The following is a 70,579-nucleotide window of genomic DNA, read 5'->3' on the forward strand; positions in this document are numbered from 1 at the left end:
CCTCTGAATCACCATTTGCCATTTAGGCTACAGTCAGGGGAATGGATTGAGTTTACAAAGGGGGAAACATGCTTGTGTGCTTTGGTTTGCTAATGCAAAGGGAAGTTTTTTGTTTGTTTTGTTTTCCCATTTCTATTTAGTGGTTAAAATACATACAAGTGGTGTTACTGTACCCTGTCTGTCTGCTATTTGTCTCTAGCAAAATGATTGACTGCCTGTACTTTGGCAAGGTCAAACGTGCTCTTTGATTTAGGTCATGCTGGTCGGGGCTTGGAAATCACCGCGTTATTCACAGATTCAAAAGCATTGCCCGCTCTCTCAGTACAGCTAAACCACATGAATGACTGACAGAGAGGAAGCCCCCAAAACTATACAAAAAAAGAGTCAAAGACATACTGAAACCTTCAAAAGAGAGATAATACAAAAGACGCACTGCAAGGCTGCTAAACATTAGCTGATGAAGGACCAGGTACAGCATTCTAACTATGAGAATTTTATTTGGTGGTATAACTTGAGGAAGACAACAGATGTTTTTACAAAGGGTTGCTTTTACACGCTGGGTTGAGATTTACACAGGGCACATTTCGCAACAAATTCACTGTTCCACAACCCACGCTGTCTCCCTAGATCCTGGACTAACAGACACTACATTGATAAATTGAGCTGGGCACGCCCCCAGTTCTGTTGAGAGCCCTGACGCAGGGAAATGAAACTACGTGACTCGACAGCCTGACCACACGGCGGGGCTCTTGCTGTCAAAAGTAACTAGTGAAGGCCCAAACTATTTCTCAATATTATCTTAGAATGCCAGATGTATGACATATTTTTAGGCGCGTCAGTCATCCCTACAGCCACGTATTCTTTACGTCGATTCTTACGGTATTCATTACTGGTTACGACATTGTTACTAGTAAATGGTACCATTGCAACTCTTGTATCTTTTTGAAATTTTAAAGAGGAACAGGAAGTTTAGTCACTATCTCAAACTTACCCTTTACCGCATACTTCCTCTTATCTACATCAACCGTCCAATGAGCAATAAGACTTTTTAGGCTATTTCTCAGTTGCCTAAAGAGAGGTATTTCTGCTTTATTTGTATAGTTATGTAATATCACTTTAGCGATAGGTAGGCTAACAAAATATAAATGTTGAGTGATGAATATGATTCAGCGCTCTATGAAGATGTGGAAAGCCTAGCTTTTAAACAGCTCAATAAATTGCTTAGGCTACTACAGTTGCTTGAAATGAATGTAACGTTATTAAAATGGTTTCATATTGACCTTGTTGTTTGACTGGTAGAATTGACAGCATAGGACAACACAGTTTCGCGGTATGCGTCTTCAAGTACGCAGCCTAATCACACAGTTTATATCTACTCCAACGTCATGACTGGGCTACTCACCGTTTATTCTGAGAGCGTTGCATGAGTTGCGGGTCAAACTTTCCGCAGTTGTTGGTCTTGTAAAGTTCTCTTCGAGTTGGCAAATTTAAGATATATTTCAATGGCACGTACTTTGGTCTTCCGAGTCTCATCTCTCTTGTCCTCATCTTTTTTTCTTGAAATCGTTGTTTCTTTAACTTGCTCTGGACATGAGTCATTCATAGCGTTGAGGGTTGAGGACCGCGACTTTCTCTTTGCGCAGTAAGGTCACACCCACTTCATGTTAAACACTGAGTGAGAACCTGTTACAACGGCCCGTATCTGAAATGATTGTGAATGAAGAACTCTGCGCTCAAACTGTTCATGATGTGACAACTGGCCCTTCCCATCCCAAACCACTGTATGCATACTTCTGCCTGCAATAATGGAAATCTTGGAAATATGTAGAACCTTTTCAATATTTTTCTTCTTCCTATGGCAACAGTGTTCTACTGCTGCCAAGACCTCCAGAATGGAAACGTCTTAATTGTACCTCCTTTTCCCAGCAAACTACAAAAGCTGATTTCCCTTGAGAACTTCAAGGCAGACTTGTTTTGAATAAGGGCGTGGTAACATTTCTCAGTCAGGGTGTGTGTGAGTGACATAAAATATTTTGTATGGTGACTGACAACTCTTTCAGGGGCAAACTTGTCCCCACATGCACAGGCAGCACCAGTTACTGGCTTTCCAGAGCACCCCAACACCTATCAATTAATAACGCAAGTCGTGGTTTGACATTTAGTCAGGAAACCTGCCAGTGGGTCAGAGATTTTTTTTATTCCACACACATATTTGAGCGTTAGTCTTTATTAAACCTTCCACAGTTCCATTCCAGTGTATTCCACCCTTACATTAAACTATAACCAATGGATGGGGGGAAATGTGTGGCTTGGTGACATCTTCAGAAAGTTACTGAATGTCTGGAAAACTAAAATGTCTACTTGTTCTCACAAGCTGTTTATGCCCACCCACTGCTGTTGCTCAATCTAATTTTTCAGATTCCACAGGGCTTGAGTGTTTCCTGGGCCGTGCCTCAGATTCCTCCCTTGATCTGATGAAGCAAGAACAAAAAAAAAACCCAGAGCGTCTCAGAGCTCGGTCTATCTTTGCCCTGGACAAAGTTGAATCAAGAAGACTGATAGCTATCTCAATTGTAAACTTCAAATGTGAGGAGGCGGTGAGGTACAATAAAGGCCCATATGTTTCCTCACAAAGAACAAGGGCCAGAAGAAGGCTTGCAAAGTTGTTGAGTCTCCTGTGTGTGTGTTTGATTAGTCCTGGCTGAGTTAGCCTAGTTTTACTGAGGCATGTGAGAGGAGTCACTGGGAAATGTGCCACAGGACACTAAGCCTGTGGGGCAACTACATGCCGCAGAGTCCGCTTTCATCTTCACACGGAGGAAACTGAGACACACACACACCACGTGTCAGTGTGTAAATGAACCCACCACACACACCCAATAAGTAAGAACATGACAATCTCAGAGCAATAAAACTAGTGAACTCCTTGCCACATCCGGCGAGGCCAGGTTGCCATCTCAAGAGATATGGCAGTGTGGGCTTCCTGATTGAGCCACGGGGATTTGGCCTCCCTGCCAAAAGACAGACACCCCCACACACAGGCCTCAGAGGTGTCACAAGAGCCCTACCACAGAGGAAACCCTAAGGGCAGATAGTGTCACAGCTATCCCTTGCAGAAGGGAGCGAGGAGAGAGAAGCCCAAGAGAATTCAAGTGCTGCATTACAGGAATGAGTGACCAAAAAAAAGTCAAGGTGACCATGAATGCGAGAACAAACCACCAGGAGAGGATGGAGTCTGTAGTCTTATGGAGTGGAACAAAGCTAAAAGAAAAATAACTATTTCAGAAAGGGAGGGAAGAGCTTGGTATTTAGCACAGCGTGGGATGAGGCTTATTTGCTGAGGGATGTTTTTCATTTGAACAGGAATGCGCCTGTGAAGCTTATATGCTGAACAACTGTGCGCCAGGCAACAAGTACAAAACACCGGCGTCAGGTGACTCACAGAACCTGTACAGAAAAGGCTGAGGTCTTCAGTATTTAAAAAACAGATGGTTTCTTTTTTATTTCTTAGCATCTCAGCGATTATAATTTTCTTGTGTTTTCCGTACAAACATAAGTATAAATATTATACATGCTGCAAGGTTGCAGCGTTGATTTTTTTTTCTTTCTTTCTTTCTTTCCCACATGGCATGACCTGTTAATACACGTCCTTCAGTGTGGGCGTGAGGGAGGTGGCGTTTGTCTAGAATGGAAGGTTTGGGCAGGAAGGGGTCAGCGCACCGGCTGAGGGATCCCGGCACCGACGGAGCCCAGCAGTAGAGCCCTCAGACTGAGCACGGCCCGAACAGACACACCCAGCTGACCACACTTCACCAGCAGCTCCGGGAACGATGCGCTCTCTGCAAAGACACACACACACACAAAGACAAGAGCACAGCTCACAGAGTTGAAACGATCACAAGTCGAACATTATCAATAACAACAATGTTCACTCTTGAACACACCAGTGGCCTACTGGTTAGTGCTTCAGACTTGTAACCGGAGGGTTGCTGGTTCGCACCCCGACCAGTAGGAACGGCTGAAGTGCCCTTGAGCAAGGCACTAACACTTCACTGTTCCCCGAGCGCCCCTGTAGCAGGCAGCTCACAGCGTCGGGATTAGTGTGTGCTTCACCTCACTGTGTTCACTGTGTGCTGAGTATGTTTCACTAATTCACAGATTGGGATTAATGCAGAGACCAAATTTCCCTACAAAAGAGTATATATAGTTGACTGATATTTAGCAGACGCTTTTATACAAAGCGACACGTACTCGCAGCGGCGGAAATCAAACCGGGGTAGATCGATTCTCAGTCGGTGGCGCTGCTCCGATGCAATAATATGCTTGGCTGTTACTGAACTCAAATATCAAAAACCTTTAACCATGATGGTGGACTGTAACTTTAACATTGGTTGTCAACGCTATGCAGTTAAAAACTGTGTGTTTACCTTCGAGGTGGGCGGAGGCCATTTTCTTGAGGCTGGGGAGGGAGTGGTAGATCAGGAAGCAGGCCAGCATGTTGGTGTCTGTGTGTTCGTCAAGAGGCTGGCCACTCATGTATGCCCGAAGCACGTGGCTGTTACCTGCCCAGGGAAAGCCACCATCACATTAGCTCAGCATCACTTAACAGTAACAAGCCATTAAAAGGGGCTGTGTGTATGTATTTGTATTTTTGGTTTAAAACGTACATAATACATTAGAAATGGCTAGAGAATGTGACTATATAACAGTTTTGATGTAAACGTTAAAAACGGCTCTGTGTTGCTGACATAACCACTAAAGCTAGCATTCAAAACAGCTATCGTCTGACCACAATCTATTGCAATACCATTTTGTACATCAAGAGGCACTGTATTCAGTGTACAGTATGTGTGACGGAGTGCCGTCACTACAGTTGAGTATGCACTCTGACTGCCATACGGCAAAGAGCCAGGCCCCTTGGTATTACTGTAGATTCAAAGTTGAATCTAATAAAGTTGAATCTAATTGCAGGGGGCCTGGCTCTTTGCCGTTGCGGTCAAGCTGCACGTTTAGTGCTCAGCAGACCCGGGTTCAAGACCGCGTGGGGTCCCTGCACTCTCCCTTCGCTACAGTATGCAGGTCAATGAAATGGAATAGTGCCGCCGCAGACGTAAACTTGGGTTTCAGACAACTCTACTCCTAGACATAACCCTTTAAGTGGGGGACCACATTAGCCAGCGGCAAGTGGCAGGTTTCCTATTGTTTTCTATGGTTCGGCAGCGGAACGGTGGCAACGCTGGCATAACGCTAGTGTTGAATAAGCTGAGCGTTGAACTTGGTTCAACTTTCAAAGCACAACGTGAGCGTATTCAATTGACAAACCGTTTGTGTTGCTTAGGAACGAGATAAAACTTATTATGGTCTGAGTGTTGCGTTACGTTTGCCGCTGCCGCTTGCCGCTGGCTGATGTGATCCTCTCCCAAAGCTATGTGCAATTAGTGATATTCATTCATTTGCTGAAATACTCTATGGTAAAATCCTCTTACTGTACCACAGCTATACATACAGTGCTGTTACACCAGTGTGAAGGGATAGCTGTATGTAAAATGAACGTTCTACAGAACATCTGGGTTCATCAAATTCCACATGTCATTTTATAACCTTAAAATTGTTGCGGAATAGAACCTTTTGTTAGAATGTTCAAAAAAAAATCCACATGCCCATCCCAGACGGACAGAGGAGGAAAAGATGTCTAACAAACCAGGACAAGAACACTGCCTTCTTCCAGTGCTCTCCATCAACAACCCACACTCTCCTTACAAGAACCCCTTCCTGATCTGCCAGAGTGCGACCCATAAACTTCTCCGCACACTCTCTCATATCTCAGCACCACGACTGAGCAGATTTGCATGTTTGCCTGTAAAGCATGGCGTCACACATCGGAATTCCGTGGTGCCACACAGTAAATTACACTCTCGCAAAAGGCATTCAAGTCACTGATGGTGCCAACTGCCAACTACCATGACTCGTGTCTGTGCAGCACAATGGCCTGCCTGTGGAGGAGACAGAGGAGTAGTCTGAACTTGGCAACCCTGGAGCGGAGCCAGCTATGTAGGCTATTTGTATACTACATTTACATTAAATTACATTTAGTCATTTAGCTGACGCCTTTATCCAAAGCGACTCAAAAAATGAGGAACAACATTCAAGCTACAATGCGGAGGAGACCTTAGGTAGCAGTTAACACAACTCATTGTATAGTGTCCTGTCATTATATATTTTCTGTATACAGTAAGAGATACTACCAGCTGGAGCCAAATTCCTTGTGTGTACAAACATACTTGGCCCATAAAAACACATTCCTTTCCCTGAGTCAACAATTTATGGCAATTCCTAAGGCGCTAAGGGAAGATATGAGGTCTTTCTGGTTTAGACTACACTATTCTTGGTGTCACAAATAAGCGTGACCTGCACACTGCACAGACAATGCCCAACAAGCCCCAACATTCTACAGGTGGCTGTAGTAGTTGGTTAAAGTCTTTAGACTGACTATAGGACATGTCAAACTCGACAACCCCATCCAACAAACACAGACTGACGGTGCCCACTGCCCCAGTGGTTGGTGTTTGTTGGAGTTAGTTGGCGTCTGTCTGGGCAGTGTGCAAACATCTTTAAGTCGAGCAGAATGTTTCTCAGTGGGAGTGTCCCTCACCAGCCAACCAGCGATCGAGGTCGGAGTCCGCAGCGCTCTTCATGACGGGCAGGAACTCGGAGCTTAGCAGCAGGCCGCGGCCCCGCCCTCGGCCCTTCCTGTGGGACAGCGACGGTGCAGTCAGGCGATGCTGCATCACGCGGCTCTCGCAGAGTTCCAGAACCAGCTTCATCTGGCCCAGAGAGAACGTCTCGCTCACCTCCTTCCGCTCCATCGCACACACCGCCTGCATACACACACACACACACACACACACACACACGTGTACGGTCATAAAAACATACATTCCAACATACCAGTGTCATGGCTGGAAACATGTGCTCGGTCATGGGGAAAACATGCAATAACACCAGAACATATATGCACCAATATGCAGAAGCTCACATGCACAGGTAAACTGGTATCAGATAGAACTTGGATTAACGATGACATTTACGCGGAAAATGTTCCTAATATTTGACTATTTTACAACAGTAAGGTAACATGTCAAATTATGGTTCATTACCATACCTGACACCTAAATGTGGATAACACCACTACACCGATTCTCACTTCACAAATCAAACCACTAGACAGCTGTCACTCAGCAGGCAGTGTTTGAGACGAGAAATGGATAGATACTTCATTAATCCCAAAGGAAAAGCGGGAGAACTGATTTGGGACAACTTTGAAGATGTGCACCCTCACCTGATCAATGGCCATGTATGTGGACAGCATCTCGGGGTTCTCCTGAGTCACACACTCGTAGAGGATGGCGGAGAATAAGGCCTGCTTCTGTGGACATGAGAGGGGGAAAGACACAAGCAATGAGCAAACATACCTAATAGGAACTACTGAGGGACATCTGGCTGAATACTGAGGGAAATCTGGCTATGCAGTCTTGGAAATTATTAGTTCTTGTTTGTGTGTGTGTGTGTGTGTGTGTCAGTGTGTGTGTCGGTGTGTGTGTGTGTGGGTGGAAAGAAGGACCTAATGGAAAAACAGCCCTCATGGTGTCTTACCTCCCCCAGTTCGCATTACACAGCGCATATTTGAACAACCATAAACAGTCCATCCCACCCCAATGTGACCTAGTTCCATATAAAAGACTGGGGTATCACTATCTGCCCTGCAAGGCAGTGACTCCTCCTGAAGCTTATCTAGAAGAGCAAGGCACCAAAACCACCAATGTCATGGGTAAGGTCTCCAGGGAACACACACACACACACACACACACACACACACACACACACACACACACACACACACACACACACACACACACACACACACACACACACACACACACACACACACACACACACACACACACACACACACACACACACACACACACACACACACACACACACACACACACACACACACACACACACACACACACAGGAAAATGTTTGTGTTATACTGTAAAGGTGAGATGTTTTTTTGAGAAATGTTAGTGGGCAATCACATGACTGGTTCTTAACCCTTAGAACCCTAAGCTGTTTTTAGGGCATTTTCACTACCTTTATTCATAAGGATTTATTCTGGTCATTGTAAGTGCCACACACATATATTATATATTGTTTTTTTCAGGAGAGTTTAGGCTATTCAGATCTGCCATCATTTCATGTATTAATACTAGCATTGATTTTATTTTGATTTTTAAAGAATTAAAATATAAAAAGTGTATTATAAAAATTCTTATATTTCGACATGTATCTCAACACAGCAAGCTCACAGCTCTACATGCATTTCATGTGTGTGTAGGGCAGACTGTCCTGAATCGGGCAATATAATTGCCATGTTGGAGGGATACTCTGGGGCTGAGCAATTTACAGAAATATTTGCTGTGTGATTTACGGAAATAAATGCCATTTTTTATTTAGTGATGAAAAATGACCTTTCTGCGCTCCATATCTGTGACACGAACTGATCTGACCTGACTTGACCCGAGGTTGCGTGTTAGCCTGCGTGCCTGTGTGTATGCAGTCATAATAATTCTCAACTCTTTACTGCATTGCCATGAACAAAGTAAAGGCAAAAAAGGTGTTTATTTGTTGAACAAATTGGGATGCAATGTGAGCCTTGAATTGGATGCCATGCAGGAATTTGCTAGGATCTCAAAACCGGAATATGAACATGCTTTGCCATAGAGAAACACATGATAGCATTGGATTATAAACATGCTTTGCCACAAGAACAGACAAAAACGTGGGGTAAGTCCAGCTATATGAAGTTATTATTTTGCTGTCACTTCGTCTGTTTTATAACCCAGAAGGATGTACTTGGTATCAAATGATAGCTCTGAGTCTCCTCTTTCATCTGACATGCGTGGCATATCTATGCGATCACGGGTCCGCGAGTAATTCAAACGAGAGTAATGAGTGTGCAGCGTTGGTTTGTGTACATGACGTTATTATTTTGCAGTCACTTCGTCTGATTTTATAAGCCAGAAGGATCGATAAACATGGTACCAATGGATAGCCCTGTGCCCCCTCTTTCATCTGATATGCTTGCCATATCGATGCGATCACGGGTTCGCGAGTAATTCAAACTAGAGTAATGTGTGTGCAGGTGAATGCAGAGAAGTATAGACTGTAAATATGATGCAATTTGATTTAATTTCATGATTTTTTTAAATTTTCATACTTGATCGTACAGACAAGTGTGTAGTCTCGTTGGAAAGCCCCACTTCTGCTCTGTCGTGCAATAAAGGTTTCATCTCGCTGCGATTAACCGTTCTGGAGCAATGTAACAGAGAAGAAAGGGTGTGTTTTTTGACGCACTTGGCATCAATCGGGTTCTAAGGGTTAATGTTGACTGGATGATGGCAACTGATGATTAAAGATCTCCAAATAAAAATCTGTTGTCCCATATCAATGAGAAAGTGTCTGAATAAAATCATTTATCTCAACACTCAAAAATGTGCCCTGGGTATCATCGTCTTGGGTGGCTTTGGATAAAAGCATCTATTGAGTGAATGAATGTGAATACAAAAGAATGCACTTCCAGCAGCAAAGCAACACTGCGGCTGAGAGACTCCTACTCACATGTTTGGCAGCACTGCCAGAGGAGGCTTGGCAGAAGTACTCGGCAAAGGAGAGCAAGGCCGCGTCGGAGGTGAAGGCCGAGATGGCCTGAGGCTGTGTAGGAAGACAGAGGAAGCGTCAGGTGTCAGGGCCGCGCTGCGCAACTTTTTCCGACTCATTCCAACCACCCCCTACATCCCCCTACACTGTTCTGCTGTGGCCATTTGGTTTCACTCCATGGAGACATGTTTTCCCCTCTCTCTCTCTCTCTCATTTTGAATGCCAAACAGTGGTTTGATGTTGATTAAAAAGCTAATGTAAATCATGGATCTGAGAACAACTCAATCAGGGGCCATTGCAAACAGCCCTGTATACACTGGGCTGATTTGTTTGTAAAAAAAAAGGAAAAGTGGTACAACTACAAGGGGGAAGATTTTTGTTTACCAGCTTCTTCCTCTCCCACATCCCCTCTCAATTAAAAGCTGCAATAAGCAGTACTGGTTGAAAGCAATCTTAAAAAAGGCATCGCAAAAACCCCACATCATTATTATCCTAATTATCATGAAGATAATAATTATGATGATGGTGATGAATATGATTATTATTATGTTTATTATTATGATTGTAACTTTGTGTTGTTGTGTGTATTGGTGCTGAAGGGCCACACAAACACACACCTTAAAGGAGCTTACATCGGGGTTGGGTGCCAGAAGACTGTTCAGACCCAGCGGGTCGTCTTTATAGGGCAGCTGGCCCGCCCGTAGCTTCACATACAGAACCCCGTCCCTGGAGAGAATGGACCTGCACAAGGCAGAGATGCTGTGAGTCTAAGCCGGTCATATGACAATGCAAAAGAAATATGACAGTCAAAGAAAAACCAGACAGGATGAAACATCAAAGATACAAACAGGTAGGCGAGACAAATAAGTCATAAGAGAACCATCACAAGCATAAAAAACACCACAGACACACACACACACACACGACAATCAAACAAAAACATCTCAAACATGAAAATGACACACACAGACGCACACACACACACACACACACACATAGATATGCAAGACAACCAGGTCAAACAAAACCATGACAAACATGAAAACAACACACACAGACACAATGGAACAATAAAATGGAATGGAGGAACAAGTGGAACAAAATATTGTGATGAATTCATGAATATAAACAACACAGATAACAACCCAGTCCAGATTAATCAGACCTCCCAACAACAAAATGACTGACAGGAACAACCATTCTAGTATATAAACATGTAATTAGCGCAGTGTTCCTCAAAGTGTGGTCCGGGGACCACTGGTGTTCCGCAAACTATCCTAACTATCCACTAAGTGGTCTGCGAGCAGACGTGGCAAAATATAATATAGATGAGTTGTTTGCAATATTGAACCAACTTGTATGTAAATCCAAACAGTTCTTCAACTTTTTTTTTATTGGTTAAGTGGTCCTTGGTCTGAAAAAGTTGTGAGAAACACTGAATTAGCGTGAGCCAAACAAACCAAACCTAGTAACAAGTAACAGACAGGGATATCAAACAGTCAGAGAAAATTGTCGTAAAATGACACACACACACACACACACACACACACACACACACACACACACACACACACACACACACACACACACACACACACACACACACACACAGACGCCTCAACTGCACCCTTTCACACACTGACGTTACGCAGCTGCGCCTGAGGGGAACCTTGTTGTGGTTTCTGATATCTGATCAGGGGGGGTCTGCTCTGCTTGCAGCCTTAAAACGAACAGACATCACAGATGACACACGTTATTGATCAAGCCTTACTGGAGATGCTGAATGCCTTTGCTCATGTCGATGGTAAGTTCCCAGTAGCGAGGGCCCTTGACTCTGACCTGCACACAAAGCACATCAAACCATTCAGACAAACATACACACATTAGGGCTGAAACGATTCATCGAGTTACTCGAATAACTCGATTACAAAAATTACTCGAGGCAAAAACCCTGCCTCGAAGCCTCGTTAAATTCCTATGACGCGCACTATACGCGCAGGGATCTGATTGTTCCACACGGACCGTTGTTCAGGAAGCACACCACTAGCGCGTGAATCGTGATACATTCTGAATTTAGCTGGCGCAATGGCGGAGTCAAGATGTCCATAAATGGCAGAGAATGTCTAAAGTTTTTAAGTAAAGTTTTGGGATCATTACATAATCAAAAAGGAAAAGAACAAGCATCTGAGCCGAAAACATCCACTCCATGCTGTTTCACCAAGCATCAATAAAGTAGGCTATCTATCAATCTATCTAGCCCGGTGGTCCCCAAACTACGGCCCGCGGGGCGGATACGGCCCGCCACCTCATTTTGGGTGGCCCCCCAAAACATGTCCGTGGTATATAGCATCTGGCCCGCATGGCAGTACGACATCGTCAAACTATAACCTCCATAATTTCCCCCATTCATTCTCTATGGCGAGTCTTAACAGTACACATGTAATACTCTTTTTGTCCACTGGTGGTTGTTTTGGCGCTGTTTCGCGTTTGCCATCGAAAACGGAATGAAATGTAGGCCTACCTACCTGCAAACAATGTAAGAGGCCTATGCTGACTGCATCAGTGCTCAAAGTATTCTACAAGTTTATCAATTAATTGTTAATAACTAACTAACTTCAAGTCATTCAAGTCATATTTCTGGGACTTTCTGGGATAATTATTTCTATTTTTTATTCACTCATTCAAATGTTCATACAAATTCACAAAGTTCTCATCAGGTGAGTGAAAGTGGTAATTTCAGATGTTTTTGCCAGCACTTTATAAAACTCTCATAGTTTGAGAACTTCAAATTATTTGTAGGATATTGCTTGTTCACAACTTGAGCTGTGTATGCAAAGACACAGAGTTCAGAGTTCACACATTTTGAATAAAATACACTTTTGGGACTCCCTGCTAATACTTTTGGGAATGCTATTTTTTTTATTAGTATTATTTCATTTGAGCTACATTTTACACTGATATGGCATGATTGCAATATAAACACAGCTAACAATGGTATTAAATTGCAGCCTATGATTAAATGGAATGGAATATTCAACTAAGGTAGACTGCTGTTGTTCACAGCACTAAGCTATTTATGGTTACTAATATACTCCGAGTCTCTGGCCCTCTCTTAGAGCCAGGCATAGTGAGCTGGCCCTCGGAAGAAAAAGTTTGGGGACCACTGATCTAGCCTATCTATCATCTATCTACGTAGCCGCCTACATTGATGTTGGCTGATTTTAATCACATACTGTATTTGTAGCGATGTCGTGATATAATGTTTAGCTTTGATGTTTTTAAGTAGTAAACTTATTCACGTTCAATTGCAAGACAGTATGCCTAAAAAAGAACCCCTTCTTATACACACATGCATGCACCCTCATCTTCCCTCACGCACCGCACGCGTGCACTGCACACACACACACACACACACACAGGTTGCTAGGTTACCATAGCAAATAGGCTCACCCCAGAAATTATTTTTTAGTAGCCTAATGGTAAAATTATTTGTTAGTAGCCTAATGGTAAGTTCTGCAGGTGTAGAAATCTACATAAAACAAGAGATTTACTTTGATGTCAGGTCTAGATTACAGCATGAAACTTGTTGTGCATATTAATACATTAAATAGCTTTCCCTCTTCTCCCTCCCAGCACTTCACAACATAGTATGGACAGCTTTGTTCGCCCAGCTAAGTCATGCACAAGAGGCTGCAATTTTACAGAGAGCATTTTGAACATTGTTTAATTGTTGGCACTGGCACTTATAAACACTAAATGGGTAAATTGCAATAAATGGGCTTAGTTTTGGAGCCAAATGTTGGAGTTAGAATAAATACCTTTGTGCCAATTGCTTGATCATTTTACAGCCATGTCATTTTCGTTATGCATTATTTGTTTTGGTTGTTTAAAAATGCAAAAAGAAATGTATCCGATTAATCGATTAATCGATCGATAAAGTGCTAGATTAATCGATTACAAAAATAATCGATAGCTGCAGCCCTAACACACATATGTAAATAGTGTTTTTAAAGATGTAAACAAATGTTCATGTTTTATGCTGTTTTGGTTGTAATGAACATGAACTTGTACATTTTTGTACATTTTCCTCAATTTACTTGAAGCCTTAATTTGTTTAATGTGTCTTTTGTGTATTTATCATTGCCAGTTAAGAGTTGTTGTAAGCCTCCCCTCCCCCCATTTCATTTTCATGCATTTACATACTTGTTACTTATTGCCTGACTACACTGACTATATGGTGGTAGAGTAGAGCTCTCTGGTGTGCTCCCTTAAAAAGAACCTACCTCTTTAAGAAGGTGTAGCTCTGGCAACAAGGTTGGCGCCATCAACTCAACAGTCACCTCATCGTACCATTTAGTGTCCTGAAAGAGATGAGCAAAGACATTTTGCAAATGCTGTAAAGACAGTTACATGTGCAGACCGACGCAACAGCGAGCTTTATGTCACACTGTGACAAGTGTGTGTGTGTGTGTGCGTGCGTACACAGGGGAGGTCGAGCGTCGTTAATAACTATGAACAGTGTTTCTCCCTCCCTCTGTTTGCATCATTCGGTTAATTGAAAAAAGCAGCGTCTGCCAACGCTGGCAGGGTATTGGACAGGACTCCATTGGCGACGACCTTCAGCTGCCCTTCAAGGGGCCGACCGGCCCTCTGGCCGCACTGAAGCACTTCAGCAGACAGTGACGCTCGGCATCCCCCCGGGTCACGCTGGGAGGACCAGCAGTAGGACCATGCCTGCCAGCCTCATGTGGGCATAACATGGCAGATTTGTTCCTGTGTTTTCACCTGCGTCATTATGCATTGAACACACTGCAGGTGGTTTGGCCCACTGCGCCAAGTGGAAAACAAAAGAGATTATATCTGCCAATCATAACACACACAATATTATCTTGTCTGTGTATATAGACAAAACGTAAATCTTTAGCCTATAGGGCTTATTCGCAAACACTGCCGCGGCCATATTGTTGATATGACATTCCGTGACAATCGCCTGTAGCGCGTAGATTTGAGCTGAGCAGAGCACAGTAGCCTAACGGCTTCATCTCGTCAATATAAGTAAATAAACGTATGGACCCATATCTAATAGCATTAAGTAAAGATCCGTCATTATGGTCAACTGTAAATTACCCCGATATTTATTTATAGCCTAACTGTCTTGTTCATACATCGGCACACGTCGCAGCTGAAGGGGACAAGCGTTCAAGTCGCCTGAGTCAAGGTCGGCGAACTTATATTTGTTCCACTAACGACATCGTCTAACATTGCCATGATCGCAGAGAATAAAGTTGCATCTCATTGGACTGCAATTGTATCTTGCGTTTGCCTGTTGCTCACAACCTGCAGCCAAGGACTTTGCTAAAGTAGTTTAAAGTGGGTTAGTCAGTGATCGTTTTTGTCTGATAACTTCTACAGGAGATGCAACTACATGTCTGGAGGCAGAAAGGGCTAACATATTTCTCTGTAACATTTCCAAAATCCAAGTGAACAAAACACTATACAAATCAGAAGTATCTACTGATATCTTTCTCCGCTGAGTTTGTTCCTACTATTTGCCACTTGCCCTGCCACTAAGACAAGCTGAAAAGGGCGCATCATGAATAAATATATTAGCCTATAGGCTACTGTAAACGTTGGCTAACATTGCCTACCTAGCAATGCTATCTATGCAAATGCAATTATGTCCAAAGGTAATCTACGGTAGGCGACTACATCAGGCTATACTGCTGATGTCTCCGCATTGCATAGGGGCAGCTGTCTGCGCTGTCTAAAACGTATTTAACTTAAGCCCACAGAGGACAATAATATAGTATTAATAATACAAATATAATAATGGCGAATGGCGATGTGAGGAGTTGGCTGTAAGTTTAGCCTAGGCTATTTATCCTATGTATCCACAAGTCTCTCCTGCGCTGACTACTTCTCAGTCTCATTCTCTTCTCGTTTTCTGACCATGTCAACATTGAGCAACGAAAATAAGGGAGATTTTCCGGGTTACTCACCCAAAATACAGGGAAATTTCAACATTCGTCTTTCTGTTGCTATCCCTCTGCTGAGAGCAAGAATTCGTAGGCCTACTACAAAACTGCTGCACTAATTAAACGAGGTGTGAAGCTAAGCTACTAGTTCTAATGAGATTGGCGTCAAATCGTGCTCTCTCCCACACTGTTCTGATCACTCAAGCAAAACGATGCTTTAAAAACATATTTTCGCTGGAAAGGCAGGGGGTACAGGACAACAGTAAAGAGACGGCCAAGTCCGATGGGGCTAATGTTATGAAAGTAATAAAATATGGGATATTTTACGGGAAAATATTAAAACAGGAAGACAGCTGGAAAAAAGTTGACAGGTAGGCAGTGGGTGACTCTAGGGCTATTTGCTGTTGTTAGAACGGCCTGCCCTGTAGCCTAGGCCTATTGCACAACATAGGCCTACCATCACGTTACATTTTGTACAAATAAATAAATAGCCTACAGCGATCATACCGGCGCTGTCGCGCTTGTCAATTGACAGCTGCATTAAATAGACCCACCTATGCATTTTCTATATCAACAAAATGGCCGCTGCGAACGTTATTACCTGGTTATTACGTAGATCGAATAAGCCTATAGCACATAGCAAGCTGGACCCTAATGTCACTGATAAGTAGGCAGAGTACAAAGCCAGCAAAAAGTGTCATGCTTTCCTCTAGTTATTCTATCAGTTCCAACTATGGAAACAAACACATACGCACACGCACACACACACGCACACACAGACAATGTAGAACATTCATGTAAATTCATTACAAACTGAAAAACATCTGCATTCCCCAACTAATAAATGTATGTCAGTTGGCCTTGCAGCAACCATTCTGGGTATGCGGGCATGCGGGAGGATAGTGGCTCTACCTTGTAGGTGACGTCCAATAAGACGTGGCAGGGCTTAAGAGTGTCCACGTCCATTGGCACAAGGAGACGCGGCTCCGCAGCCAGGACCCCGAGGTGCCGTAGGGCCTGGAGGTGGTATCTATCAGAAACACACACACACACAAGTCACAAGACAATAAAGTTCTACATGTCCATCAATGCAAAAACACACACACACACACACACACATAGACACAGGGCTTGAGTGGGATAATTGGGACTACAGGTTTTCCAGAATATCAACCCAGTTCATGACTCCATGAAGGAAATGTTCTTAAACATTTCAGGGAAAAGCTGGTAGTATGAATTATGAATTACCTTGAATTTCCCCTTGGGGATCAATAAAGTATATCCATCTATCCATCTATCTATGAAAGAGCGTTCATTTCTGGGCATAGATCCACATACAGGTTAAAGTGTAATAATTATGTAGTAAACTGTAGTACTTTTATTACTAAAGCAACATTTCTGGCCCTCACACAAAGAGAGATCTCCCGTTAAGTGTGTATCTGAAGTGGCGTGGGGTCGGGTAATGTTGGGCTGCTTACCGGTTGTCGGTGCTGTGAACGGGGAAGTGGGGGTAGAGTGCACAGAGCAGCGCAGCGATGGCCGAGTTGGACGTGCTCAGGGTGTACCTGTGAACGCAACAGCAGGGCAAAGTTAGAAACACACCATATGGGCGCGTGCACGCACACGCACACACACACAGAAAGTGAAATAAAATGACAGGATGAAAGAGGCAACAGAAAGTGACACCTCCAGTAGAGACTGGGAAATAGCGACACCTGTAAGAAGCAGAAACGAGATCAAAACGTGAACCAGATACTCCGTTATGAGTAGTTTGGAGTGTAGACAGTCAAGGGGTTTGAAAACAAACATGCATAACGAACCAGAGCACACACAATAGATGCATCATAGGGCCTACGTGAACAAAAAAAAAAGCAAAAATGTTAGTGCATTTGGCACAATAGCTGTATTTCTGAGGGGAAATTACCGGCCTATTGTTTAATGACGACATCAGCGCTGGTCTTAAATCGGTCACTTAAATATAATGGAGTTGAAGTGGCTACTCCAGAGGGTTCAACCTGTGGTGCTGGTTTTGAAGAGCAGCACTTGTCGGGGAGGTTGTCAGGGGTCAAAGTCTCCTCTCAGCGAGCCTTTTGGATATGCCAGCTCAAGAGCTCCCATCTCTGCCTACCAGCTACCACTCAAAACCAGTCACTGTGACGACAGTCACGAGGAACACACTGCCAGAGGTGTGACAATAACATCGCAGCGAGGGGGGGGGGGGTGTTTTGAATACAGAAATGCTCATAAACCACCAAGACGCCAAGTTTGGGGGTTGGTCACGCTCCAGATACAGAAATATGACACCGATTTCCAGGAAGACGGGCACATGTGAAATGGAAAAAGAGGGGGAGTAAAATGAGAGGAGGGAGAGAAAAAAGGGAACGAGACAGCAGACGAGAGACGAGTGCAGCCACGCTTCTAAGCTCAGACAGACACGAGGGCACGGGCAGCATACAACCTGCATAAGGCAGCAAGGCAGTCATAGAGCCGCTCTTGAGTGACATGCTTATATGTATGTGCAGCTGTGGACATGAGAGAAGAAATTACGCGGCGGCTTGTCAGAGGGGTTGAGCTCAGGACAGCTGAAGCCCAGAGCGCCTCAGTTTGCCAAGAGAAGAGCCAGCCTTGTGGGCTCTGCCTGGTAAAATACAACCCTCTGGCACAATCGTGAGAGGTGTGTGTGTGTGTGTGTCTGTGTGTGCCTGGTATCTGTGGTTTCTCAATACTCAGTATTGAGTGTCCTAATGCAGCAGTATGGGAGAGGTATGTGGAAATTTGTGTTAGGGGAGATGCTGCACATACACATGCATTTTGCAAGATTCAGTTCAGTCACATGACCTGAGCTGACGGTTGAAGAAGCATGTCAAATATGTGTGAGAGGGCACAAACCAAATAACATAGTGGAGGCATAAAAGTGGAGGCAATAAACAGTTACACAACCCTCTGGGAGTGTGAATGATCAGAATGTATACTCATCTGTCAGATATAAGTGTGCGTGCGTGCACGTGTGCACATACTGTATGAGTGAATGTATATGTGATGATGTGTGTTACAGCACATGCATCATAACTAAAATACCTAGATTCAGCAACACCACTGGAACCGTGTAAAGTGTTATGTGTGTATTTATGCATCAGTATGTCTCCATGTGCATATGTGTGTAAGCATGCATGTGTGTATATACTTGTGTATGCATATGTGTGTACATGTGTATGTGTGTAAGCATGTATGTGGGTTTAGATTTGTGAATGCGTGTATATATTTGTGTACATGCTTGTGCATACATATCCATGGATAGCCACATCCCTGCAGCATCCTGTGCATGCATGTATGCATGGGGCTTATGTGTAAGCGTGTATGTATTTATGTATATATTTCTTTATGCTTCTGCATACATGTGTGTGGACGGTCACTTGGGGTCAACCACCCATGCGTCCTGTGCATGGGGTCTCCCTAGCGTCATATGTGTATCTACAGTGGGCATCGCTTTCAAATGGCCACTTCAGTCGCGCATTACGAGGCGTGAAGCTGCGTGAAGCTTTAGTACCACTTTCAGCCACTGTGAGTCGCTCTGCCACTGTACATCGCTCTGTCAGTAGCCTGACTGCCGCCCCTTCTGAAAAAGCAGGAGGCTACCAAACATAATTGTTACCGAGAGGAATCCCAGCCTACGAATTCAATAACAAAATAAATCATGCATAATTAAACATTACCTTGATTAAGGCTACTTGGGTATGGCTTAAGGCTTGACTACACGGTGGTAGCGAAAATTGAAATCTGCTATGTTATTGTCAGTGTTGGGGGCAATGCAACTACGCAAATCAAAACAGTGTCTTAATTTGCCCTACTTCTTGACTGCAATGTAGTCAATTGACTGCTTGACATGTCATTTTTATTTTTCTGTACAATAAACAAATACATCTGCTTTATGCCGCAGAATTACATTCATATTTGGCTGACTGCAGACGCGCCACTTCCCTCCCGATATTCCAAGATTAAGATAGTAGCCTATACAAAAAGCATACTATCATAAAATTCGTTAAAACGAATAGCTATTTGCAATTTGACAAAACACTGGTCCTCATTTTGCGAATGCGAGGACGATATGAGCCTGTTGCATTTAGTTAGATGTCCGAGTCACGCATGTTTGAAAACCACTGGCTCGTAATCACAATAATTTAACACACGACAGTTGGATAGCCTACTTCATCATGTCCCCATGCCTACATTTTTGTGAGTAGCATAGAGATCGTTAAAAACAATAAAGTAGCCTATGTCTCTCCGTTTGGGACATCGAAAACTTATAGCCTGTTTTTAATAGGGTAGACTACCGTCGGAGATGCTGACTGGCAAAGGCCTCGGGATAACACGTTATCTCCACTATCATCAGTCATGCCCCTTGATCAAAGTGGGGAATTAAATAAAAGTTTGAGAACCACTGGGTTAACAAGTTACCTGCAGTCCAGAGCAATATTCTGATGATCGGCGATGATATCGGCAAATGTTTGTTTTCCAAAGTAAGAATTTCACTTGACCATGCACCTTCGACAATGAATATCTCATTACACTTGTTACTGTTAAACGTAGGCCTAACTGGTATCATTACAAACATTATTCTGTGTCCTAAAACTGGCATATTTTATGGCATTGTGTCATGTAAATTCGTTGCAAAATCTAGAGAAATGTGTGAGGTGGTCAGCGGGGGACAATTGAGACACACATTGGATTGTGTTATTACTTGAACATTCCACACATATCCACAGCTGTGGTATTCCTATCAGGGGCAGGAGGATTACTGTTAGCGCAGGCCTTATATTAAAATTCTTCAACAGAAGGCCTCGAATGCAGGCTTGCCCTGTGGTTTGCGCAGCCTACAGTAAATAACACAATGTAAAAAAAAAACATACCGCCACAATGTGCGGTATGATGCTTTTTTACGAGCAAGATGTTTTTGGTGCCCTACGCACACTGCATGTTCTTAAATAACAATGATCATCAGTAATATTCGACCATTAATTTGTGTAAATGGGCAAGCGTGACCACCTTGATTGGCTGATGATTGTAACGCGGGCATGATTCCAAACACCTCCCTTACGATAATGAGTGACAGGTGACAGGCCTCAGAATGCGTGCGCTACACAAGGACGGAAGATGATGAATAACTGGGGCCGTAGGCTATTCACAAAGGCTTTTATTGTACGTGTCATTATGTGCAAGCGTATATGTGTTTATATATTTGTGTATATGGTTGTGCATGCTCGTACGTGGGCGGTCACATAAGGCCCACCCCCCATGCGTCCTGTGCATCCTGTGCGTGGGACATCCTCTCTAGAGTCATATGTGTATCTACGTGTTATTATGTGGGTAAGCATGTATGTATGTATGCATACATGTGCGCGGGCGGCCACATAGGGTCCACCCCTTGTGCGTCCTGTATGTATCCTGTATGCGGGTGTGTGGGGCCTCACCTCCCTCCCCCGAGGAAGAGCAGGCCCAGGGCCATGTGGTGGGCCATGTGGAAGCCGTAGTTCATCTCGCCGCCGACGCGCTTGTGCAGGAAGCGGCACAGCTGCAGCACCTTCAGGTCCCCCGAGCCCGCCATCACCATGGACACGGCCAGCAGCACCATGCTCAGGCACGTCTGCACGTTGTAGTGGCCCGTCTGAGGACACACACACACACACGGCTCTCCTCAGGAAAATATGCATGTAACATGGGCCATTTGCAACATCTCACACATTGAACCCAAGTATACATTGGCTGGCTCTATGAATATAGCTCCACACATATGCTGACATACATATGTTGACAACGCACGCACGCACACACACATGCAGAATACAGACAAACACAGTGTACAGTTGTACATATGTAGACAATGTACATATAACAACATTAAACACATGAAGTTATCATCATAATCATAGCTAATGCAGATTTTCCATTTATCTTTCCCCAACTAAGAGAGACTTTTTTTTCTCCCTTAAATAAACCATGTGATTACTGGTAAGGCTGCATCCGACGATAAAGCTTAGTTAAGTTATTTATCTGTCAGTGCAGCTAATAAAGTCAGTCACAGACACTGTGAGTGTGTGTGTGTGTGTGTGTGTGTGTGTGTGTGTGTGTGTGTGTGTGTGTGTGTGTGTGTGTGTGTGTGCGCGTGTGTAGCAAATAATGTCAGACACAGATACTGAGGGGAATGACCCATAGCCGTTCAACACTGTTTCTCCGCTTCACTCTGCCACAGCTGGGCCATGATTTACTCAGCAGTGTGAGCAAGTGCTGATTCCCCATATTACTGCATTCCACAGGACAGAAGCCACTTACAATGGTGGCAGCTGACGCCTTCAGAGACTGCATGAACATCCTGGCATACTTGTACTGAGAGAGAAAGAAGAAAAAAGATAGAAAGAGAAAGAAGGAAAGAGAGAGAGTTAAGAACAATTATAAACCATCAGTTAGGATACAGAATTAAACTGAATTGAACTATGGTAACACTTTCCATAAAGTCAGCACTACCCATACAGCATTAAAAACACAATTCATCACATACAAAGTATTCAAAATGGCAAATAATGATTGGCATAGGTCTACAACCATTATATTACATAATACAGAACACTGTCATAAAGCATAACAATGTTAGTAGAAACCATTGCAGAGGCAATAACATAATAAGGCATATTCAGTGCATGACTTAAGCTAGTTATGTAGATTTAAGTTGGATCATTATGTGGCTTCATGAAGACTTTATAATCTTTCATTAATGTGTTGATGCTTTATGGATACTGACTAAGTCAAGCGTTACACAATTTTTTTTTTTTCTCTAAAAAAGAAAAACCGAGGCCTTACCAGGCAGTCAAAAGCATCAGAGTTGGCAGAGCCGGCAAATCTGAACCCCACAGCCATGCAGGCTCCAGCAATGATGTAGTCGTGGGCTTGACTGCAGGTGGCACAAACACATGGCAAGTCATCTCAAGGCTACATTTAAACTGGCAGACAGCTCACACGCGGTCACAATGAAGCAGCTGTTGAGCTGTTGTTGGACTCAAAAGTTGAGTTCAATTTTGAGCAAAACTGCTGTGCTGGGTGTGGCGGTTTGTACTCACGCCAAGGTCTCCATGTTCAAGTCCTGTGATACTTGCACTTCTTCACCAGTCCCGATGTTTTCCTGAATAATCTGGTGAGAGGATAACGGTCATGAGTTCTTCAAGGATTAGACAGCAGCTCACAATGATCATGGTTCGGTGGGGGCCCAAAAGACCATCAAGCACATTTTTAACTATTGTAACGTTCATATTCTGTAAGTCGCTTTGGACCAGGCCCGGAGTGGGTAATTGGGAGAATCGCTTCACTTTTGGGCCGGTCAAGGGAAAAATATTGGCATTTGTCACGTTAATCTATCTTCTCTTAAAGTTGGCTACACGCGTTCGCATTCTATGCCTAACACCGCAGCCTCTGCATGGGTTGTTCTCCCCTCCCAATAAGAGTTAATTGGTTGGGTCCATATAGCCCGTCTTTCCTAAAAAGTTTTCTCAGATACCAGCCGGGCCGGCCCTACCGTAGTGATAAGCGTCAGGGAGGATGGATGGTAGAAAGATGCCATGAGGGACTGAAAAGGCCAGGTAAAAAAGACGAAAAGTATTGGAGGGAAATGCTGCCAAATGTGCCATGCTTCCAACAGACATAAGTGGCAACTGGTAAAGAGAGATAGCCATGATTATAACGGCGTAATTGGGCTAATAACCTATGGACGTTGTAGCGTTGTCAACCTATTCAAGTAACATATTAAATGAATTAAAATATTAGCATTTTGGTATCATCCAATATGGCTATTCATAGACTTTGCAAATATTATGCAAATATTGATAACAAAACTCAAGCTTGATCTGTGTATAGGCCTAAAAACAAAAGTAGCCTGAGCAGCAGATCAGCCAGTCCCCCGGCCGCTGAAAATGATGAGCCCGAAATTAACTATGACTATAGGGACAAGTAGAAAGGATAATAGAGTTAACCATATGAATTAAAGTTATTTTATGGAAGAAAGAACAGTAGGCTATGACAGCAGTAGGCTACATGATCAACCTTGTTTGCTCAGAAGTGGATGTAGTAAAGGAGCAAATCACCAAACAACAACATTGATAGCTGACCCATGCAGAAAAAAACATGTAAACAATACAGTAGTTCAATATGCCTCTTAGTGGAATTGTGGGATACATTTCAAATGCTTTATTTCTTCCTTCCTGTTTTTGTTAACTTATCAACCTATCCTTGTGGAATAGTGGAATATTAGACTATAATAAAAACTACAGGATAGTAAGAGCTGAAATGTTGCCTTATTTATCCAATTTCCACCACCACTAAAAAAGTGGGCCGGTCTTGGGCCTGAAACTCCCGGGCTGAAAAGTGGCCCCACTCCGGCCCTGCTTTGGACAAAAATGCTAAATACTATAACCATAATGGAGTAAAGCATAAATGAAACTCGGGAGTGACTTATTTACCTGGGGCACATTGCTGCCCACCCACTCAGCGTTGGGCAAGATCTCATCCCACATGATGATGCACCGGGCCAGGGTCTGCAGACCAGCGGGCGCAAAAAAGATCCAACGTCAACCAGTAACAAATTCATCAAATTCATTATGCTGAATCACATAGGACTGGACACAGTAGCAGAAATTGATTTGCAGGAGGTAATGGCCAGTGTGTGTGTGTGTGTGTGTGTGTGTGTGTGTGTGTGTGTGTGTGTGTGTGTTGGGGAAGCCGTGTGCATGTGTGTGAGACTATGGTCTGTGTTTACGTGAGTGTGTGTGTGTGTTTTTGAGTGTGTGTGTGTGTTTCAGTGTTTGTGTGTATGCTTGTGTGTGTGCGTGTGTGTACATGTATGATTTTTTCTTCGGTCCTCCACTCACCCTCAGGAGCAGGAACTCAGGCTTGATGAAGTCCAGCAGGAACATGGTGTCTGGAGCCCTCAGCCAATCAGCAATTGACCTGACGGGAGAGAGTGGGGGGGGGGGTGTTAGAGGTGTGAATGTCATTCCCTTTCAGAGATCTCCACCATGGGCCTTCATTACCACACACACACACACACACACACACACACACACACACACACACACACACACACACACACACACACACACACACACACACACACACACACACACACACACACACACACACACACACACACACACACACACACACACACACACACACACACACACACACACACACACACACACACACACACACACAGCTCTGGGCAGCAGCAAGAGCACTACAACCTGACACCCTGAGGTGTAAAGCAGCTCTGAAGGACAGAAAAAAAGCTTTGTCATAATGGAGACAGAACAAGAGAAGTGTCATGGCAGCCCAAGACCATTAGAGGAAGGAGGAGGGGAGCTAACAGGTGATCATTACAAGGTGGGGGCAGTGAAAGTTGTAAGGTCAGTGGTCACACACCTGTTGTTGGTTTTCAAATAGATCATGGCCAAGGCCAGGGTAGCACCTGGACAGGTAACATCCACATTGATCGTGTCCCCTTCCTAGGGGAGAAGTAAGCAGTTCTTAAACGCTACCTCCTAATTGCATGTACAGTACAGCACATTTAGAAAGTAGTCATGCACTTTCAAGCTTCTCACATACTGTTGACTGTGTTTCAGACTCATCTTAAAATAAAAACGATAAGTGATTTCATTAAACAAGTTATGCATATGTTCACAAGCCCTAGGTAAAGATCTTTTTAAATATTGACGAAATAAAGTCAAAGCTGTTTTCCATTGAGCCCCTCACCATCACCATCTTCATCTCCAGTGACTAGGCCAAGCCACTGACAGGCTGGGAGTCCCTGTCTGACTGTGGTGGGAACCAGGGGCAAGTTCAATCTCAAAACATTTGCACCGTTTTGCAATGGTTTCCTTATTGAACGATATGTTTGTCACAGCGGTAATCTATGGTTTGGTGAGTGCGTCAGAGGTGGGATCCTATCAGCAACACTGCATATAGCGTGCATAGTGTATCCACCCTAAGTCATTTACAAATGAAAGATAAGAATGAAAGGTAGAAAAAAAATTTGCATCGATTTCATCAGGCTCGGAAAGAAAAAAAAAAATGGCTATTTTCAGCTGTACTTGCGCAAACAGTGTGTTCAACGCACCACTGTTTGTGTTGAATCAAACACTTTGTTTGGGAGCAATGTTTGGTCCCGGTTGGTTGAAGAGCGTTTGTGGATGCGTTACCTTGATCTGGTAGCTGGGGGACTTGTGCCTCTCCCTGTTGATGCCAGCATGGGTTCGTCGGTGCCCTCCCACCATGTACTGGTAGAGCTGCTCAGGCACATTCAGGTCAGTCATGCCGATCAGGTTACTGCCATGCTGGATAGAAACAGAGGGGGGTGAGGGGCGGTTAGAGACAGGTTTGTGGGTGAGGGTGGAATGTTGAACAGTGGCACCTACTTTTTAGCTTATTTGTGAAAAATATGGCCAGAAGATGTAGCTAGCCTAGCACTGGCCATTGAAATGAATGGGGGGGATGGGTACTTTCTCACTCTCTACAGGTCAGTACATTGTTGAAGGGCAAGTTGGCCATTATTCTGGGTGTGGGAGTCATCCCTGTTCCGCTCTCACCGACACAAAGTCTCCGTGCAGCTCAGAGAACGCACCCAAAGAACCTCTAGGTCAGTGAGAGGCTCAATAAGGCTTTGTGTCCACTTCCTGCTGCTACAACAGAATTATTGTCTCCGGTCGCTCTCAAGGTACTCCCTGACACACAAGTGCTAAAATTACTCCTGCAGTACTTCCTGGCAAGGCAGCTGATGCTGGAATTAAAGACTGAAGTCATCCCCTTATGACTGGACAAATCTAGGTCCTGTTGTTCCTATGGGGTAAAGAAGGATGGTGGTTTTTCGCTCGAATCGGTCTTCTCTGAGCGCTGTTGCTTATCTTCTGTCTATCTGGTTTCACCCTCAATCCCAACACCAAAGGCAAGGAAAATATGACTCAGAATGAAAAAGAAAGACAAAACACACTTCAAAAGACTTTAGTTTGGCTGAGAATGAAACGCGCAAACACACACAAAGAGACAAACACACACACACACGCACTTGTCCACTTTATGGGTCAGGCTACAGCAGCACACTCACCCCGAGACACACCATGCCCAGAGCCAGGCCTGCGGCAAGCGAGTAGGACTCCCGGTCAGTGCAGTACTCCATCTCAGGGCCTGGAGGTCGACCTGGCGGAGGAACATAGACAACAAGTTATCCAGCCTGCATCATTCCTTAACACTCCAATCTCACTCATCCTGTAAGGTACAAAACATGTCAATTGCAGTGTAAGGTTGAGAGTATCCTCCCCCCCAAGGAGGTTATGCTTTCTATCAAAACAGATTTGTCTGTTTGCTGCGATTTGTTTGTTTGTCTGTATGTATGTATGCAGGATTACGCAAAAAAAAAAAAAAAAAAAAAAAAAAAGAATTCAACAGCCCTCTTTTTATGAAACTTGGTGGCAAGGTGTAGCGTGGGATAAACCCATTAAATTCTGGGGCGGCTCTGACTCATGGGGCGTCTTGACTAATTTAGTTTCACTTTCAGTACCCTTGAAGCGCTTGAAGAACAAATGCACATTGTTGCTGATATGCACCATGCACTGAGAGAAACAACCCCTCTCTCTGTTTGAGGAGAACCCTGACTGTGACGCAGTCAGTGTGAGTGTGTGTGTGTGTGTTACTGACCTATCTCGGCGAGCAGCACCTCTGCGTTGTGGCGGTGCCCGGTGCCCTGGTAGACGAGGCCGATGCCAACCACGGCTGCCACCTGGACACTGTGCGGCACGTCCAACTCGGTGGAAGTGGGTGGCAGCAGTGCGGGGATGTGGATGCTGAGCAGCCGTGTGATGGACATGTCCATGGTGCCCAGCTTGGCAGCAGACACTCCCAGCAGCAGGCCGATGCTGGTCATCTCATGGCCCTGTCAAGCACAGGAGAGGACATGAATCATTAAGAAAGGTCACCAACACACACTTGAATAAACAGAATACAAATTGTATTTTTGTCTGTTGATGTGGTTACATGCAAACAACTAGACTTCAGTTTGATTATACTCTTTGCTACAATAAAATATACAATAAATAATGTAAATTGTGTTTGGATTGAAATCCAATTTTATAAAACACGAAAAAATAACCTGGTGCATTCAATTTCAATCTGATTAGATCCACCAATACTCCGATTTTAGTTGAAGTTTATTATGATCCCTCAGTGAAGATGTATCACCATGGAATCAGATTTTCCCAAGTTCGCTTAGCATGTAAACTGGAATATTCCATATTCTGATAATTGGTGCTTTAGTCAGATTATTCAGCACATGTAACCACACTATGTGCCATTTCTCAGCTCTACAACAACGAATAATACATAATTATGCCCATATATGGCATTAACTATATTTATCACCCGGAGAGAAGAAATACTCTTTTCTGATTGGCTGGTGGGGTGGCTATTAATTCTGAATAACGGGACACCTATGAAGTAGATCTTGTAAAAAAAAGTCAATGTCAATGCTTATCAATATCAATTCTTATGAATGGCAACTATAACAACCATAGGGCGATGGTTGAGCCTGGAAGCAGGCTTCGCAACAATGGAATCAACTGTAAACAAGCTACCTGCCCATGCTATCTCTGTTATAGGGCCAAAGAAAGTTGTACAACAAACTAAACAAGTAGGCTTATTTTTAAATGGAACCGCTTGTTTCCATTGTGTGCTATAAAGGCATGACTATTGCCTATAGTGGCAACCGGGTGATAAGCGGGATAACGGCCTTCGAGGTGTCCTATGGAATCAATGGGCTTGGGCGTAGGCTTCGAGGAGTTCTTTGCCTCTCGCCCTCGTCCATTAATTAACAGGACACGTCGGCGGCCGTTATCCCTTACATAAAATTGGACATTCAAACAACAACATTGTTATACTAAATTCCATTTAAACCACTGTATATGCACACGCATACATATGTGCAAATACATATATAAACATACACAGACATACATACAAGACCACAGACATCTGAAATGGTAAATCAGCAGCAGACAGAACTCTATAGTAAGCAGAGTAGAGAGTAGCGTTAAGTTTTTTTTATTGTAGTTGTCAGTTTGTGCAGCCCAAAAACACAGAAGCACCGCAATATATTTCGGTGTAGGACCTGCAGCATTAAAAAGCAGCTTCTGGAGAGAGAGAGAGAGAGAGAGAGAGAACTGATTTGCTGGTCTCCATGAAGCCCTATTAAAAAAAACAACTACCTCCTGTACTTATGACCAGCAAAAAATTAATTTCCCCTAAAGTATCTATCTATCTATCTATCTATCAAAAAACACATAATTCTTGGTCCTCTGTATATATAGAAGCTTGACAGTGCTGAGAAATGACGTCGGCTGTGCCATGCCATGCAGCACTCGAGGCCGTTTCGACCGGCTACCTCACATGCTCTCGGCCTGATGATCAGGAATAGAGAGAGAACCCAGGCATTTTCAGGTTTCACTGTGGAGGGGAACGAGAAAAAGGGCCAGAGCCTAAGGCCTGTGAACTAATTGGTGTGCGTGTGTGTGTGTGTGTGTGTGTGTGTGTGTGTGTGTTGAGGGGGGGTGTTGTGCAGGGTGGTGGTGGGTGAGATTAGAGAGAGATACAAGGGAGACCACAGAGGGCCGGGGCCCTGACTGGAAATGAGAGAAGTGGTGCACACGTCACGGCCCTGGAAAAGTCATAGTGAAACTCCACGCGCCGGTCTGGGCCCTTTCATGTGAGAAAAACAACAGGATGAGCGCAGCGAGATGGAGATGAACCCTGAACACCGGTTAACTGCACCCTGCTGCACACACACACACACACACACGATCCAACGCTGAGAGACGACAGAGACAGAGAGAGGAGCTGTACGAAGAAAGACTGAATGAGAGAAAACGAGAGGGAGGGAAGGCGTCTGAGAGAATGAGGAAAAGGCGTGGGAGGCTGAGGGTGGGGTGTGGGTTGGGCAAGATGCAGTTTATTTTCTGAATTACTTTTTACTGGTGCTACGGATTCGCTCTCAAAGACAAAAATGAATGACGAAAATAGCGCTGTGTCTATGTATGAGAGAACATGTCAGTGTGTGTGTGTGTGTATCTATGTGAGAGTGAGTGTGTGAGTGTGTGAATGTGTGTGTGTGTGTGTGAGTGAGTGAGTGAGTGAGTGAGTGAGTGAGTGAGTGAGTGAGTGAGTGAGTGAGTGAGTGAGTGAGTGAGTGAGTGAGTGAGTGAGTGAGTGAGTGAGTGAGTGAGTGAGTGAGTGAGTGAGTGAGTGAGTGAGTGAGTGAGTGAGTGAGTGAGTGAGTGAGTGAGTGAGTGAGTGAGTGAGTGAGTGAGTGAGTGAGTGAGTGAGTGAGTGAGTGAGTGAGTGAGTGAGTGAGTGAGTGAGTGAGTGAGTGAGTGAGTGAGTGAGTGAGTGAGTGAGTGAGGAAGTGTGTGTGTGTGTGAGGGTATGTGTGTGTGTGTGTGTGTGTGTGTGTGTGTGTGTCTGTAGATGTGTGTAAGAGAATGTGTGTGTCTGTGTACATGTGTGTGAGTGTGTGTGTGTGTGAGAGTGTGTGTGTGTGTACACATGTGTGTGAGAGAGTGTGTGTGTGTCTGTGTGTGTCATTGTGTGTGTCTGTAGATGTGTGTAAGAGAATGTGGTGTGTCTGTGTGTGTGTGTGTGTGTGTGTGTGTGTGTGTGTACACATGTGTGTGAGAGAGTGTGTGTGTGTCTGTGTGTGTTCATTGTGTGTGTCTGTAGATGTGTGTGTGTCTGTGTATGTGTATGTGTGTGTGTGTGTGTGTCATTGTGTGTGTCTGTAGATGTGTGTAAGAGAATGTGGTGTGTCTGTGTATGTGTGTGTGTGTGTGTGTGTGTGTGTCTGTAGATGTGTGTAAGAGAATGTGGTGTGTCTGTGTATGTGTATGTGTGTGTGTGTGTGTGTGTGTCTGTAGATGTGTGTAAGAGAATGTGGTGTGTCTGTGTATGTGTATGTGTGTGTGTGTGTGTGTGTGTGTGTGTGTGTGTGTGTGTGTGTGTGTGTGTCTGTCTGTCTGTCTGTCTGTCTGTCTGTCTGTCTGTCTGTCTGTACATGTGTGTAAGAGAATGTGTGTGTGTCTGTGTACATGTGTGTGAGTGTGTGGTTGTGTGTGTCTGTACATGTGTGTAAGGGAATGTGTGTTGTGACTGTGTATATGTATGTGTGTGTGTGCGTGTGTGTCTGTACATGTGTCTGTGTGCATGTGTATGAAAAAGTGTGAGTGAGTGTGTGTGTGTCTCTTTGTGTATGTATGTGTCTGTGTGTGCGCGTGTGTGAGTGTGTGTGTGTGTGTATGTCCTGTTGCAGAGACTGCGTAGATGTGAAACGCATGACAAACAGGTTTACTGAAAGGAGGGAAGCCTGGTGCATGGCTTCGCTTCTAGTGATTCACTCTGGTTGGAGTGTGTGGGTGAGCTTGGGTGAACTCACTAGCTGTACACGGTAAAGGTGCCTCTGAGCATCTTTTGTGACTCACACTGATAGGGCCTGTATGTGCGAGGACATGGCTGTTTATGGAAAGGCTCGTCTCAATCACAGACACACACACACACACACACACACACAGGGTGTGCAGGTGTGTTCTTCAGGTACTGCTCACTAACATCCGGCAGCATGTTCACTTGCGAGCCCAATCATCACGTTACAGCGGTAGCAGGATATGCGTGTGTGTGTGTGTGTGTGTGTGTGTCTGTGTGCGCGCGTGTGTGTGTGTGTGTGTGCGCGCACGTGTGTGTGTGTGTGTGCGTGTGTGTGTGTGTGTGCGCGCGTGTGTGTGTGCGCGTGTGCCTTTTGGTCACAAGGGTGATATGAGGTGATACCCGCTTGCCTTAGGGAACTGCTTCAATAAAGTTGAATATCACAGTGTTTATTCCTGCAGCAGGTTACAGTGGTGCAGAAGGCTACTGCAATTCAGTCCAGCAACTGAATACTAAAGTTCATGTCATGTAGGCTAAGGTGGTTTATATGTTTGTATTGGAGGTTAACCTTACTGAGGTGGTCATGACTGTTTACTGGTATGGACGTGTATTTGTGTTGCAAGGTCACCTTGGTGAGGTCATCATGTTTGATGAAAGTGGACAGGCGTGTGTGTGTGTGTGTGTGTGTGTGTGTGTATGTGTGTATGTGTGTGTGTTGAGCTCATCTTGGCGAGGGAGGTGCTGTGGATGCCAATGTTGGGCAGGGGAGTGTGTTTGTGTTGTGAGATAATCTTACTGAGGTAGTCATGGATGTTAAAAGATGGCAGGTTGACTGGCACAGGCTGACGCAGTGGCCATGGATGACAAGCATGGCAAGGTGTGTGTTTTGGAACATGAGCTCACTAGGCTGGAACAGAAGTTTGTGTAGGTGGTGTTTATTTCTGAGCTCACCTTTGTCAGTGGGACCAGGTCAGGTTTGCATTTGTGTTGTGAGCTCACCATGGTGAGGTAGCCGTGGATGTTGAGTGTGACTAGGTGTGTGTGTGTGTGTGTGTGTGTGTGTGTGTGTGTGTGTGTTTTTGCGCTCACCTTGGTGAGGTAATTGTAGAAGTTGAGTGTGACTAGGTGTGTGTGTGTTTTCGCACTCACCTTGATGAGGTAGTTGTGGATGTTGATTGTGACTAGGTGTGCATGTGTGTGTTTTTGCGCTCACCTTGGTGAGGTAGTCGTGGATGTTGAGTGTGGCCAGCTTGGTGAGGTGGCCGTTGAGGCCCAGGGCCATAAGAAAGCCGGCATACTCGTTGGCCAGCTCGGCGCTCTTGGGCTTGTTGTAGGCGATCCAGGCCGACTCCACCTGTGAGGCGGGCGCAATCTTCAGGCCCGCCGCCACGCCGTTGTGGAAGCTGGCCCAGCTGGTCATGTTGGCCGGCACGTCAATGTTTCCACTGCTCAGGTCCACCATGGTGTTACGAGGAGGGGCCCGGCCTGAGGAGGAGGAGGTGGATAAGTAGGTGGAGGAGGAGGAGGTGGATAAGTAGGTGGAGGAGGAGGAGGTAGAGGTGGATAAGTAGGTGGAGGAGGAGGAGGTGGATAAGTAGGTGGAGGAGGAGGAGGTAGAGGTGGATAAGTAGGTGGAGGAGGTGGAGGTGGATAAGTAGGTGGAGGAGGAGGTGGATAAGTAGGTGGAGGAGGTGAAGGTGGATAAGTAGGTGGAAGAGGAGGAGGTAGAGGTGGATAAGTGGGTGGAGGAGGAGGAGGTATAGGTGGATAAGTAGGTGGAGGAGGAGGAGGCGGAGGAGGAAGTGTAGGTGGATGAGGAGGAGGTGGATAAGTAGGTAGAGGAGGAGGAGGTGGATAAAGAGGAGGTGTAGGTGGATGAGGAGGATGTGGAGGAGGAAGAGATGGATAAGTAAGTGGAGGAGGAGGTAGAGGTGGATAAGTAGGTGGAGGAGGAGGAGGTGGATGTGGATAAGTAGGTGGAGGAGGAGGAGGTAGAGGTGGATAAGTAGTTTGAGGAGGAGGCGGAGGTGGATACGGAGGAGGAGTATGTGGATGAGGTGGAGGTGGATAAGTAGGTGGAGGAGGAGGAGAGCCACATAAGACACAAGTGAGACGCCAAACAAAAAGATGGAAATGGAAACTCAATAGCCACGTTTACATTCAGGTTTTTTTTAACAGTCAGACTGACATCATTCCAATTGAAGCCCAAGATCAGATCAACTATTTATATGTCAAAATAATCTAATCGAATTTTATCCATGTTACAAGATCAGTAATCCAACTCCAATGGCGAGTAATGAGCATGTGCAAAACTTGCTCATGAATCTGAGTGGAATCTGGAGTGTTTACATGGCTGTTCAATTGGATTCTATACGGAATAAACCACTTCCCTTTGATCCAACTGAAATTTCAATCCAAATTAAGCAGTTTTATTCCGAGGTGTTTGATTCATTTGTATTTCAATTGAATCAGATTCCAATCAGACTAAATGTGCCCATTCAAAGCTCTAAAGTAACCTAATGAAAGCTAATTAGACTAAACACAGACAAGAGTAGTCAGGCAACTTGCCTCTATATGGACACACACACACACACACACACACACACACACACACACACACACACACACACACACACACAGTCTGCCCCGTATTAACAACAGAAAAAGCCTGACAGTGAAGAATATATCACTAAATATTCAAGTATCATTAAATATTCAATATCCATCTCTGTAGATTACACAACAAAATTGTGCGACTGTCCTTGTTTTGAATGTTTCCTTGTTGTCTTGTCCTGCTTTCTATTAATGGTGGAGCCTCTCATCTCTCATGTGGTCCGGTCATGTGGTCATCAGAGAGAGGAGTATGGATGAGCCCATGAAAGCTGTGTTTTGTCTGTGCCGTAAACTGAAAACAGTCCACACGTTTGTCCTCTCTGGACAGAAACAAGGCTCCTGCCATAATTACAGGCTGGGCCTTCACACTTCACAGGAGGAACGGAGCGCAGACTTAAAGGTTCTTTTATGTGGCACATGTGAGACGGCCCCAGGGACACGTCACAAACATAAACAGCAACACAACCAGAGACTTACGCAAGGTTGGGCCAAGAGGGACTGATGTTCTTGTTTGTTGGGAAAAATGTTCCAAGCGTAAATGGATCAGGAACTGGAACAAAGAAACCCTATTCCTCACAACCACAAGTTTATCATAGCTCAGCAGCACCTTACCAAACACTGGTGTGAGTACTGTTTACCAGATATGTTCACAGGGAGAACAGCAACCCTGCATTTACAGCGCAAGAGAAGTGCTAGTGCATACATACCGTTTTCATCAGCCAGAAACAGTAAAGCATTATTCATAGTGTACGCAAGCTACACGAACACAAACAGAACCAGCTGGAGCAGGAGGGGCCTGGCGCCTAGTTCCGTAGTAAAATGTGCCGTCCAATTTTTTTTGTAACGCAACACAAGCGTGAGTGGCATGTCCGAGGGAGAACGGCAAACCTGCATTTACAGTGTAACAAAAGCACATGTGCACACATACTATTGGCATCAGCCAGAAACAGTAACATACCAGTGAGGTTGAGCTTTGGCACAGGTAGGGGTTCTGTAGGCACGGGCCGGTAGGAAAACAGGGTGAAGAGGCCTCTGCCAACGGGCAGTGCCATGGTGCGCTGGCACAGCAGCAGGAGCCTATTATGGACAGAGGAGGGAAGAACATATGGACTGAATTTATGTCCATTCCAGAACACTCAGTTGACCACTCGCTCACTGCAGTGCAATGTTTCGATAAGTTCAAATGCATTTATAAGGCTCAAATGAGAATATGGCAAAAGTAGTAATTCATATACACATTAACATAAGCAGTCATTAATCAGGCAGGTCTCCTCCATCATATATTTTATTATTATTTCACTGTATCCTAAAAATGTACAGTACAGCTTTACATTCATTCATTCATTCATTCCACCTTCACTTATTCTCATAGGTTCAGATTCAAAGATTCAGAGTTTAGGCTACAGGGTACTGAGTAAGTCGTGGGGTCAAGTGAAGACACATCCAGACCTGATTTGACTCACTACAGACGTGGAAGCTCAACGCTGCCGATGTGTCAACCATGTAAATCTGCATATGTGCAAGACTCCACCAGTAGATATGACATCTGACTGTACATGACATGGCTAACCCCAGCAGCACTTTTACTTTCTCCGCTTCAGCTCTGTCTGCCTGCACTACTGAAATCTGCGGTGAACACACCGTGCCGTTAATACGCCTGAGTGACTGTAGGAAAGTGCGTATGAGAGAGTAAATGCATGCATGCGTGGTTAACTGTGCATACACTTCTCTCTGTGTGTGTGTGTGTGTGTGTGTGTATGTGAATGTGCGTACTGCATACATGGGTAATTGTGTGTCTGCTTCTCTGTCTGTGTGTGTGTGTGCATGTGTGTGTGCATGTGTGTGTGTGTGAATGTGCATACTGCATACATAAGTAATTGTGTGTTTGCTTCTGTGCGTGTGCGTGTGTGCGTGTGTGTGTGTGTGTGTGTGTGTGTTCAAGAGCATTTGTCTTTGGACTTTGATGTGCGTACATGAGAGACAGTAGAAGTGCATGATTGTGTGTGTGTGTGTGTGTGTGTGTGTGTGTGTGTACACACTCACTTGTTCTCCTTCTCCTCGATGTACTCATGATCGCTGACCTCGGGCAGCTGGGCCACGTTGACGCGGACGGGCCGCGAGCTCTGCAGCAGCCGCCGCACCTCCTGCACGCGCAGGTCCTGACTCCAGATCAGCCCCGTCACCTCGGGGTCCAGGTCCGCCATGCCGTCCTCCTCCTCGTCAGCCTCACTGGGCACCGGCACATCCAGCATCTCGCCCCCAAGGCCTACCGACTGCTCTCACACACACACAGACAAACAGACAAACAAACAAACAAACAAACACGCACGCATACGTACACAGACACACAAATTCGCATTGCAATTTGCAATTTGCAAACACAAATTCGCATTCAAGATTGAAAAAATAAAAAACCTAGTATACCTATTTAAAAAAAACACACAAACAAATACACACACAAATACATACGTATTTAATATACGTACGAAATATTTAATACATACGTATTTAAGTACGTACATACAAAAACTATGTAAAAGTAGTAATTCATATACACATTAACATAAGCAGTCATTAATCAGGCAGGTCTCCTCCATCATATATTTTTATATTATTTCACTGTATCCTAAAAATGTACAGTACAGCTTTACATACATTCATTCATTCATTCATTCCACCTTCACTTATTGTCATAGGTTCAGATTCAAAGATTCAGAGTTTAGGCTACAGGGTACTGAGTAAGTCGTGGGGTCAAGTGAAGACACAGCCAGACCGGATTTGACTCACTACAGACGTGGAAGCTCAACGCTGCCGATGTGTCAACCATGTAAAATCTATGTAATTGTAATTACATAGATGCAATGTAATTACTACTGTACATACTTAAGTACATAAGTATTTAATATAGGTACGTAATATTTACATACGTATTTATATACAAGCATTAAAATATTTTTCTAATTTAACTCTTCGGTAGCAAACGGATATAGGCAAGTAGCGCTGAAAATTCATCTCAGACTTTCTAACATCATAAAATTTCAATCCTCTAATGCATGGTCAGTGCCCTCTCTCAAACACATTCCAGCTTATCACACTTACCGTTTTGGCCTTGGTAGGAGTGACTTTGTGTGCCTGTTTGGTGAGGTCCTGCCGTCCAATCAGTGCACAAACATCTTCGGACCAATCAGAGCACGGGTGCTCTCGGCACTGGTAGATTGCATCTCTGATTGGCAGGGCCGCCCCAAACGGTACCGACTCGAGGTCCTTCAGAGTGAACCCTTTAAAATGAACACCAAGCATTAACAAGCAATTAACTAAATTATGAATTAACTAAATGGACTTATTCAACTACTTGATATGACGCACAGTTAGGGACTTTAATACTGGTATGTTTTTCAAGCTGTGTGAAAAGGAATTACATTTTTACTAATTTATATAGTTATTAGCAAATATCTCCTCAAGGAACTTGACCGGTGTAAGGGACCCTGACATTAGAGAGGTATGAAGACAACAGGCTTCAAACTACGTAAATTAATCGGTTACACTTGAAAAGCACATTATTGTTCTAATTTAAAGTCATCGGTGGGGGGTGTGTTTGGATGCAACAGGTGTTTGCGTCCGACAGGCGGAAAGTCGGAGTGCCGCACCAGCAGAGGTCAGCCACTCCATCAGCCTCTCGGCCAGGTTCCCCTGCGGGGCCTCAAACTTCACGCTGCTCTCTCTGCAAACATTCACACACGCGCACACACACACACACACGCACACACAAAGATGATGAGTCACTTTTTTTTACTCAGAAGTTATTTGGGGGGAGGCAGGTGACAAATGCCATCTGATTCCAGCGTGTGGTTAAGACTAGTGTCACAAAAGGGCACCAGGGACTGATGAGTCTGATAACAGACTGCACTTCTGCCAAGTTTCAGGTCTCGGTGAGGAAATCAATTACTCTGCGATAAGATTATTTCCTCATTTATTTATTTATTTTCTCAACTACACAAATCCTCTGAATGCCATTAAGTGATAACAAGGGTGAGAGCACACTCCTGATCTCATTCAGAAAGATAATAATTACAATAACGATATTACAACCCAACAACAACAACTACAAACATCTTTCAAGCATTTGCACTAGATGCTTTCCAAAAAATGGATAAGACACCAGGCCTTCAATGACTAATTCTACTCAAAAAGTAGTCACCGTTAACATAGATCCCGATGCTGAAAAAAAAAACGTACCTCCTGATTTCAGGAATTTGATCACAGATGTTCTTCTTCTGCCCTGTGATGGAGAAGCACAGCATTAACAAAGATAGATAGATAGATAGATAGATAGATACTTTATTGATCCCCAAGGGAAATTCAAAGGACATGCATAAACAACTGTGTGCTTACAGGTCATGTGTGGCAAAATAAAACTTCTGCCAGTAATGCGTCATCTCTAAACCAACTCAATCATTAAGTGTTACATATTACATGTACAATAAATTCAATTCTGTTTCCTCCTCACCCTTGGAGACCATGGAAAGTCTTCATTTGTGCTATGCAAAATCACATTATATGCCTTTAGCACTGTTTATTCATCCAATTACTATTTCCATATTGCAATATGTTTATCATGCCCCCCCGCACCCTGCCCCCTCCATCCCCACTGCCCATGGGAGTGTCTTGTTGTCAGAGGGGCACAGCATGTCAATCTCAGACAGACACAGTGGCCCGGCCTGTGAAAACTCAGCTCAGCTCACCTGCAGAGATCTTGGCCAGGTATTTAGAGACGTTTTCCGACACCGCATTTTTGTCTCCAGCCACGTACAGCGCATAACTCTAGAGAGAGAGAGAGAGAGAGAGAGATAGAGAGAGAGATATATATATAGAGAGAGAGAGGGAGACAGATAGATAGATAGAGAGAGGGAGACAGAGATAGAGAGAGAGAGAGGGAGACAGAGATAGATAGATAGATAGATAGATAGAGAGAGAGAGAAAGAGAGAGAGAGACGGAGAGAGAGAAAGAGAGAGGGAGACAGAGATAGATAGATAGAGAGAAAGAGAGGGAGAGAGAGAGAGACGGAGAGAGAGAGATATATATATATAGAGAGAGAGGGAGACAGATAGATAGATAGAGAGAGGGAGACAGAGATAGAGAGAGAGAGAGGGAGACAGAGATAGATAGATAGATAGATAGATAGAGAGAGAGAGAAAGAGAGAGAGAGACGGAGAGAGAGAAAGAGAGAGGGAGACAGAGATAGATAGATAGAGAGAAAGAGAGGGAGAGAGAGAGAGACGGAGAGAGAGAGAGAGACAGAGATAGATAGAGAGAGAGAGAAAGAGGGAGATACAGATAGAGAGAGAGAGAGAGGATGAGGGGAGGGTTGGTAGAATGAATGGGTCAAATAACATAGTGGAAACGAGGGGTGGGAGAAAGAGAACGAGACAGAAAGAAATAACGAATAAACAACCGAATGAAAGAACAAAAGAAAGAAAGAGATATTGGGTGGGAACACGAGTAATGAAAGATAAAAAGAAGAGAGAGAACGAGAGAGAAAAAGTGAGTGGGGTGGAGGGGATGAGAGAAGCCGATTGAGTATCTGCAGTGGGACAGCACCGTTGTGGTTTTAGTGGCAATGACTAAACCAGTCTGCTTTAGAAAATAATAGCGCAAAGACATTCAGACTTCCAGGCTCGTCCTCATTCATTCATCACATTCCAGTGCGCGGCCGACCACGACCCAATTTTAGCGTGCTTAGAATGACGGACGAATGACATTGCCTGATATCAGGACTAAAGCAGGAATCTGAAGGAGAGAGAAACAATTCTGTTCCGGCTGACACAGGAAATTGCGTGTGAGAGAGGGGTTGATGGAGGTTTAAACAAGTTAAGCAATGCCAGTAATGTTCTGTCCGGTAATCAGGTGGATGGTAGGGAAGGGGATGTAGTGTGTGTGTGTGTGTGTGTGTGTGTGTGTGTGTGTGTGTGTGTGTGTGTGAGAGAGAGAGTGAGAGGAGGACTAGGGTAAATACAGGCTATAATTGCATGACATGTCGTTAGTGTCTCTCTGTCCATTGTGCGTCACTGTGCTTGGCACGATGGTGGGACACAGACAAACCATCCCCCTCCCCCTCTTCTGTCAAACACACACAAACCCTACTCAGCGTCACTCCTCCATCAACCTCCCACCATCACTCATGATTCAGACCTCCAATGCTTAATTAAGGTTAGGCAGCTCTTATCCCACACACACACACACACACACACACACACACACACACACACACACACACACACACACACACACACACACACACACACACACACACACACACACACACACACACACACACACACACACACACACACACACACACACACACACACACACACACACACACACACACGGGAGAAGAGGGACACAGATGCCATTGGAGGAACTCAGAACAGACCGAGTAAACAGATGGAAAAATGTCACTGTGATTAGCTAGGAGCAAAATGCCGACTAACTAGTTGACATTTCCATTGAGCATGCGAGAGCTACAGCACCATGTGACCCCACATTTGCACCTCTGTTATTAAAGGATTCCGTCGTGACCTCCCGTCAACCCTGCAGGAACTCGCCGAGAGGCAAGGTAGCACTTTCGAGTGGGCACGTAGCTCTGCACCTAGATGTCTTAATTACTGATCCCAACAAGACGCTTAGGAACACTGCCCCCTGCTGGGCATGGGCCACTGAGGAATCAGTACTACCTAAACTCAATACATTCTTTCCATGTTCCTCCTCCTAGGATACACTATTCATTCTGCACCTAATTCTGCTAATGAAGGATGCTGTAAACCACGCTGTGCGTAACTACTGTGGTAGAAGTACTAGAGACCAAAGAAGCACGTGTTACAGAGTAACCTGCCCCATAAAAGCTGTAGGTGAAAAGTAAGCAGAGGTCTTGTCTGAACGTTCCTGTGGAAAGTCACTGAATGTAGCTACTGTGAGAAAGTCAACCCATTAGTGAAGACAAAGTGCTTTTCAGGGGTGGGGGGGGGGGCATCATTTACACATGTGTGATAGATCAGGCTTCATTCATCATCACAACATCACTTCTCAATGCTGATAAAAAAAGAAATGCTCAGCCACTTACAAGCACCAGTAGTTTGGTCCTCTCGCAAATGCCAGGCAGGTAGGGGAAAGGTGGCACGTCCTCCCCTCTGAGGCAGTGGCGGAGCCAGCCAAACACACAGGGTGGCTCCGGCGTCAGGAACGAGGGCCGGGTCATCTGCTCCAGCTGGGCTGAGGGGGGCAACAAGGAGGGGGATTAGGGGCAATTTAGGCCATGACAGAGCAGCATACCATACAGTACATATGCCAGTCTCCCAATCATCACACACCATGAACCTAACAATTAATACAGCCTCAATTATCTCCATCTCGTCCATCCTAATTCTAGATAGATCCAGAGGGAGTGAGTGATAGTTAATGAAGAGAGATGAGAAGAGAAAACAAGAATTCATTTGTCAAAAAAAAGTTGGCAACAGTGGAAGAAGAAAACAAAGAGAGAGAAGAAAAGAAAAATTACAAATCAAAAGCAGATGTGAGATGCTGAGAGAGGGATTGTACGATAGAACAAACCAAAAAAAAAAAAAACAAGACAAGGGAGCACTGGCCATTCTAATGAGAGGCCCTATGACGGGCGCCTCCATTGATTTGCCACTTACCCTGGTCGATCACGCAGGACTCGTGGAACGTTTTGATGAACGAGGGGTAATCGCGCCAGTACAGATCAATGTACTCCTCCAGCTGCAGGTCTCTGATGAGAGAGACGGGGAAACAATCAGCACCAGCCTTCAACACTAACACCACCTCCACCCGACCAACCTGACCCCACACCCCCACACCATCTCAACCAGGGGTTCTTCATCTCAGCTTGGTCAGCTAATCGATACTTACACTAATACTAATAGCAGCCCTAACCTGCCCATGAATCACCAGCAGCGCTACGTCACAGCCGTCAGAGTCCAGACTCGGAGTAAAACGCACGCTGAAAAATGAGGCTGGGGGACCGGGGGAGGTCGACACTGGAGTGAATTAATGAGACCTTTCTGGAGGACTCATTTGGCTCCCCTTTCAGATATCAGAGCTGTATCTAGGTCTAGACAACAAAATGTGTTTTCAGTCTGAATCTTGTCTAAATGGTTTTTAATGTTAATAAAAATGGTCCTCGAATTACCACAATGCAATAATTCTGAAAATGATAAGGACCATCTCTAAAGATTCCAGGTTTCAAGTTTTCTTCCTACAAAGTTTCTTGCCTGTTGCCTTAGTGCTTGGACAAGAAAGATTAAGAAACAAGTTCAAGCTGGGCTCTGTTAAGTACCTTCTGACATTTTCTTATGTTATGGTACCAAACTAAACAGAATTAAATATTCTATTCCTGTTAATGTTTATTATCTTATAAATAAATATACCAAGAAATACAAAAAAAAAAACACTTCAAAAAGGTCAAAGTGAGTAGAACGCACAGGGAAGTGTATCTTGACTGTTTGTGAGCTTGATGGTCTTTTGGGCCCCCACTGTCAACTTCAAGGCAGCGCTGCCAGTTGACTTCAAGGCACCTAATCCTAACCTAACCCTAGGGCCTTCAAGACGGCACTGCCTTGAAGTCGACGATGGGGGCCCAAAAGACCATATAACAATGCGTGTGGTAAAAGTATCTATTGTTACTCTAAGGTCACCTATTGCACTGTAGCTTGAATGTAATTTCTCTTAAGTCACTTTGGATAAATGCAACGTGCTGTAATATCATATGTAAATATTTAGGGCTGTGCAATTAATCAAATTAATTCCTTAATTATCAACTATGACTTTTATGAAAACATCATTATCAAAATGTAACGATATTTTTGCTGCATTCCTTTTTGCTTTAATCCCATCTTTTTGACTAGTGCATCCCTTTGCTTTAAAGTGGTAACAGTTGTATACATCATCTTTTTTTGCACAACTTTGTTTTTTTTTTTCAGTTGAATTATATTTAACATTCAATGTAACTAGTGCAGTGCCTGTTCAAACATGTCATTCCTGTAGAAAACCCGTAGCCCAATTACATGCCCGCAGGTATGCATGCTTTAAAAATAGGATGATAGGGAAAACATCATTCCAGCTAAGCATTCAATAAATATTATATTATAATATATTAGCCTATAATTGATTTTGTGGAATGACGCATAATCATATGAAATTTGCAACGATGTGACTCAACAATCTCTGATAGTCTATAAGTGTCTGCCACTCGTCGTCTGTAGCTGATCGAAATGACATAAGCCTAAAGCTTTGATGTAAGGCTATATGTTCAGCCTATTGAGTAACTTAATGATATAGAAGGCAAACCATTTTGTAGAAAGATGAATCATCATATGAAATTTGCAATAATGTGACTTTGGTAACATACAGTAAGTCGCTCTGTCTGTCACTCATTGTCTAGCTGTGTGGCATTCTGAAACGTCTTTAAATTTTACATCATTTTGAATAGCCACTGCATACCCGTGTTTGTTGGCGTATTGTTGCAAAATCTGCGGAATCATTTTATGCAAGCAAACTACATACAGGGAATCTTTATTGTTGATGTCAGACATGATAATCATCCAAACATCTTGCATCTTGACCTGTGCCCTGATATAGTGCTGCTCTGTCTCTAGTCCTGCGCTGTGCTGTGTAAGAAAGGGAGTGGCTTCAGTATAGTATATATACTGCAGTAGAGTGAAGAAAGCCAATGTGTGCTTCTTTTACCGATATAATTAACAATATATTTTGCATTACTCATCCAAACAACGTCAAACTTGGCGCTGCACTTACTCGTGCCCGTAGCAAGACACCTGCCAAGTTTGAAATCAATCGGATAAACGGTTCGAAAGATGTGCGAATAACAGACAGACATTCCTGTAATGTATAGATAGATTAGATAGATAGATAGATGGTGATGGTAGCATAGAGGCTAAGGAGCTGAGCTAGCATGCAGTAGGCAGCCTAGGCTGTACACAAATGTGTGGGCTGATACAAAAAAACATTTCAATAAGGGCAAAATGAGTAGAATGCGCAGGGATGTGCCATTTCATGGATGCGTGTGCTAAAGTAGTATCTACCGTTACGTTAAGGTCTTGTATTGCACTTCAGCTTGAATGTTATTTCTCTTTTGTATGTCGCTTTGGATAAATATAACATAATAGTGCTGGGCGGTATGACCAAAAATGTATATCACAGTATTTTTCAAAATTCGGTTTCACGGTATATGACGGTATTTTTTTTTCATGCATAATCAGATGTTCACAGCATTTTCTACAGGTTGAGAGAGGAATTGCTGCAGTAGATTGACTAAGGATGGTCTATTTTACTGTGATGATGTAGAATAACTCCACACTAGTGGTAATGCAGGTTTGCATGGCCCCAGAAAATGATGCTGTTTACAAAGAGCCACTCATGATTCTAGCAGCGTTCGAAACGTTGTGTAATCAAATACACCGGTATGTCGGTATATTAATAATTCATATCATAACGAAAATATACACCGGTATACGGTGTGAACCGGTATACCGCCCAGCACTATAACATAATGTAATGCAATTAGAGACGTAAAAGTCTGGGCTCAGAAAGGAAAAGTCCTACCATGTATCGGTTCTACCTGTGCCCTTAACACAGTTGATTTCACTAATTACTCTACCTGGCTTAAAGGGATATTCCACCATTTGGGGAAATACACTCCACCATTTGGGGAAATGCACTCGTTTTCCACCTCCCCTTGAGTTATACCTTTCCCCAGTTCATCCAGCCGTTCTCTGAATCTTAAAGTAACACTTTTAGCTCCAGCTCATTGAATCAGATTAGACCGTTAGCTTATAGGAGAGATGCTAACGGTCTAATCTGATTCAATGAGCTGGAGCTAAAAGTGCTACTGTCAGACTCAGAACGGCTGGATGGTGGAATATCCCTTTAAGACCTGTGCTAAGACCAGAATCACCTGAAAAAGTGAATGGTTGGAACAAAAATGCGGCAGGGCTTTTACTTTCTGAAGCTGGACTTTTACGCCTCTGAATGTAATATATGGCATAGTCAGTGGAATATGTAAAGGTAAAAAGGTAATAATTCAAAGGTAAGTGTCAGGCCAACCTGGCCATCTGCTGCAGGAGGCCCGCTAGGGAGCGGGCTCCACTTCTCTGCAGCTCGTCCAGCTTCAGGTCTTCGTAGAGCAGGTGCAGCACAGCGAACAGGGACGGGATGTGCTGAAACAGAGGGGCCGAGGAGTCCACACTCAGCACAGACATCTGCTCCTCCCTGGCACCAGAGGGCGCCAGAGTGCCCAGCCCCGGCACCCCCGCCACATGCTGCATGGACAGCTGCCAGTGGTAGTCCGAGCTGCGCAGGTAGTCCCAGTCCTAAACAAAGCAAATAAATATTTACAAAAATAAGCAGCTACACACAAGGAATTTAATGCTCAGACATAGGTGTTGGACCCAGACAATTCACTGTTTTGGTCTTAATCCTGGTCCCAACCATTGATGGATTGTTAAAAGTCTTGCAACTCAGGTATCATGACTTTCACAACAACACTACACTATGCAAACAAACTCCATTACATAGTCGTGATGACCTTGGGAGAGAATTCGTAATGCCAAGGATTAAATTAACGCAGCATCCAACAAGCTAAAAACCCATAATTGATTATCACCCATCAGCCCAGTCCTGAGGATTACATTAGAATGTGACCTTTTGACCCTGTCAGCTAATAACGCTTAAATGCCCACTTCTGATCAAGCCAATATCCCTGATGAGGTCAGTGAGACAGACCAAGGGTGAGACAGACCAAGACAATTTGACAACTATTTTGATGTTTTTGCAAAATTTTTGATAGGTGTATTCAGGACATCAACACATTGAAAGCATTATAAGAAAGATATCTAAATCGCACATGAATGATCCTTCTTAACCAAAAACAAACAAACAAAAAAAAACAAATCAAGCACTTCTAAAAATGTTTCAAACAGCTCTTTTAATAACAAGGATTAGAGACATCAATGCAAGTCCCACATGGCTCCCACTGAGCAAAACCTGTGCACTGCTAAAACAGAGGGCACTCCTACCTCATCTGAGCCAGTGTCGGCAGGTCTAGCCTTCTTCGGAGCGACTGGGGAGAGGGGCACTTCAATATGGAGCTGTGGAGAGGCAAAGGGGGTCAGGGGTCATATACAAGTACATCTCAGATGCGAGTGGTCCGGCCGCTCTCGTAAGGACAAGGAGGAGAGGCCAATTTACACAACCACTACCACCACCACACTTTAAAAAGTCAGCAGTGCGTATGATTTTGGAGCTAATTTTAGATGTGAAGAGGCAGCCTTTGTGTGCTTGTGTGCGACTGGAAATATGACAGCTCGCCTTTAATTGTCAATCCGCCTCTTCCTGTTATCACAAAAAAACACACATTTAAAAAACAGAAATTGATGCTGCAACATTGCTATATTGCTATCGCTGCTGCTGTTATTGCTGTTGTTGTTGAGACGCCACTCACGTTGCGGGTCCACGTCAGCCGATCAGTGTTGTAGCCCATCATCGTCATGAAGCAGGAGAGGAACAGGTTCCACTCCTGGTGTGTGCTGGGACCACCAGGGGCGTTGTAAGTATTGTACCACTTGACCAGCACTTTCATTGCCATGTCCTTGGGCAGAATGAAGCGGATGGCCTGAAGGCATCGTCTCACTGGGGGAGTCAGACAGAGAATAATAAAAAACAAACTCTGTAGGAAACAAACGCATCTCTGTAGGAATTGACATCCGCAATTTCCCCCTTGGGGATGAACAAAGTAATTATCTATCTATCTATCAACACCAAGACGGACATGGATGAATACTAACTGACATCTTTGGAACAGCACGGAACAGCTTAATAATGCTATGAATCTTATTTTACGGTATTATGAAATGTTTGATTCATTATACATAATAAAATCATGTCTACTTACTAATGACTACATTAAAGTGAAACATTTATATTATTCCAAATCCCTATTTCACTGTTCTAAACAGTTTACATATACATAACATAAACTACTCTACTAATATAACAATAGTGTCATTGACGTATAAAACATAGGTTACTGGATTTGTGTTGCAGTCGTTGAACAATGGCAATTAAGTAGCCCTTAAAAGCCATCATAAGCATCTACAGTAATCTAATCATAACAGTAATAGCAAAAAACATTACACAGATAGGTTTGTGATTTCTAATATATAAATATCAACCTGTTTGTGTGTAATTTTAATGTGTACTAAATCACTGCCTTTACAGTCAAATTCAGCAAATTTAAAACATTACATTTAAGAAATGTAAAACTCTCCGTGCAATTTAAAAGCACCACATAATCAAGCCAATAATGAACTCTGGTCAGTTTCTTCCTTGTTTGGCAAGCTTCAAAAGGTCAAAACATAGATGGATGGAATGTCATTTCATTAGTCGCAGAACCCTGTGCTTTTAGACTAAATGATTAAGGCATGGTGGACAAGCTAACTTTAATTGCTGGGTGGTGGGGGTAGGAAGGAATATCAAGAAATAGGGGAGAGATTACAGACAATGAGGTCATACGATAAAACAGACCTATTAGCGCCGCTAACCAGACAGAGCTCCACTCAAAACCTATCCAACCCAAATCCAATATGCATATTTCAAATAGTCATATTTCATGTGCGCAAGTACACACACACACACAGAGTCTACTTGTGCAACGCTGCACATGTAAAAGGCCCCTGCTACAAAACTGAAGTTGAATTCCAGGTAATCAACAGCGTGGGTGTAATGAGATCGCCTTGGGCGCTGTTCTCGCTGAGCACCATTAGGCTCGCCATCTTAACGCGGCGTTCAGCAACCTTAGCCTTCTCTAGTGGCTCCCTTGCTTTGTCTAAAAATGAGAATGAATGGAAAGAATAATTTTGTTAAAATTTGAAAATATTAATATTATTATTAAGCTTTTAGCCATTCTTACATTATCAATTTGTGAAAATACATAGCCTATACACAGAGTAAAATGTGTAAAAACCACATACATTTCAGTTATTTATCAACTAAAGTCACTTCTTTGCACCCCAAGTTAGCAATGGTGTCAAGATCCCAAAAAAGGTCATTCACAACTGGATTAGCACACTGTCTGATCTTGCAGCGAGGGGGGTCATTCACAGAGCGCAGATCTCCATGTAGACCAAATGCTATGTCATGCAACATAGCGAAAGTTTAAGTTGCCCCGCGCCTCGAAATGGCTGCAAAATTTAATGGATTCTTCCTTAGCTCATCCTACAGCTTTTCCGTCAACTTTCATGAAAATCGTGTTGGCAGTTGTGTGTACTCCTTAGGGAAACAAAGAAATCGTCTAGAAGGTAACACTGTATTTGAACACTTGGCAGAAATGTCAAGGTCATTACGTGCTTACATAGCCAGCAAGGTAGATGCTTATAATAAATGTAATTGTTCTGATTATTATTTTGGTAAGGTAAAAGAGACATAGGAATGAGAACCATTTAGAATCAACCTAAAGACACAGCGGGAGCGGGGAACACTCCTTAACTTGATTGATTGGCTTACGTTCTGACTAGAGGTCTGCAAAGGACTGTTTTTTACAGTCCCGCGCCCGCCCACTCCCGCAATAATGTGTCATTTTTTGTCTCGCTCCCGCCCGCATCTGTAACATGAAGACTGTCAGATGTCTGATTTAAGTTTCTTGGTTCTGAATGTAGGCTAGGCTACCTTTCTTTAGAAAGACACTTGACTAAACACTGAAGTAGCCTAGTGGTGCCCTCTTCCTCTGTCATGCTTTCAATTTCGAGTTGTGACATGGAGCAGCAGGAAACAATTGAAAGCACGTAAACGACTAGGCTAGGCCCCTCCATCAGTTGGGCTTAAAGCCCGTTTAATGCTGCCTAACAAGAACATCCAGCTCAAATATACTTATGTACACTACAATATTATTTCCATTTAATTTTACGCACATATTTAATTTGCTGGAATTTGCAGGAAATCATCTGTTTCTCCCGCACCCCGCTCCTGCAAAGAGCATCCAAAACTTGCATCTAAAGGACACAAATATTTTGGCAGCCCCAGAGATTTTTGTTATCATTACCGGTATTTCTGGTAAAAATAAAAATAAAAAAAACGCTCTTTTGAAAGGAAATGTTGCCAACTCCTGATATAGTGGGTATACCAGAGCTCATCTGTCCGAACGATAAACATTGCAGCCAACCCACATGCTGTCTCGGGATCACAGGAGGGAGGGGTATAATGTCAACAACCTTACTACAGAATGACAGACTGAATCTTCTAACAGGACTTCTTTTTCGCCAAAAAGTAAGTGCGGCAGCAGCAGTAGCAGCATGGCCATGCTTGGGTAGAAACGACGATGGTGGGGGTTGTTGAGAGGGATGACATTTTTTACGTTATCCCTCTGCAACCACTCGAGCTCTCGTCAGAGGCTGTGAGGGCTCAGCTGGCAGCTGTGACTCAAGTGCGTCGTCACTAACGATGACAGCAGACGCAGAAGTGTGCGGAGGGAGGCAGGTTGGGCTTCGTGGCCATATGTGGTGGTCTCGTGTGCCTGCCATCAACTCACCGAGCTCCGATGTCGCTATCTCGGGAATGGTTATCCTCTGCATTGAGCCATTGCTCAGCTCCTGAAACAGACAGGGAGACGGATCAAACCGGTGCACTCAAGCATTTCACACAAACAGGGAGAACAACAACAACAGTGATCCGACGCATTAAGGACTCAAAACAAAACATGTTTCCAGGCATTCAGCCTCTAGGCTTTTAAACGGTCCTTTTAAAAGGTAGCTCTGTCATACAAAACGATTTGGGCAGGTGAGAGATTGAAAGGTCTCCCAGCAGGAAAACATGTCACAGTGATGTTGACATCTAGGGGCCTGTGGGCAGGTATGGCAGCCCAGAGATCTGGAGCCTTATTGACCCTTGTCTGCACACTGACAGACCTTCAAACTGGTTTCTGATGAGATATTAGTCCTTCTTTTTATTTCTTGTCCTCAAAAATGTCAAGTAGTCTTCAAGTAGTAGCAATAGGACACACAACAGGGGAAATTACCGGGTGTGGTCTACACAATGCCTCAAGCCACACACACACACACACACACACACACAATGGTATAGACTCACACAAACACACTATACTGTATATAGATATATCCAAACATGTTCTCACACAGAAAAATAAAAAAGAGACGCACACACACACACACTTTCTCTCTCTCTCTCTCTCTCTCACACTCACACACACACACACACACACACACACACACGGCTCACCAGAGTAACTCTGCTGCTGACGGAGTCTCGGAGTGTGTGCACGTGGGGCACGGTTTGCTGGAAGTTGAAGTCTTCCACCCAGGATGTCTCGTGGTGCTTGACTGCGCCCATCCCGTCGGCCACAGGAGAGGGCATCATACCAATCTGAACCCAGACAGAGGAAGGGGCAACAGAACAGAACAGGGGCAAAGTCAGACATCTATTAACCTCACTGACACACATCGGACAATGAATCTCATTTACCTGCATGAGGTAAAGCCATAAGCCAGTGCCCTATAAAATACCCAAATGCATGCCTTCATGGTGTAGACACGGTAATGGTTATGGCATTTCTATTAAAGGTTAATAGTACATTTCTGCTTTTGTACATCATGTTCTTATGACATTTACATTTTCTATTTTTTTAAATGTTTAATCAATGACTCATTTCAGCTACAGTGTTTACTTTACTACATCCTGTGATTAAGCATCACTTTGATCCATCCACTGGCCAAAGTGCATTAACTTATTTGATTCATAAGGAATAGCCAGGACTAATGTTATTATTGATCAAGCTTTAGTAATTACCGATTGTACCTTTCCAGGCTGAGCCATTCCTACAACTCTATTTAACTCCGAGACGAGCTGTCTGAAGACAGACTGACTCTGACAAGACTGTCCAAAATATCTTACTTAAGTCATTTTGAATGCCCCTGCTGTGCATAGCTTAAGCAGCTTTCAAATCAATGTGTCTGGCTTGAAGGGAGCATTTTTCACTGAAAGCACAGATCCTTTCACACATCTCCTATCCTACTCATTATAACTCTCACTGAGATTGTTATTGCTATGGTATTTAGCAGACGCTTTTATCTCAAACGACTTACACAATTAACAATACCAGCAAACATTACAATAACATTAAGAGCATCAATTATAGCAAAACAAACCAGATTTTAAAATAACCTCATAATAATAACAACACTGATTTAAATTAAAAAAACACATCTACTACTACTAGCAATATTATTATTGCTGTTGTTCATGTTATCAATAATAATAATCATCATCGCAATCATCATCATCATCATGTCCCCACATGAACCCCCCATGAGTGTGCACCTCCTCCAGGTTGCTGAGGTGTCTGACGGTGGACTTGGCCGGGGTGCTGACACTGTCCATGGAGCTGCAGTGATGCGGCAGGCAGCTGATCACGCTGAGCGACGGCGGCAGCAGGCCCGGCACAAACACCTTACTGACCTTCAGCCACAAGGAAATGCCAATCAATCATTAATCAATCTAATCAATAGAATACATTACAGTTTAAACTACCAAATTCTATATGGCTCCACGCAAAAAAATTCTGTTCCGACTGAATTACATAATGAACTTGACACTACACGTCGGCGTGACTTAACTCACCCAAAAAAACAAGATGACTGGGTAGTATGATTATTTTTTTTGAAAGCAATCATGTGATTCTAGCCCAAGGGATGTGGCTCATGGACAGATCAAGCTGTTAAGGTCAGTAATAGCTGGTGATTAAGTGATTGTTTACCCGTGTAACTCCAGTGTACAAGACCAGGCTCCCGTTGACCTCAAGGACAAGCATGCAGTCACGGTCCTGAGGAGAGGAAACTTGTTAATTACCGTGACAACCGGTAACTGGGAGACAGCCAGGAAGAGAGCAGGAAGCAGAGCAGGATATAGCATTGACCATTTTGTGGTTGATAACACAGGAGAATTAAAGGATTACAAAATGTGTTTGTATTATTAACATAAATCCCTCCAAATTGATTTCCGACCACCCCTGTTTTACCAAAGGGCCCACCCATGTTAAGCTATTTATGACCTGTGCAGTGACAGAATTAAAGTGGAGATACGCCTTATGTCAATCTGTGCTTTGGCACACCAATCGTGTGTGTTAATAAATCAAAATTGAAGGAATAACTTAATATTAATACACAGAATACATGACACAAACAGTTAAAGGAGGAATTTGGGTGTTTATTGTGTGTGTGGAACTGTGTGTTCTGTTAAGATTTTTTTCTGTCAGAGAGAGAGAGAAGAGAAATGCAGAAAATGTTTTGTTTTCCTACAAAGGTCTGCAGGGCCTTTGTCATAATAATGTAATATTTAGCCTCCTGCGCCTAAATCTAAGCACTTGAAGCCATGTGTAAGGCAATGTGCGTTGCAAAAGGCATGGCGAACGAAGCAAAGAAATGTTAAACGACTCATCCCTATGCCTGTTCACTGCAGACATGCCCACACACACACACACACACACACACACACACACACACACACACACACACACACACACACACACACACACACACACACACACACACACACACACACACACACACACACACACACACACACACACACACACACACACGAGTAGAAATGCTACAGCACACGGCTGCGTGCACACATCCAACAGAACACTATTCTGGAGCAGAGACAGCCGTGGGTGCATTTACAGGGTACACTCAAAATAGTGTAATGTGTTAAAATAATTCACAGTAATTTCACAAAGGGCTTTATGAATGAAGAGGTGTATGTAATGAATGGAGGTGTAATGAAGAGGTGTAAAAATATGTACAAAGAGAGACTGATTTACCAAGACCAATTCTACTTCAAAATCTGTCAAGTTGGATTTATCAATGGAAGGAAATTCGTTCACGCCTTGGCTTTACCTGCAAAGGTGCAGCATTCTTGGCTGGGATACTGGACACGGACACAAAGAGGAGTTGGGGCGGATGGTTACTTTCTAGGAATTTCACACATCTACAAAAAAAAAAAACATCACATTAGGAATGACACAAATGTCATAAGGGAACACAGGGGTCCATGTCAAAGAATGAACTCAACGAAGGTGACACATCTGTCATATCTGTGGCATCAAAAATTCACCATCATAAAGTCCTGCTGGCCTTCACACCAAAGAAAGTTAATTGTTCAAATAACCTTTAGAGGGATAGACTAGTGGTCACCCAAGGAGGGATGGGAAAAAAAGGAAGAAAGTATTAATTGAATTTCTGATACTGCAGTCATGGCAGATGAGGACAGAATTCCATATTAAGCTCCATTACAGCTTTGTCAGCATCAAATAAATGTCTTAATTCATCTGCAAGTAGGCGAGTGGTTTTAACTGTACTATATTAAACGCCGGAAAATGAGTTCAAATAAAATATTTAATTCAACACTATGTGATGCACCAATGCTCAGCCTACACCCTGAGGCTGAGCCTTTAATTCATACACTTTGGCACAAGCCTTAATTTTTCACTCCAGAGAAGAGGCCCTTGGAGAGCTGGTGTAGATGGTGACGGTTGTGATGTCCAGCGAGATGCTCACCTGAGCTCTTGATGAGACTCCACCAGGAAACACAGGTATTTGTTCTCACACAGGTCTGAGGTGATAAACACTTTGGATGTCTGGCAACTCTTGTCCCTTTCAAAAGAAAAGTGCACTCAAATCAAAACGTGCCCCAAACTGCCAAACTTTTCCAGTAAAAATGTATGACCAAGTAAAGCAATGACTGCAAGCTCTCCCAACAATTTCATTTTTCATCATTTTTTATATACATGTTGAGCAAATTGATATGGTGTTTGGGGAATTTCATAATGGTTCAGTTCCAGTGGCAAAACAATATTGGTCCTGAGTCACCCAAACCCTTTTCCTCTTTCTGTGATCACAAAAGCATGAACGCAATGGGATTGCTCTATAAGTGAGAGTGTGTGTGTGTGTGTGTGTGTGTGTGTGTGTGTGTGTGTGTGTGTGTGTGTGTGTGTGTGTGTGTGCGTGCGCATGAGTTTGTGTGTGTGCATGTGTTTGCACTTCAGTGTGTGTGTGTGCACAGCTGACAGACCTGTGTGAGGTGGAAGTCTCACTCCACAGCTGCTCGATGCACAGGTCCGGGATGATGGGCTCTCTCTCGGGTAGCAGCGCCGACTCGTTCATGGTGCTGTTGGGTGAGGCCAGCAGGCTGTGCCCGCGGGGCGACAGTGAGTGGCACGACACGTTGAATCGCTGGGCATTGCAGAAGGATGGCGCAGCTATGCCGGGGTTGTGGGAACGGCTAAAGACCACAGGGAATATGTTTGAATACGTTCAGAACAGCACAAAACATATGGTGGTGCATCAAATGTCTGCGCTATGATGATTTGTAACAACTTCAAGGAATGACTTTCACTCCAACTGTACTACATTTGCGAAAAGGCTTTTGATGTGAACGTAAAGCATTTCTCTATTTAGACTAGTTCAGAGTATAAGTCGGGTTTCCATCGCAGGAACTTACATGGTTTACGTCTCATTCATGTCTCACACCACTGCAAGAGCCACCCAGCAGTTTCAGGGCAGCTGAAAAGTACCTACCCCTGAGCAGGGACTAATTTCACCCCTGCAAAAAGTTCCTGAAAGTGATCATACAGGAGCGATTCCTACGGTGGGGACTAACAAAGAGGTGAAACCCCTAAAAACGGTCTCCAAGTTCCTACAGTGGAAAACGGACCAACATTGGTCAGCAGTGGCCATCAGCTTACCTGAGGGCGGCCATGTTGGATATCCCAGGGGAGTGGGCACGGGAGTGCAGACTGGGAGAGGCCGCCAGGCGGCTCTGGTTGTGCAGGGTATGGCAGTGAAGTGGCGAGGCGGGCGAGTCCAGGGGGGAGACGTTGCGCAGGTGTGCGCCCAGGAAGCTGGCAGCACCTGTTCCTGGTCCGGGTTCCGGGCACTTCAGCAGCACTGACTGCTCCTGCCACACACAGGGTCAGAGGTCAAGGGGTCAGAGGGCAAAGGTCAGAGTGACAGTGACGACAACTCACCCTTCTTCCAGACACACTGAGCCAAACTGAATATATAACCAGACATTGGTGAACCAATGTTCTAAAGAATCTTTGATACAGATCTTTATACTGTATATTTCAACTATCAAATGACAAGGGAAAGCAGAGAGAAAGAAACTGACAAATAAACAATAACGGAAAGACAGACAGAAAAACACTGACAGACAAGCAAAGACAGAATGACAGAAAAAGAGAAATGGCATGACCAGAGCAGTACAGGAACTAGTGCGGATAGTGAAGCTAACATGCACATGTAGAGTAGCACAGAGGTACAGGAAATACTGCGGCTAGTGAAGCTAACATGCACATGTAGAGTACCACAGAGGTACAGGAACTACTGCGGCTAGTGAAGCTAACATGCACATGTAGAGTACCACAGAGGTACAGGAACTACTGCGGATAGTGAAGCTAACATGCACATGTAGAGTACCACAGAGATACAGGAACTACTGCGGCTAGTGAAGCTAACATGCACCACAGAGGTACAGGAACTACTGCGGCTAGTGAAGCTAACATGCACCACAGAGGTACAGGAACTACTGAGGCTAGTGAAGCTAACATGCACCACAGATGTACAGGAACTACTGCGGCTAGTGAAGCTAACATGCACATGTAGAGTACCACAGAGAGAGGCAGCTTACCTCCACAGTGACTTTGCGCAGCAGCCACACAGTGTGCGTGCACTGCACTGTATCGTAGGTCATGATGATGGAGGGGTCGCAGGAGGTGAACACCACCCTCAGCATGCTGTCCGACACGTACTGGATGCGAGGAAGGTCAAACAGGGCTGCAAATACAGGAAGCAAGTCTTCAGCCTCTCAGGGAATATCAACATTGACTTCATGCAGCACTGTGCAGATCTGGCTGAGTGTGATGCATGCTGAACTCAACACAATGCAAATCCAGAATACATCACCTTCACAGAGCTGCATTTAGTCGACTGAGCCTAATATCATGCTATCAAAAAGACTGATAACTAACACTGATGATTACATGAGCGAAGCCCTGAAATACTAGCATCAGGTAGGGCTAGGATATATGACCTAAAATACATTTAAATAATTTAAAAGATTTAACTTGGAGACAATAAATCCATGATATCTTTTCTTGTATTAGCAAGTTTTAAAATACTACTTTGATAAATTACTTGGGGATAGTAAATGTCTGTATAATATCCTGATCTGTTTAAAGGTCTCAAAAATATTATGAAACCCTGGTATGTAATTTCTAATGAACATAACTGATAATGCAACATGGACTAAGCTTCAGTGCCGTACTACCTGTTGACCTGCACACCAGGGGAGCAATCTCATCCAGAGGATGCAGCATACTGAAGAGAGAGGGGAGAGGCTCCCTGGGAACAGAGGAGAGGGAGAGTCAACTACTACACATCAACATTATACATCATCCATCTTCCAGACATCTCATGGAATCAGCTTCACCGAGGACTGTGAAATTAATCGCAATCTATTGATTGATAGTCAATTCTGACTTTAAAAGATTATGGAAATAACATAATCGCAATATTAGAAATATTTAGCTGCAGTCTGTTTTGCAACAAAGCTCTTGCTTTGTCTTTTCTTATTGACTGATTACAGTATATTAGTTATTACTAATTATATTCAAAATTCAATTTTAATTCCCTGTTAATTTTTAAGTTTAAAAAAATGGATAACGTTTCCAAAACCATTGAGTATTCATGTAAAATTATCGTAATGTCAGTAATGACCAAAATATCTACCCATCTTAACCCAGATGTTTCCTTTTAAATTTAACAGTAAATTCATTAGGTTTTTACATTGATGTAGAATGGATGTAAGTGATATTCTTTTCTGCAAAAAAACATCTGCTTCACATTATCACAACACTGCATCATCACTACCCTCCCCAAGGACTCTAAGTGGTTAATTATTTCCACTCTAGGTTTAACATGGAACCAGGCATCATTATGAATGCGGTTTCTAATTCTATAGGTTTTTCAATGGTATGGCATTTCTGTATCATTATCAAAAGCAGGGGCTCTGTTAGACACTGCCTGATAAAAATAAATCAGTAGGGCCTAATTTATTTGGCGGGCAAAGTCCAAAGTCTGTCAACAAGCAACATTCTTGTGCATGAAATACAGCTATCATGTGGCATATGGGAGCATTTAGCACACGGTCATCAATGTTTGAGCTTTAATGTTTTGCCCATGACGTTAAGCTTTCAAATAAGATTTTGTCTAATTATTAAATCAGCTTTGGTTAGACTTAAGACTTTGCCCATCATTCAAATGAGGGCCCAGCATATGGCCAGGCCTCAGGTGTCCTACCTGCTGGGAGGACTCATAGGAACATCAGAGGTGAGGTTTTTGCGCTCCAGCAGGAGGCCAAACATGGTGGGCCACAGCGTGGAGACCTGGAAGCAGACGAGGAGATGCCGTGAGGACCAGTTTTGAACCATTTCTCTAACCCCCGTCATCTACCTAATCTTATCTACCCAAACATGACCCACACACTCAAACTACATACTATAAAACTGCACCAGATGCAGTGAGGACAAGTTTTTAAAACAACACGCCAACTTCTTGGAAAACTAGCTCATTTGCCTTCTACCACAGAGGTAGATAAGAAGCTAAATACCCTTCTCTTCTCTGTAAGTAAAATAGCCCAGTCTGACACTGTTAGCCTAGCTTAGCATAATTCACTAGAAATAGGTTAGACCAGTTAACTTATACCTCCTTTTAGACTGATCAAACCCACTTCCAGTGAACTAATGCCCAACCCCTGTCAGGCTCTACCCTCATCTATCCAAACATGACCTACACATTCAACCTCCATACAAGAACTGCTACGAGTGTAATGAAACTCTGACAATAGAAACACCAGAACCAGCACCATTATGTTTGTCGGAAAGTAGCTATTCCGATAACAAAACATGTTTTTGCATGTCACTTACACTACAGACACTTTTTTACCAAAACTCAGCGATTAGCAACACAGGAGAGCCACGTCATCGTGTGTTTACGCCAAAAACATTACACATGCCAGGATATCTAATTACTCTGTCCACACCACACTGGCCCGGGCTCTCAGGGATCCCCTTCCTCAGATGGGAGTGGGCCAAATTACCCATTACAGCTGCTGGTAAAACGAAATGGACAGGTCCTGGAGAATATCAACCATGTAGCAAAACAAGGAGATTATGATTCACTCCCCATAATTATACCTCACTGTGGAATATAAAGACTCTGCAACAGATTGACTACCAAGGGAATTCCACATCAGTGATACACACAAGAAATCCAAATGCAGTAGCTCCTGCAATTATACTTTATTTTTCAAAGAAACAAAAGATACAAATTCTCATTGTATGTTTGTATGTTTATTTTTAGGATGCATCCTAAAAATAAACAGAGGTACTCCCCACATAAACAGCTTTGGTGTACACGATTCTCCAAAAAACACTAACAGTGTCCACTGTTTTCACTAAAGCAGAGTTCAACATCCAATCGGAAAACATACAGGTGAATTGATTGATATGTAGCCATATTATATTTTACAGAATTCAAGCATGCAGGAATATGCCTCTCCGACCTATTTTCATGATGGGCAAAACAGATTTCAGACACAGGCTTACAGGACAGGCCTAAACCTCAGCTTAAAGTGTAACTGGAGTAAAAACAACCTAGGGTCTATTTACGGTAGTTAACAAATTCAAGCTTTTGATTGAGAGCACAATTACGTTTTTGGTGGAGTTTTGTGCAAGATCGTTTGTTGCATTAACACTGAATGAGCTTATAGTGAAAGCTAAAGGGGCAGCTAGCACATCAAAAAACAAACACTATTTTATACCACCCTATTATAATATACCACCCTATTACAGACCCTAGGTTGTTTTCACTCCGGAGTTACGCTTTAACTTTTAAACTTTCTTTGGTAGGTGATTGGTGTGCAATGCATTTTCACACACCTGTAAAACAATTTCACTGTTCCCATTACTGTTTTTTTTGTTTTTATTACACTTAATTTCAATTCATGGATGCAAAAGGAATTCCATATGAGGAGACGGTGAGTGACTCACCTGGAAAGGTAGGGGAGCAATGAAGTCTTTTCCACTCACACTGTGGACATTCACACACGTGTCCTGGGCAATGCAAACTGTATGCTCCACAATCTCCTTTGCTGGAAGCCATAAAGAAACAAACACATGAGCAGCTATAAGGCAAATGTACTGTAATTTTTTACAGTTTAGTGACAAACAAAAACCTCACAAGAATGCACTTACAGGACTTTTTATTTTGTGGAACCCTGAAGTTGCACCACAAGGCCTGAAAAGATAAGTAAAATGTGATCACCTATATCATTATTATCAACACGTCACAAATCTGCAGTTCAGTAGATTCAGTTAGTTCAGTTCAGATCATGACTAATGAGTATAACTACCTGCTGCACTGTGCTGTCCACAGTAAATGCCTTGTAGACACAGGAGGCTTGGCCTTTGGTTCCACGGCTCCAGATAACCATGTTGCCAGCCACATAAAGCTCCTCCTCAAACTCAATTTCATCACCAGCGCCATCTGAACCCTTTCTAAGTTGCCAGGATTCCTGCCACACAGAGTTTTCAAGTTATGCTGATTTTGTTCAAAGTCCTGCCCATCATGTGTATGCTTGTTTTGTTCAAAGAGTAAAATTAAATCATGTCATTTAAATAGAGGGTGAAGTCAGGTCATACCTTCTCTCGCTCATGAAGAGTGACCTCTTGAAGGGACCCCACGAGCCCGGCCGCGCCATCTGAGGACCACAACTCAGACGCAGGCTGCAGCTGTCGCAGCTGGATGTTAACGGCGTTCGGGTGATTTTTGCAGTGCTCACGACCGAACGGGACAAACGACTGCAGTTCCCCAGCGGCTATCATTGTGGCTCTCTCTTCATAGACGTTCGACATGAGTTCCCGATATCAGCATTATTTCTGCAAAAGTTGAAACCAAATGTCAACAGCCTAGCCTAGTATCAATACGCATGCAATACCACAGGGCGCTGTTTTACAGCATAACATTTAACGTTAGTTATCTGTTGACGACAAGCTAAACACTTCTCACTCAAAATAGCTAAGACTTAAAACTTGGATTAATAAAGTAATGTTAGGTCAGGCTAGTCAACTAACGTTGTTCAAACCATCGTTTGATATGTAACGTGCCTTGCTAGCTAGCAAAAATGACAAACTCAGTTTGCTCTAATGCTAAATGCAACGAATTCTAAATCCTGACAGGTCAGCATGTTACATGCTTTTGTTTCAATTTACCATTCTTCCTCAAAAACATGTTCACAAACTCTCCAGAACGCAGTTGATACAAGACAGGAACCTGTCAACTTCGCGCATGAATCTAACAAGTTAGCTAGCTAGCATAGTCAGCTAACCTAGCTCTATGCGCGGGCGCATTCATTTTCACATGTTTGCGCTGATTGGGCATTAAGAATCAAGCTAACAAGCTAGCTAACAAGTAGCAGTGAAGCTAACACAGTGCTAGCTAGTGATGGGTTACCGGTCTAACCTGTTAATAACAAATTGTATGGCTCTTGGCTCGGAGTCCTCGTATTTTCTTTATATGATTCCGGTTTCTTTTATATGTTGCATTATTAAAAAATCGACATACGAACACAGAAAAGAGGGAACTCATCGATAATAAACACTCCTTTTCAAATGAACGCGGACATCTTGCTATCCCGTGAATCTCCTTCAGACTTCTCAGCCAATCATGAACGAGGCGAAGGAGGGTTGGGTTTGACGGAAGCAGCAGAGAGGTTTTTCAGCAGGTCCACGTGAAGGTGAGATGCTACTGTGTAAGTGGGCTATTTGCAAGTGGAGACGCATGTTTTTGTGGCCAAAGAGACTCATTGTTTTTGTGGCCAAAGAGACACATTGTTTCACACTTTTTTTCTGAATGTAAAAGTTACACTTTCTCCATGACTCACTGTATCTCACTGTCATTTGTCTTGCCCTCCACTTAGCCCCCCATACAACTAAAACACTTTCAATTCAATTCACCACACGTTGACATTTTGTTGGGTAGCCTAAGTCAGGCCACCTCAATGACCCCAAGTCCCCAATAATGCCCCATATTGAATCAGACAAAAGACAAAAGGGTAATTCTGTGTCAGGTCAGGCAGAGAGTTCAAGAGGTTACCACAGGGCAATTCCATGGAAAATTATTATTTTTGTAACATCCATAACGCCAATAAAATGTGATGGTGTGGGATGATGATTACATGAAATTTGAGCATTTGCTATTTTTGGCTGAAGAATTTACATGAGAAAAAATGCACAAAAAAATTAATGTCATTCACATCATACAAATGCCAAGGCATTTCACTGGCGTTATGGATGTGACAAAAAGTCAATTTTCCATGGAATTGCCCCACACCATCTCAATTTTTCTCAGTTTGTCTACATGATGTCTCAATCTAAGACCTGTAAACAATGTTTTATTAAATTCCAATGTTTTTATTGTCATTGAGATGAAGAATCCCCTTTTCAAGAGAGACCTGGCAGCAGTCCAGGCAGAGAGCACCCTGCATTTAATGGCACCCCTGGTAAAGTTGACTGAGAAGTATAAAACAATGTTCTCTTGTTGATTTATTTTAGTCTCAGAATGTAAACAGTTGGAAAAATCCAAAATCTGTCGGTTTCTGCCAAGACACTAAAGAATGGGCATTGATTGGATCATTTAGCAGGTCAATGAACCAAAACCTATAATCATCACAAAAATGGTTTACGGAACACAAACTCAAGCCACTGCCATGGCCATCTCAGTCCCCTGATCTGAACTTAAAACATGCTCATGTAAGAAGAGTAGGAATCTGGATGATCTGGAGAGATTTTGTAAAGAGGAATGATCTCAAATCCCTTGCTTTGTAGGGCTATTCTCCAACTTTGAGATGTCATAGTTGAAGATTAACAACTGTTTCATTGGCAAAGGAAAAAGGCTTTTTTTACAAAGTATTAGATACAGCAATAATTGTGTTGAATAGTGACAAAGGTGTTCATTTTGTTTCTCAGAATAAATTCACTTCTTTTAGATTTTTTAAATTTTTTTAAATTCACTTCTTTTAGATTTTTTTTCATGGTTTTCATTGAGACCAAGATAAATGGTTTTACTCAACCTTAGCAGGGCTGTCAATAAATGTGGAGGTGCAACAAAAGATGCAACATTAAATCAGAGCAAGTACAGTACATTCCAGAGCATACAAGAAAAATACAATGATCACTAATCAAAACATTTGAAGTTTGGATAGACTCAGACATAAATGGACTTAAAAATATCTTACAAATCTTAAAAATCTTTAAAATCATTGTCATTGGCATTTATATGTCCTCAGCCACGCCTTTTGCCCACCATGAAGGGACCGTCCACCGAAGAGCAAGGTAACTCAAGTCAAAGAAACACTTAGTGAACAAATGTTTGTGTTGTACTGTATTTGCACTGTCAGTAGCTCAAGAGAAAAAATCATTGTATCAATTTAATTTGACTTTGTAAATTATAACTGATGTGATGTCAAAAAGATCAAAGGTAAGAACTTAATAACAATGTAATGTCAATATGCCTAAGGGGACCCTAAAATTAATCCGCACCTTTTAGACATTGACGACAAATTCCTTGCCCTCATAATTGTATGTAGTTACTAATATGCACTGTTTGGTTTTTGAAATAAATTAGTCAACATAAACCTCACTGTGGTATTTTAAATTATTTTGTTGAAATTGTTGATTATGAACACATCAGTGACTGTTATTTTACATAAATGAATGAGGTCTTCTGAGATGTGATATCTAGCAGGAAAAGTCGTGCCTTCTCTACTCTCAAATGAACCACTCAAGAGGCAGGTGACACATGGTGGGATGGAGATGGATGTGTCAGGTCAGTGTGAATTCAATAGAGGCTGTGAAGAGGCTCCTCTGCCACCCGTTTGTGTGCTCTAAACTAGTTTTTTTGTCTTCCAATATTCTTCTTTGTCCCACGGTAAATCGTGAGAGGAATGTGAATGCACATCTGCTATTATACTTGATTATTTTTCAATATTGCTGTCCTCTCTGGTACCTATGGCTGTCATCACAGAAGCCTATAGCTTTCTGTAGAAATGACAGTATATCTGTACTGCTTGATTCATGCATGTCTGTCACAAACAAATAATGACCACTTGAATAGTTAAAGCTAATATGTGACCGTGCAAAGCCAACTATTGTTGTACAGCTAGATGTTGAATGATGACAGACAGATAGACACAAGAATGTATTAAAGAGGTGTGCACCTTGTTTAACAGGCCTGGTTACCCATGGTAAAATTAGCTTTTGAACAACAAAGCTCTAATTGTTATGGAACCTTTTTTTCTAAAGCTTAAACCCATTCTTCAATAAATAAATGTGACCTTGGGACACCGAACTTGCACAACAGCCTGATGTAACCCTGGAGATGGCCCCAAATCAACACAATAATAATAATAATACCATCAGTGCCCTTCAACTCAGGGGCCTGAGGGACCAGCAGCCTGTGATGCACTATCTGCTTAACATCGGAGGAAATGAATGTGGCTAAAGGAGAGGGAAAGCATAATTTGATTGGTCCCAGTGACTGCTGGTCTCAGGAGCGTTGTCCTGCAGTCTGTGGCTGTGATTAGCAGCCTAATGATGTACTGAAAGTATTATTGAAGGTAATGCCTTCCATGTGGCTTGAATTAGATGTATTTTACAGCATTGGTTAGGAGGCAATGAAGAGTTGTGCGTTTAATTGATCCATTGCGGGGATTTCTGACTATAACAAGATCACAATCCCTCTGAACTACATGCAGATTTCTATTTCAACAGTCTTGTTATTGATTTGGTTGGATACTGATATGAATTCCATCAAATTCAGAGGAATTCAACTTCAGCTATTCCTGTTACATCTTGTATCTAAGGAAACCAAGTATTTGAAAACATCAAAATGAATTTAAGGCACCAAAAAGTTGTATCCAAATTTCAATGCAAGTGTACTGCAAAAAGTTAGATTATATTTTCTGTAGCAGTAAATATAAGGCAGGATTGTCCTGTTCCAAATATATAAAGTGAATGAATGAAGATTAGGCAGTAACCACCTCATAGGGTTGGCAAGTCTAATATGCAGTTACCCTTTCGATCACCTCCATAGGTGAAGATATAAATTTGCTGGCGGTCCCAACCCTGACAAGCTTCCTCCTCTTTGGGCTGATTTATTGGGCCACATCCTGGTCCGTAATTCATTCATTAATCACATCATTCTCATGGATCTTACCACTGGAGATAGGGGAGCAGATAAAATCATTAAAAAGACGTTAAGGTCACGCTACCAGTGGTGGCTTACTGCAGAGAAATGCGTAAAAACTGAGTCACCAGGGGGTTTTGTCTGTCTGTCTCCTCTTGCCCTCTTAAATCGGAGCTTAGTTTTGGTCTTCAGCAAACATCTGTCTAATGTACAAAAACTCAATGATATGGCACCACTGCTGCACTAAACCATAACAAGCATCTCAATCTATGCCACCTTACCACCTGCTGCAAGAACAAATATGACCTGTGTACTAAACCTACAGGCACTTCCATGACCGAAAATCTACATACTGTAGATAAAATATGAGTGTTGAACAGATGTGTTAACAAGAACAATAATATGAACATTCCTGTGTGTTGGGTCTCAACCAGATGCAGGTCTAAATCATAATTTTCAAGAATATGATTGTGTTTCCTCTTAGCTTGTATGTAATCTAGTTTGCCATAATTAGATTAGCATTATGATTCAATCAGTCTGTAGTTGCAGTGTGGATGCCTGGCCTTTTCCACTCTACCTTGTGCCGCCCACAATACACAATACTGATGTTCAACACATGATGTACCTATGAGGGTAAGGTATTATGTTACTGAGTGACAGTAGGTACATTCGAGAGGGATGTTGTTGCATTGTCTTAAACTCAAAGAGGAATTATTTGTATGGGTATAGGATGATGACAGTTTGTATAGGAGGTCGCTGCAATGTCTGAAAGCCAGGGAGGATTACTCTCTTTTGTAATAGAGCACAGATATGACAAGACACCAATCCTCTGCTGACACTGAGGTGGGATGTGTGCACTAATTCACTCTTTCCCAAGCTAATCTGCTAAATAGGGTTTGTCTGTCAAAACCAATGAGGAGGCTCGGAAAAAATGTGTGGTTTACTCTGGTGGGTGAGTCATTCATATACACGAAGGCATTCCTTTGGAGCGCAGCCACAGCATCCATTTCAATGTGCTATTTGTGACAGTGGACTCAGCAGGCGCCCTTGTAGTCAGCATGATGCTTTAAACAAAAAATAGGGGGTACAACAAATCAGATATGAGTACAGAATGAATGGAAAATAAGTTATCTTCAGATATATAATCCAAACTGGTTTAGGTGAAGTGATGAAATGCCACAGTGTGTCTGCGCAAAGTAAAGCGTTTCAACAATTGCGCATTGTTGCGCATTGTTTGGCGATTCCAAAACTTCCTCACACGCTAAAAACTGTCAGAAATGTGCTGTCTCCTCTGAGTATGTCATCACATGATGAGTCAACACAAAAGAAAGTCAGAAAACATTCTATTTTGTTAGAGCAAAACTTAATTTCACGATGGTGTGCCATATGTTGGGTATGCGAGTGCGCAATGACGAACGCGCCAATCCCGCTGGAATTGTTATGACGTATAAAGACTGATCAAATCTGATTGCTCCTAGTTCCATGAAAAGTGTTCAGATGTATAAAACGAGGGTATGGGGAGATGATCCAAACAGACGCCAGACAGTGAAGGAACCACGGAGAGCGCCAGCTTCAACTTAAGGAGATAATACAAAAGGACTGTGATTTCAGTACCACGGTCAGCGCATCAAGGGGTTCTAAGAGGATCATACCATACAACCTACGTGAGTACCTGGATATTTTCATCACTGAGCATAGACATTGACGATTAACACAATTTTTTTGAAGCAATGATTGTTTCTCTGCATGCCATCAAGGCAACTTTGGACTTTTTTTTCCAAGAGCCACAGAATCGGAATTTAAAACAGATTTCTACTGGAAGAAATCTGAGGAGCCTTTACATTTCATCACTTTGATCGAACCCACAAAGATAATAAACGGGTTACTTTTCCATAATCTACAGTAATGTACCATAGTTCGACTTATTTCTGAATAAAGTTTAAAGTTTTTACAACCTATCACATAACTTTCTTTGATATAGCCCAATTAATAAGATCTTCCCTTAACAGGTGTAAAGCGATGTTACAGAGAAACGGCTCCCAGCTCTTGCTCATAATAGCCCTGTGCAGTGTTTTGTATTCCCGGACTGTGAGTTTACCTTATGCTTCTATGAGGTAGGTGCACGATTTTGACCACAAATCACAATTTTACGTTAATATTTCACGACCGCACTACACTTACCGTTAAATGGACAGTGTCAAATACAACCTATTTGTTGTTGAATGTCAACATATATTCAAAAGACAGCAGACCAAATTAATGTATACAATGTCAAAGATTAATTGTGGAGTTTGAACTATATTTACATTGACTTGCTCCTGTTGGCATTGACTAATATTTCCGATATGCAACGTCTAGGTAAAGATTCATTGTTTGACTTGCTTAAGTTATCATTACCAACTGGTGGTGTTGTTATAGGTCAATCTCTTTGGTTGTGTACTGTAAGTAAAGATGGATAGCCTAAATAAAAACATTTTGTGTTGGCAGACCCTCAAGGCACGCAGACGGTCTTTTCACGAGTGGTTACAGCAAACTTTTAGGACAGTTATCCGCGAGAAGATATTTGGAGTCATTGATTGGAAAGCGAGTAAGGTAGGTAGCATATAAACTGTAAATGAATTACACTAAAACGTTGAGTCAGAAGTGCCAACGACGCTTTCATGTTTTTCCCCCCTCGCTAACCCCCCTTAAATTCGTTTTCGAATTTGACAAAAGCAGGTCACGAGAAAACATTGAATCTTCACCGTACAGTATAGCCTATCTTAAGCGCACGTCTCTGCCTCCATTACGCAAAACGTAGAAACAAACTACAAACAGAAAAAAAAACAGAAACTGAGTAGGCTAATATTGTGGGACCTTTTTTCATTAATAAATTATGCATTTTAAATTACTTTATTTTCAGAAGCTCACAGTTGTAGACAACATCTGTATCCATTCTAATCTAAAGACACTAAAGAATAAAAAATCTAAAGAATAAATATGGTGAATGCAATTTCTAATGAATGATCACATAGGCATCATATCATACAGTGCCATGACTTCTGTGGAGAGACAGCCAACAAACAGGTTTTCCTGTGTGTTTCAGTGAGGACATGATGGAGGACCAAAGTCCAGTAAAGCGGCATTCAGATGCAATTTTTACAGACAACTATAGCCGCTTCCGGAAACAGATGGCAGTGAAGAAGTACCTGAACTCTGTCCTGTCGGGACAGAAAAGAAGGTTTGTCTGTCTACTGTTCAATCTCTCTATCAAAACTGACATGGTAGAATACAACAGTATATGAGAGAGACCAGGTGCAAATTCACTCAAATACAGCAGTTTCATACTCAGTCTTAGACTTGGTTCCATGAAATTACTTCTTCAGGATTAGCATTTGTGATTCTCTTTCACACTGTCCAGCCAAGAAGACCCTCCTAATGTACAAGAAGAGTCCACCAGAAGTGAGAGCGCCTTCCCAGAAAGCTTTGACGATGTCAGAGTAGAAGACTTTTTCAACCACCTTCAACTGGTGAGCTCAGGATTTTGAGTTGTCTAAAATGATTGGCCAACAGTGGAATCTTCCATTCCTCAATGTTAGCAAAAAATTATTGTTTTTGCCCAAAAATATGATAACTACATTTCTGTATTCTGTTCTGACAATTATATACACGTATTTCTCCATGCATATTCCTCCCATTCTGCAGCCACTATGAGGAAGACCCATTGGAGAGGATAAGCCAATCTGCCAACCTCATTGATGTGCCATATGCAGAATATCAGAAAGGACATCAACATTAACAAAACACTGTACATTTCAAATTAGAAATATCACATGGTTATCTATAAATTACAAGTTTACACTGTATATACCAAATATATACTGTAGAGTGAGGTGCAGGACAGTTAAACATGTCTGTTGGTCCTTGAACCTAGAAATTTGCTTTGAAAAGTCCTCTGTGAATGGTTTCTCAATAAATGCATTGAATGAAGTATTGGGCTGACAAAGAACAATCACAAAATCCTGACCTAAGGACCATAGCATTTAATCTACCATTGAGTACCATGCCTGGATCATATAGTGACGTAACATTCTCCCAGTCTTTAGAAAAATGTCCATGCATTTTGTAAATCTGAATAATTTTGTAAAAAGTATATCGATGTTGCCTCTACCTTGATGCTAAAATGGCGGGGACAATGGGGAACATGGGTGGGAATTGGGCATGAGAGATTTTTATTTTTATTTTTTTCATTCAAGGAAAATAAAAAAATTTGAAGAGCTAAACTCTGGCTGTAATCCATTCAAAGTGCCACCTTCTACCAGACTCTAAACCCATAAACGCATAAGAGGTCTTCTATTCAAGTCACATAATGGACACAGCACCTCGTGCTGGTAATAGTGCTAGATCCGTTCTCTGCTTCTAAAGAGTTGACAACAATATTGAGGTATGACATGCAACTTCATGGTGTTTGTATCATTCTTTGTTAAAGTGTGTGTGTGTGTAAAACACTGCTGTATAAAACAGCATTAATCACAATATGCATAACTTTACTCTAAGTTAGCATTAATTGTATTCAGACAAGACTGCTTAAACACGCATAGATTAGAAATAAATATTGAACATCCATGTCTCATTTATATATTTAGTCAATCATCAATAATCATTTAATAAATTGTAGATTTCCACAGAGAGATCTGTTTTAAGATACATGTCATTTCAGTGCTGTCATTAAGCTTGACTTTAGATAGTTAGGTTATTTATTCACAACCTCTGAATGGTTTGGTGAACTGATAACCCTTTAAATAGAGACCTGTCTGGCTCTCAGGGGGAGAACATAAATCCCACAGCCTCCAATTGACAAGAAAAGCAGCCTACAGTAAAAAGGACATTTGGTATATAGATTTTCTACCAGGGACCTCATGGTCTCCTCATAATGTAGGTGATGTTTTTGGCAAATGAAGGATCAATTCACTTCAGATTTCTCCAGACACTGTATTGGTTCATTTGTGATCTTAGACAGCCCCATACCAGCAAACCAATTTTAGTATCCCGTTCAATACCAAATAAGCATGGAGTCTAGCTCCCATGCCGTTGGTGCAGTACGATGATGTAGTCATATGGTTTTGTGCGGGTGATGGAGAGGTTCGAAAATAGCTGCAGACTGAGTCAGCATAAAGTGTTTTGATGCATAAATGTCAAACGCACTGTGCTGTCTAGGAGAGCATGAACATTAGTGATGTTGTGTTTTAATGCCCCGTGCCTACATTCATGATGCATTCAGAGGATGTTATGATTTAATGTGACGTGTGGGTGCCTTAAATGTTAAATTCAATTAAGTGGGGGGTTTTTTATTATTAATAATGAGTACATGTCATTTGAATATTTAGATCCACATCTTTTAGATTAATCTACAGTACACAAATGTCATCTTGGAATACAGAACACCCAAGTATACAAGCTGCCAGTCAGGAAATAATACACATTTATTAATGTTACATGTTGCAACAAATGTTTTTTATTTATGTTTTATTATGTGGAAAAACATAATAAAAAAAGTAAAACAAATGCATGTGGATGATGCATGATCATAGTCCAAGGTTTCCCATAATTAACCTTGTGTTGATGGCATTAACCTGCTATCTGTGATGACTTCTTCAGCATTGTCAGATGATGATGGCATGGTGTTTGAACTCCATCTTTGCTTGGCCTACTATGGCTGTGATTCAGCTCCTGGTACTTGCAACTAATTACCCCTTATGTATTGTGTCATTGGGAGAGATGTGCATCGGTATAGAATAACACACAATATGATGTGAAAGGACACAAAATGAATAACGGTTTGTCACATTACGTACCCATCACCCTGTTACTAGAGGGCAAGGAAAACTGTTTAAAAAAGGAGAAGAATGAAGACGTGACAAATCTAGAGATGAGTAAATGCAAAAACAATTAAAAAATAGTTGTTTTTTTCTAGCAGAGCAAATGTGAATTATGACAACAGAGATGGATAGCCAAGGGTCAGATTAGCAAAAGAATGAAGTAAATGTTTGGGTGAAAGTTTATCAGTTTTATCTTTCATCACCTCGTGTACTAAAATATTAATGTGTATGTATAGTTCATGACATTTGCATTTTATATTAATTTGCATATGCATTTATTCATTTAGAAGATGCTTTTTCCAAGCCTTTACAGAGCTTGCAAAATATTTCTAAACACTTTTTGGACATAAGTCAGACAAAGTGTCATGTGTAGACCCCCTTTTGAGTTAAATTAGAATAACTTTTTCATGTTAGCTGTCGGAAATTAGATGTGGTATGTTTTCAATTAGTGAATTAGTGCTCAGTTATTCCTTTCCTATACCCAATGTCCATCAACATAATTCAACAAAA

The 70,579-nt window shown here is 42.9% G+C and overlaps 2 protein-coding genes across 5 annotated transcripts; one reads left to right on the top strand and one right to left on the bottom strand.

The window, feature by feature from the left end:
• Positions 1-3,469: 3,469 nt before the first annotated feature.
• On the bottom strand, positions 3,470-60,662 carry anapc1 (anaphase promoting complex subunit 1). 4 transcript variants are annotated; one of them, XM_076285449.1, is made up of 48 exons: positions 60,591-60,662; positions 59,669-59,905; positions 59,380-59,541; positions 59,222-59,264; positions 59,018-59,118; positions 57,267-57,352; positions 56,236-56,309; positions 55,597-55,742; positions 54,653-54,864; positions 53,980-54,189; positions 53,466-53,561; positions 52,806-52,896; positions 51,662-51,727; positions 51,226-51,363; positions 50,128-50,271; positions 49,421-49,481; positions 46,340-46,527; positions 45,915-45,986; positions 44,944-45,209; positions 41,502-41,593; positions 40,928-41,076; positions 38,549-38,627; positions 38,043-38,085; positions 37,454-37,527; positions 36,906-37,084; positions 35,850-36,079; positions 34,765-34,883; positions 32,407-32,678; positions 27,429-27,663; positions 26,839-26,930; positions 25,937-26,071; positions 25,161-25,243; positions 24,608-24,686; positions 24,200-24,274; positions 22,808-22,878; positions 22,551-22,641; positions 22,026-22,079; positions 21,167-21,360; positions 17,177-17,263; positions 16,611-16,728; positions 14,007-14,084; positions 11,495-11,562; positions 10,341-10,464; positions 9,685-9,777; positions 7,340-7,426; positions 6,653-6,878; positions 4,428-4,562; positions 3,470-3,839 (listed from the first exon to the last, which is right to left on the bottom strand). In XM_076285449.1, exons 2-48 carry the CDS (start codon positions 59,879-59,881, stop codon positions 3,712-3,714), a joined length of 5,859 nt encoding a protein of 1,952 aa, XP_076141564.1. In that variant the 5' UTR covers positions 59,882-59,905; positions 60,591-60,662; the 3' UTR covers positions 3,470-3,711. The 4 variants fall into 4 exon arrangements, with proteins under 4 accessions (XP_076141564.1, XP_076141566.1, XP_076141563.1 ...); XM_076285451.1 differs by having other exon boundaries at positions 10,356-10,464; positions 60,489-60,657; XM_076285448.1 differs by having other exon boundaries at positions 60,489-60,657.
• A 5,565-nt stretch (positions 60,663-66,227) lies between these two features.
• Positions 66,228-67,738, top strand: vip (vasoactive intestinal peptide). Its single transcript, XM_076286452.1, has 4 exons — positions 66,228-66,325; positions 66,699-66,803; positions 67,297-67,431; positions 67,612-67,738. Exons 1-4 carry the CDS (start codon positions 66,231-66,233, stop codon positions 67,736-67,738), a joined length of 462 nt encoding a protein of 153 aa, XP_076142567.1. The 5' UTR covers positions 66,228-66,230.
• Positions 67,739-70,579: the final 2,841 nt, after the last annotated feature.

The sequence above is a fragment of the Alosa pseudoharengus genome, unplaced genomic scaffold (genome assembly GCF_046254945.1).
Source record: "Alosa pseudoharengus isolate Yale_2024_CS ecotype anadromous, Long Island Sound unplaced genomic scaffold, YU_APseudo_1.1 YU_APseudo_1.1_scf_15, whole genome shotgun sequence".
Classification (NCBI taxonomy): Eukaryota; Metazoa; Chordata; class Actinopteri; order Clupeiformes; family Clupeidae; genus Alosa; species Alosa pseudoharengus.

Coding starts and splice junctions, on each gene's coding strand:
- anapc1 (XM_076285449.1), bottom strand. CDS start 59,881: ATGTCGAACGTCTATGAAGAGAGAGCCACAATGATAGCCGCTGGGGAA. Junction 54,865..55,596: donor TGCGCAAAGTCACTGTGGAG/GTAAGCTGCCTC, acceptor TGTGTGTGGCAG/GAGCAGTCAGTGCTGCTGAA. Junction 27,664..32,406: donor TCCACGACTACCTCACCAAG/GTGAGCGCAAAA, acceptor TGTGCTTGACAG/GGCCATGAGATGACCAGCAT.
- vip (XM_076286452.1), top strand. CDS start 66,231: ATGTTACAGAGAAACGGCTCCCAGCTCTTGCTCATAATAGCCCTGTGC. Junction 66,804..67,296: donor TTGATTGGAAAGCGAGTAAG/GTAGGTAGCATA, acceptor TGTGTGTTTCAG/TGAGGACATGATGGAGGACC. Junction 67,432..67,611: donor CTGTCGGGACAGAAAAGAAG/GTTTGTCTGTCT, acceptor CACACTGTCCAG/CCAAGAAGACCCTCCTAATG.